This window comes from Bufo gargarizans, chromosome 1 (assembly GCF_014858855.1).
Source record: "Bufo gargarizans isolate SCDJY-AF-19 chromosome 1, ASM1485885v1, whole genome shotgun sequence".
In the NCBI taxonomy this organism is placed as follows: domain Eukaryota; kingdom Metazoa; phylum Chordata; class Amphibia; order Anura; family Bufonidae; genus Bufo; species Bufo gargarizans.
The window spans coordinates 251895899-251967987 of record NC_058080.1 but is presented as its reverse complement, the minus strand read 5'-3'; the positions used below and the strand labels follow the sequence as shown (position 1 = coordinate 251967987).

The following is a 72089-nucleotide window of genomic DNA, read 5'->3' as shown; positions in this document are numbered from 1 at the left end:
GGCGTTGCTAGGTGTGGATTCTTCCTCTCCACGTCTCATCATACCCGTGCAGTTAATCATCTCTTCCAAGTCCTCTTTCTCTGCAGCCGCCTTCTTGGATTCCGGTTCAGCCGGCAACTTCATTCACGCCTCCTTGGTTGACAAGTACCGTATTCCAGTAATCCGTCTACCCAAGCCGTTTTTCATCTCTACTGTTAACGGTGAGAGACTTTCTGCCACCGTGCAGTTCCGTACCCAGCCTCTGCAGATGGACATCGGAGTATTTCATACCGAGACTTTAGAGTTCTTTGTCCTTCCCTTTTGTTCCTCCGAACTCCTCCTGGGTCTGCCGTGGCTTCAACGTCATAGTCCTGTCCTGAATTGGTCCACCGGTGAGATCCTGCGTTGGGGTTCCTCCTGTTCGGACCGCTGTCTCAAGCCTGCTCTGGTCAAACAGAACCCGCAAGTTTCTCCGCCTTCTGGGCTGCCCAAGCCATACCATTCCTTCGCGGATGTCTTCTGCAAGAAACAAGCTGAGGTCCTTCCTCCTCACCGATCCTATGATTGCCCGATCGACCTGATACCCGGTTCTACTCCACCTCGGGGCAGAATTTATCCTCTCTCACCTCCTGAGAATCTTGCCACGTCCGACTATATACGTGAGAACCTACAGAGAGGATTCATAAGAAAATCTTCTTCTCCTGCTGGGGCCGGTTTTTTCTTCGTGACAAAAAAAAGACGGCTCCCTCCGCCCCTGCATTGACTACAGAGGTCTTAATAAAATTACCATCAAGAACCGTTACCCTCTGCCTCTAATCTCTGAGCTATTTGATCGTCTCCGAGGGGCTAAGATCTTCACTAAATTGGACCTTCGAGGGGCCTATAATCTGATCCGTATCCGTGAGGGAGACGAATGGAAGACCGCCTTTAACACAAGGGACGGCCATTTTGAGTATTTGGTGATGCCCTTCGGCCTCTGCAACGCACCTGCTGTCTTCCAGGAATTCGTCAATGATATTTTCAGGGACTTACTTTACACCTGCTTGGTCGTATACCTGGATGATATCCTCATCTTTTCCTCCAATTTGGATCAACACCGGGTCCATGTGCAACAAGTTCTTACTCGTCTTAGGAGAAATCGCCTGTACGCTAAACTTGAAAAATGTATTTTTGAACGGACCTCCCTGCCTTTCCTGGGATACATTATCTCAGCCCAAGGACTTCAAATGGACCCAGCCAAGCTCTCGGCGGTTCTGGATTGGCCACGCCCCTCTGGTCTCCGAGCCATACAAAGATTTCTGGGCTTTGCGAATTACTACAGGCAATTCATCCCTCACTATTCCACTCTGGTAGCTCCTATCGTGGCCCTCACAAGAAAAGGAGCTAACCCCAAATCCTGGCCTTCCCAAGCCGAGGAAGCCTTCCAGTCCCTGAAATTCGCCTTTGCCTCTGCACCCGTTCTCTCTAGACCTGATTCCACCAAGCCTTTCTCTCTTGAAGTGGATGCCTCCTCGGTGGGAGCCGGAGCTGTCCTCACCCAGAAGTCTTCCCGGGCAAGACTTGTGGCTTCTTTTCAAAAACATTCTCTTCCGCAGAGAGAAATTACTCCATTGGGGACAGGGAACTGCTGGCTATTAAATTGGCACTGGAGGAATGGAGACATTTACTCGAGGGCGCCACACATCCTGTGTACATCTTCACGGACCACAAGAACCTGGCTTATCTCCAGTCTGCTCAGAGATTAAATCCCCGTCAGGCTCGTTGGTCTCTGTTCTTCGCCCGCTTTAATTTTGAGATCCATTTCCATCCGGCTTGTAAGAACATTAGGGCAGATGTCTCGCTCCTCTGATGTGGTGGGCGACGAGTTAACACCTCGATATATTATCCCTCCAGAACGCCTTATTACAGTCGCTCCCGTGGACCTGCACCTTCTTCCTCCTGGCAAATCCTACGTACCTCCACGTCAGCGGCTGCGAATTCTCAAGTGGGGCCACGCCTCCCCTTTTGCCGGTCATCCAGGGGTGCTAAAGTCTCTCCAAATAATCTCCCAAAGGTACTGGTGGCCTTCTCTAGAGAAAGATGTCTCGGACTTCGTCCAGGCCTGTATGATTTGCGCCCGGGATAAATCGCCTCGCCAGAAACCAGCGGGTCTCCTCTTGCCTCTACCTTTTCCTGAAGTTCCCTGGTCTCACATCGCCATGGACTTTATTACTGATCTTCCCTCCTCCCATGGCAAGTCCGTTATTTGGGTCGTGGTGGATCGCTTCTCCAAGATGGCTCACTTTGTACCCCTGCCCGGGCTACCCTCTGCACCCATGTTGGCCAAACAATTTTTCCAACACATCTTCCGTCTCCATGGCCTTCCCAAACATATTGTCTCGGATCATGGGGTACAATTCGTCTCCAAATTCTGGAGGGCTCTATGTGCTCAGCTCGAGATCAAATTGGACTTTTGGTCTTCGTACCATCCTCAGTCTAACGGCCAAGTAGAACGGGTGAACCAAATTTTGGGTGACTATCTGCGTCACTTTGTATCCTCACGCCATGACGACTGGGCTGATCTACTTCCCTGGGCGGAGTTCTCCTACAACTACAAACAATCCTCTGCCTCTAACAAATCTCCTTTCTTTGTAGTTTTTGTCCGTCATCCTCTTCCACCTCTGCCGCAGTCTCCCACTCCCTCTTCTGTACCTGCCGTTGACAGTCTTGTACAGGATTTTTCCGCCATCTGGCGTGAAACCCACGCTGCTCTCCTCAAGGCTTCCGCCCGTATGAAGGTTCAAGCTGACAAGAGACGCAGATCTCCTCCGGAATTTCGCCCGGGTGACAAGGTGTGGCTCTCCTCTAGGTACATCCGATTTAGGGTCCCAAGTTACAAGTTGGGCCCTCGTTTTTTGGGACCCTATAAAATCAAGAGTCGTATCAATCAAGTTTCTTATCAGCTCCATCTTCCTCCCTCCCTCCCTCCGAATCCATAACTCCTTCCATGTCTCCCTTCTTAAACCTGCTGTCTTTAACCGTTTTTCTCCCAAGCTTGTTTCTCCCACCCCTGTCGCCGGTACCTCCGATATATTCTCTGTCAAGGAGATCTTGGTGACCAAGATCTCCCGGGGGGAAAAGATTTTTTTTGGTCGACTGGGAGGGCTGCGGTCCTGAGGAGAGGTCATGGGAGCCGGAGGAGAACATCCTGGACCGCAGTCTCATCCGCAAGTTCTTCGGTACCAAAAAGGGAGGGAGACCAAAGGGGGGGGTACTGTTACGCTGAGCGCTCCGGGTCCCCTGCTGGCCTCGGAGCGCTCACAGCGTATGCCCCCAGGCAGCACTCCAGCGACTCAGCGTGTGCGTCCTCGCTCTCTAGGGCGCGCGCACGCCGGGACTCTTAGATTCAAAGGGCCAATGCACCAGTGATTGGTGCCTGGTCCAAAGGGGTTATTAAGGGTTAAGGTTTGTGAGAGGCAGTGCTGACTTAATTAGGCTGCACCTGTGCACTGCCCATTTATACCTTCTCCTCCCACAGCTTTCTGCCGGATCTTTGTGCCTTGTGCCTCAGAGAAAGCGTTCCCTACTGTGTTAGTTTGCCTTGCATGTTGCCGAACCCGTTGCTACCGTCTACTCGCCTTTGAACCTTTGCCACCTGCCCTGACCTCTGCTACATCCGACTACGCTCTTGCCTTCTCCCTGTGTACCACGCCTTATCAGCTGCCAGAGAGGTCGAGTTGTTACTAGGGGACACGACCTGGTAGTTACCGCCGCAGCAAATCCATCCCGCTTTGCGGCGGGCTCTGGTGAAGACCAGTAACTGCTTAGAACCGGTCCTTTAGTACAACCCGCGCCATCGCCTCTCTGGTCCAGAGGATCCACTACCTGTCCTGCCGGTACGTGACAATGAGCTCCTGACTCTCCCCGCCCACCTGCTGCTGAATGACAGTTTGTTTCCATATGAATCAGCAGCAGGTGGGCAGGGGAGTGGCTATAGCTCTGACTTAAAAAAATGCTGGACTCACCGACATCACGCCGGACTCGAATCAGCTCATTAGCATGCAGCATCTTTGTGTGTATATTATGAGATAACCATCTGTCACACCAGTAAGTGAATACATCTAAGGTACTTTTTAGTAGTTAATGATTGTATATAATTAGTTAGATTATAATCAAATATCCACATGACAGGTTCCCTTTAAACGCGTTTCGGGAGTCTCTCCCTTCATCAGTAAGTCCCTGGCAACACGAGATACACCGCCGACTCCTGGATTCAAGACAGCCGCCCAGGGAGAACAGATCACCGCCAGAGGACCGAAGACAGCAGCGCCGGGTGAAGGGTAAGTGACCTCTGTAGCCAGAGACAGTGCGGGACGCCGCACTCAGGCACAGAGCACCCCTTCCTCCCACAGCACCCGCATGAGAAGCATAACATCATTTTATTGCTACAATATACTAATGTACATGCTTGCGGCTCTATGAAAATTAACTGACCCATAACAATAAGGCGCATCACGTACCCTCCATTTTATAGCGGGGATCATATAAAAGGAGTCACAAGGCGCAATATTCACCTATTTATGTATCTCCTATATAGAGGATATCACCATAAAAGAATAAGACTACCCTATATAAGGAGCAAAACATATTATTCTGAGGCTATTATTTCATGAAAAGATGATTCTATTTATAAGGACAACTATCTTACTTGTTATTACTTTTTTTACCTTCTTCGTTTTACTAGCGCATCATTTTTCTAGCGCACATTTTATTTATATATATATATATATATATATACATATATATTTTATTATCATAACATCCTCAATACCAGCTGGTGACCATTGAGTGACAACCCACTCATCTCTACATCCATTATTTCTGTCCATTAAAAAGGACAGTTAGCAGAACTCAATTCCCCAATACGATTCTTCATACTATATGCTACACCTTTGCCTCACTTTATTGAACATTATTTTAATACATCTTACATGCACTATATATACAAATAAATTAATATATTGACCCAAATCAGAGTGTGCCTGCTTACTTATTTTCTTTCAATTTTTTTGTTCCATGTTTATGTATTCCGTGGACTTGTCATACTCAGCCAAAGTTTCTTTACATTTTTATATTTCAGATTGTAGAGAAAGCAATTTATCATTTTCATGGTCAATAATTAACCCCATGAGTTCCAGAGAACGCTGCGTTAAAATATGGTTCCACTTCACCACAAAGGTGTCAGAAAAGATTGTTGTAGGGATTTTCTTTATCCTGAGCCCGCGTGGGATCATTGATTTCTCAGTGTATTTCACTAGTGTAGTATAGTCCCACCACAATCGAGTCTCTTGTGAAAGCTATTTTTCCAGGTTTGTCATTTTACTTTTTAAGTCCAGATCTCTTATAGCAGTATGGTCATCTGTAGAAAATACAGACTCCGCTTTGGACTTGCGGTCCGGTGTGGTTAAGAAAGCCATAATGTGGCAGGTGCACAAGCAACAAGTGGTGGTCTGCAATATTCAATTAAGCAACAAAGAGGTTTTATACATTTCAACAACGGGAACCAGGGGTAGAGCACGGAAAAGTCACTTGGAGAAAATGCATATATGGTAGTATTATCCAGCTCACCTCCTTGGCCTTTGTTCTCCAGTGTGTCCAGAAACCTTTGGGTGTGTCCCAGTATAGCAGAAATAAATGGAAAAAATGGTTTTGTCACTAAAGTTGTAGTCCAATAAAAACTTCTTCTTTATTGAAACTTATGTACATCAGCAGACACAACCACGAAGCATGCAGTAATCATCGACGTGTTTCGGACAATCTGTCCTTAGTCGTAATGATGTTACATGTTAGTTTGAGATATTTAAAGACCAAAATCCAATCCCCCACAAAATCGCAGGAGGAGGTATCTCACCGCCATTGGTCATTCTAACATGGAACGACCTTTAGCCCAATATATCATTATCAAATTTCACCTGTGCAACATTGTTCACTGATGCTTTAAATCAGGTTAACCCCATCCTCCCCACCCAATTTGAATAAATGAATCAAATTCTCTTGGGTATAGGGACCTTGGGAAAAAACTAATAAAAATCGCACAATGTGCACAGTGACAAATACAAAAATATGAACCTTCAAAACCAAAATATCACAGATGAACTGGTATATCACATTATTTCATATTATATTCTTATACTGCTATTGCTGATAAACATACAGTAATTCCTTTCTCTGGTTCAAACCTGTGGGAACCCTGGCATTTAATCTGAAAATTTAGAAGGCTTCTCTCAAAAGCAGTTTCTTTCTATGATCACCACCCCGTAGGGGCGCTGTGACTTTTTCAATTGCAAAAGCACGAAAGGTGTTCGTTCTCCGACTAGGGGTGTGAATAAAATGTTTGGCTGCATTTGAGATATTTAAAGCTGTTGGATTTGTTATATAGTTCAAATGTTCAAGAATCCTATTTTTAAACTTGTGTATTGTGCTGCCCACATATATAAGATCAAGAAAAGAAATGGAGGCAGCATAACCGGTAGAAAAGTCCCTTTAATGGGAACCGCCAAGTGAACAAACGTGCATTTTATTTATTTTTTTACCGGTAGAAAAGTCCCTTTAATGGGAACCGCCAAGTGAACAAACGTGCAGCAGTTGTGACGTTTCGGCTGCTTCACAGCCTTTATCAAACACAATGTGAAATCTAAAAGTACCTGTTTAAATACATTAAAACACACCCACTCACACTGGAGTGGCCAATAACACAGTGAAGGAGATGCTGATGTCATCAAGGATGCGCCCACAGGTGCTCCTACTAAGTGTCTCAATCCTAAATGTCAGATCCATTATCCCACATACCTTCAGGGCACACATATACCACGGCGTACCCAGGCTCTTGGTGCGCATGTCAGGAGAGAAGGAACAGCGTCACCAGCTGCTTCACCCAGAATCAGCTGATCGCAGGCGACTCCGCCCCACCTTCTCACGTCATCATAACACTCCCGCCATGCGCACCGTTGCCAAGGAAACGCCTAAGAGTCGATCCATTCCCGCCAATTACATGCGATCGCTCCACACCACCATGTCCACAGCGCCAGCGGTTAGAACCTGGATCGGGCCACACGGTCATAGAGACTCACCAGCTTATCCCTTACGTCCTCTTGCACAATCGGGGGACGTCCGTAAATGAGCAGGCAGCGGTACCACGCCTCCAGCCGAGACCCGGCCCTGGTGACGTCATAGCTCCGCCCCTCCAACGTCCGCCCCGCCCCGTGTTGCCAGAGACGCAACCAAGGTCTAGCCCCGCCCCCCGCTGTGACGTGCGGTGCGAGACAACCGCACTCATGTCTGGGGTAAAAGATAGGACCCAACCCTATATGTTATACCGTACCGTGATCCATGCGGGCCAGGAACAAGTGAAAATGTGCATAAAACAAATTACAATTAAAAAACCCTACACAGAGAACCAGTTCAAAGGTCACTCAAAATTATTACACATTTGTTACTGAGAAATCTACATTCATTCCAAAAGGTTGCAGGGCTCTCATCTCAAAGATCCACTTAAGTTCCTTCTTGCGCAGAATCCGATCCTTGTCCCCCCCACGTTTCAGAGGGCCGACAGAATCAATGATTCTAAAACGGAGTTGGTTGACCGAGTGCCCACGTTCCAGGAAGTGTTTCGCCACCGGCTTGTCAATCTGGGCCCTACGGATGTTGCTCTTATGCGAGTTGATGCGCTCCCTGGCTTCCATTGTGGTTTCCCCAATGTAGATGAGGCCACACGGGCACGTGATCATATATATCACGTCCCGTGACCTACATGTATAGAAGTTTTTTATCTTGTAGGGCTTGCCACTATAGGGATGGGCAAAGGTATCTCCCTTAAGCATATTGCCACAGTTGCAACAACCAAGGCAGGGAAAGCATCCCAACTTCCTTGGTGCCAGATACCTCTGCCCATCCCCATGTGGCTCACCAACCTCGGTCCTCACCAATTTGTCACGCAGGTTGGTCCCTCTCTTATATGCCATCATGGGGAAACCCACAAACTCCTCCACCATGGGTAACCCTTTTTGCAGGATGTGCCACTCTTTGCGTATAATCCGCGCTATGTCGCCACTCTTGGCTCCATACGTCGAGACAAACGGAATCCGTTTAGAGTCCCTCTCCTTCATCTTCCCCTGGAGCGTGGACTCCCGGTCAACCTCCCCCACTTTTTGCGAGATCTTCTCCACTAGTCGTCGTGGATACCCCCTCTCGAGGAATTTCCTCCCCATCTCCTCCACCCTCCACATATATAAGATCACATTCCTCACATCGGATCACATACACTACTCCCGTGCTATTGCAATTTATATAGCTTTAGGACAAAACACCGTTTTTTTCTCAGGACGGCTAAAATCTACTCCAGACGTTTGGGTGTTGTCCTGCATTTTCAAAAGTTATGCATCAGGATGTCTAGCTCCCACAACTAGGAGGTTCATTCAGGAAATGAAGCCCTTAATGGTTTGTCCAGCATTGGCACCTTTTTAACTGTTGGCAGCAGCATGTTGTACCTGTTGTAAAAATCATATGCACCTGCTCCGGTAAACTTCCAGACAGACAGTTTATGTGTACCACTGTAGCCAGTGACTGGCCTCAGCAGTGACGTATCGCCAAGCAGGTACATAGTGGGGGGGGGGGGAGGGCAACAGGGTTTGTGCCACAGGCGCAGAGGCTTAAGGGCATGCCAGTGCAGGCAGTTTATTTACATGGTGAAGCAGGGAGCCGTCCGCTCCCTACTTCACCGTTCAGCTGAGCTTCAACGCTCCCCAGCAGGCTGCACATCGCACTGCGGGGCTGTGCGGGAGGAGCTGTGAAAATCTGAGAATCATCCTCCTAAACAGCCGGCAGCGATGTGTGAGTGGGGCTGCATTATGCTGCTGCTGGGGAATGCCAGATGTGGCCGATCATCAGGGAAACAGGTATTTCAGTTGTTGTTTTTAACTTTATTAATAATGCTGAAGGGGGGTATTACCACAGTGAGGGGGGCACAAGGTGGACATTACTACAGCAGGGGCGGCACAAGGTGGGCCTTACTACAGTGAGTGGGGCACAATGTGGGCATTATTACTGCGAGGGGGGCACAATGTGAGCATAAATATTGTGAAGGATACATCATGTGAATACTATTGTGAGTGGCACAATGTGGGCATTACTACTGTGAGGGGCTACAATGTGAGTATTACTACTGTGAGGGGGCACAATGTGGGCATTGTTACTATGAGGGGCACAATTATTACTGTGAGGGCACAATGTGGATATTACTACTGTGAAAATGCCCTAGATTACCCTGTTATACAGACATCCTCCCCACACACACTTTCCGATCTTCGCAAGACCTCCTTCTCTCCTCTCCTCTTATCACCTCTTCCCACAACCGCATCCAAGATTTCTCCCGAGCATCCCCCATACTCTGGAACTCTTTACCCCAACATATCAGACTCTCACCTACAGTGGAATCCTTCAAAAGAAACCTAAAAACCCACCTCTTTAGATAAGCCTACAACCAGTGACCCTGCTGCCTCTATACCGCCATGACCAACTTCACCCGCACCTACTGTGTCCGTCTCCCATGCCATGTAGATTGTAAGCCCTCACGGGCAGGGCCCTCTCTCCTTCTGTACCAGTCTGTAACTTGTCTTGTTCATGCTTAGTGCAATTGTCTGTATTATGTATGTTTACCCCTTTTCATATGTACAGAGCTATGGAATAAATGGCGCTTTAATAATAAATAATAATAATCGTCCTAAACCAGCGGAAATCTAGGGGATGGACACTGAGATGGTCAACATCTGGGTGTACTTCTCAATAATAAGCTGGACTGGACGCACTATACAGAAAAGGGAACAGCAGGCTCTACCTTCTTAGGAGGCTGAGAACCTTTGGAGTGCAGAGGGAACTTCATAGGACCTTTTTCATCTCTGTAATGGCATCAGCCATCTTCTTTGGAGTGGCCTGCTGGGGTAGCAGCATCTCAACTACGGAGAGAAAGAAACTTGACAGACTGATTAGAAGGGATGCTCCACCCTAGGGACCCCCCCCAGATCCATTGCAGGTGGTAGGTGAAAGAAGGATACTATCCAAGTTGATCTGCACTATAAAGATGCTAATATATGGCAAATGAAGAGATCTCCTGCCTCCGGTAAAACAACTTTGGATCTTTATTGCAGTCAATCACTTAAAATCCACAAAACAGACACATAACACGGATGTACAGTATCATCTGATGTGTTTCAGATGTCTAAACATACTTAGTGGTAGCAATAACTAAGCATATGTAGACCTCCAAAACGTGTCAGATGATACTGTACATGCGTGTTATGTGTCTCTTCTTGTGGATTTTAAGTGATTGACTGCAATAAAGATCTGAAGTTGTTTTACCGGAGACAGGAGATCTCTTTGTTTGCTACATAGAGATCAGGCCTAATGGAAAGATCTGCTCCTGTTCTGTGTTTAGAAAAAAAACACCAGTTTTTTTCTCACAATCACGGATGGAAATCACTAACAGAACACTGACTGTGTAAATAAGGCCTTAAGGGTGTATTAGACTGGCAGATAGTCTGCCAGATCATTTCTAGAGAGCGTTCATAGTAATGCTCGTTGGCGATAATCTGGCAGTGTAATACTGCCGCTGATTACCCGATGAATGAGCAAATGCTTGTTCATCGGGCAATCCAAATCTTTTGACATGTTAAAAAATTAGGCGGCAGATCATGGTGTGTAATAACGATGTGCCACCGGCAAACTAGTATGCAACATGGGGATGAGTGAGCGATGGCAAAGCGATCACTCCTCCCCATACTGTGGAGGAGATTGCTGCATGCAATAGAAGCAGTCTCCTCCACTAATAAGCAGGAGATTCCCGGGAAGGAACGCTTTTTGCCTGCTTAATCTGCAGACGGTAGTGAGGGGCTTGCAGTACTCACACAAATGTCTTTGCATACATTCTTTATTGCAGTAGCCAAAGTTTAAGAATTCTCTACGGGGTTTAGGTCAGAACTGTTACCTGGCCAGTCAAGCACATTGATGTTGTTCCTCTGCAGTTAGTCCCCCAGGGCAAGAACCATAATGCAGGGGACTCCCCCCCCCCCCCCATATCATCTGACTTGGCGGATGTTTCTGTCACCACCAGACATCTGAGAAGCTCTGACAGACGTTCTTCAGAACCTCCTCCTTGAGGTTCCTTTTGTTTTGCTTTTGTTTTCTCATCTCGCTAGCCTCTCTCAGCTGTCATGTAGTTGCACTGATTGCATCCCTTTAAATCCCTTCCCATACTGTATCACTTTGCGGTTTATACAACTTCCTGGAGTGTGTGCATCCTGGATGCTACTACTGAGTCTTCTACAGATAAGTTTTGTTCATTCATTTGTGTTTTCCTGTTTGCTGGATCCCAGGTGACCCTGACTCCCTCCGTATCAAGTGTAGGGAGCCGGTGGTCGTGTCCCGTCACTATTATAGGGTGTTCAGGTGTTATACAGTCGAGGAACGAGGATATGCAATCATCTACCTTTGAGATTTTTGCATAGGCTGAGCAGTTAGGGAGAGAGCCAGGTCTGTTGCAGGGCTCTTCCTTTGGTTCCTTAGTTTTGGATCCAGTCAGTCGGATCTTCATTTTGTGTCTTCTAGTTTTCTGTACACCTTCCGTGACAGTTTCACTGTGCTCACAATGTATTTTTCATCATACTGTTTGCCTTTTAGTTGTTGAACATGTTGAAGTGATGCAAATTGACACAAAATGGCTTCATCAAAAAAGGGCACTCCAATCCAATCTTGAACACTTTATGATTGATGACATTTCACAAAACTTAGTGTCTTCTTTTTAATGCCTGGGTGTAGTCTTTGTTTATGTACAGGTTTACGTTAAAGGGATTCTGTCATCAGAATTTAGGCCTATAACCTAAACATATGGCGAGGTCCCTACTAATACACAGAATCCTAAAGTGACCTTATCAAATGCGCCTGTGGCTCTATAATCATATAAAACAGGTTTATATAACCTGTCACTCACTTCAGAAATGTGTCCAAGGGGACGTCTCATGATGCAGCGTGCCCGGCTGCAGCCATCTCCTTTCGGTGCCCAGCGCCGCCTTCTGAATTGAAATCGCCGCCCTCCCTTTCATTAAAGCCGCCTACCTCAGTTCATCGCCGCCTCTCTAACGTCCGCTCTCCTCAGCCAGATCCCGCGCGTGCGCACTAGGTATAACCTGAGGAGAGCGGACGTTAGAGAGGCGGAGATGAACTGAGGTAGGCGGCTCTAATGAAAGGGAGGGCGGCGATTTCAATTCAGAAGGCGGCGATGGGCACTGAAAGGAGATGGCTGCAGCCGGGCACCCTGCATCATGAGATGTCCCCTTGGACTCATTTCTGACGTGAGTGACAGGTGATATAAACCTGTTTTATATGATTATAGAGCCACAGGCGCATTTGATAAGGTCACTTTAGGCTTCTGTGTATTAGTAGGGACCTCGCCATATGTTTAGGTTATAGGCCTAAATTCTGATGACAGAATCCCTTTAAGGTAATCCAAAATTTGGTAAGCCATGGGCAAACAATGCTAATATACAACCCTACTGAACACAGAAGAGCCTTTAGTTTTGCAAATAACTCTTTGGAGACTGCATAACAATGCGCTTTCTAAAGCCATCATCATGTGCGCCGGTTTTCCTACTTCTCTTTCTGTTACTCAAATCATATGAATCTCAATATTTCATGATAGCGTTATGGATAGCAGTCTTGCTCTCGTCTTCCTGCTGATGTCACGTTCAGAGTATCCTTCACTGTGTATAGTCACTATTTGTGCCTTCACAATAACACTTTATGACTTTTTGTGCCCATTTCAACAGTGCATACACAACCTCTTAGCATGAACACTAGAAGCGAACTATACTAGAAAGCTCTACTTAGGCTGGCTTCAGATATGCGCTGTGTACTCCGACAGTCTGTTCCGGCGGATGACCAGACTGCTGGAGTTTACAGTAGTCGGCATAGCTGGATATCACTGTGCACCACTGGATCCCCACTCACTGTAATGGAATCCAGTTGCTTTCCAGAATATATCCAGTTGCTTTCAGACGGACAAAAAATGTTGTGTGTAGTACTTTTTGTCCTGCTGAAAGCCAGCATACACGCCGGTTAGAGTGAATTCCGGAACAGACTGCCGGAGTTCCCAGCACATATGTGAACACAGCCTATGATGCAATAATAACAACAAGTTGGCCAATATAGACACCTAATATGGACAGGTGGTCTTAAACTTTTGCAAAGTACTGTAAATGGAAGGCTTTTCAAATATATTATCTGCACTCCAAACTGTGTCCTATATACAGGCTGTCCTGTGGATCTGTCCAGATGGAACCCTTCTAAGAACTGTCACTATTTTCTTCTTAAAGTATGCATCAGATAGGACCAGCATTCATGACTACTTCCTAACCTTTTGGTACCCTCAGAACAAGGAAAAGAACATCTACAGGATGTCAAAAGAGTGGTGTTGATTTACCTGGAGGAAACTAGTTCTTCTAGGAGATTGGATTCCATTTCTGCAGAATATCAATGCCCCAGAAGAGGATAAAGCCATGTGTAGTAGAACGTCAGTGCTAAGTGTTTCCCCCTTTGCAGACCAGAGCACATTCCTCAAGATAAAAGCCTCTTTACGCTGGTAGATTTAGCATACATTTGTAGGGAAGGGAGAGTTCCTTCCAGACAATTGCCTGCTCGTCAGTGAAGGAGAACGCTGCATTTACATGCAGCGATCTTCTCCACAGTATGGGAATGAGTGATTGCTAATGCCATGGCTCGTCCCCATACAGAATCATTGTTTCCTGGCAGCAGAGGCTGTTTAGACGGCACTATCTGCTGCCGGCAAATGATAATTTAGGTGTCCGCAAGAACAACCCTATTACCCGATGAAGAAGCATTTTACTCGTTCATCGGGTAAACCTGTCATGTTGAATGTGGTGTCTGAGCTGCAGGAGAAGCTGAGCAGATTGATATATAGTTTCATGGGAAGAGATTTGGTAAAACTCAGAATTTATGCATTTATATTGGTACTCATTCTGGGTTGTGAAGGCAAGGAGAAGGTCCTATCAGTCATTGACAGGACGCCCTCTATGACTGTACATACACAGATAGCTGTCACTCACTTATAGGACCTCCTCCTTGACTTCAAAGTCCAGATTGAGCTGGAATTTCAATGACTGATATACGTGTTAAAGATGTGTGAATTTTATTCTATATTTTGTATCTCTAGGATTGTAATGAGTTAACTTTTTCTTGTTCAAGTGTCTCCCACCCCCCTCTTTGTTACAAGACTGGACAAGAGAGGGGGGGGGGGGGGCAAAGGGCTGTGCTGTGAGAAGTGTCTGTTTTCTCATCTTTGTACAGGTGTCCCAAGGGAGTCATATAGACTATGGAGGAACGCATAAGCCAATCATATGGGTTGATGATATATACCTATTATTCACTGCCTATAGAGAAGCACCTCCTTGAAGTGTCACACATGACGTATGCAGTATTCTTGTTATGATAAACTCCATTACAAAATGGCGATGATAACCAGATGTCTACATTAGTTCACATTCCAAAGTAGTGCCCAGTGCGCAGAAGCCAGGGTGCTATCTCCTCTCTCTTATCTCTTCTTCCTTTTGAGCCAACGAAATAATGCCTGGGCCTCAGAAAGTACTGCCCATTCTGAAGACACATATACCACTTACTCTGTGTAATAAAAGTTAGAGATTGCTTTGACCAACTTCTGTGTCAGTGTCTAGTCTCTCAACCATGCATGGATATTAACCCCTTGGGGGTACATTGATTTGGAGCACCAGAGTGCATCTCAAATGCTCTAATTTAGGGCTACTTTGACAAATGGCACCCCAGGTGGGACCCCAAGGCGAAGGGAGCATCAACAGCCGACACACAAGAGGCCCCAGGACTTGACGAACGGCAGAGAGGAGATGGCCGGCTTTAATAGAACGGTAAGAATACTCTTACCCGCCTTTCTGCCATTTAGTTCGTCACTTCATGTTGGCTTAGTCTGCTGTGAGGTGGTACCTATGTAAGTATAGTAGTCGGCTAATATGCTGAAAGCCTGGGGGCCATAAAACCATAATCTGAATTGATAGATCACTTTGGTGTGTATATGTGTGTCAGTATGGTCCGAGGAGTGAATTGAGCATGGACAGTAAGACCACAGACAAAGGGAGGGGACAGTAACCTCCTGGTTTGGAAGGGGGCGCTGTAGCGCCGAGGTGTGGGACAAAGTAAACTCCGGCTGACCTGGCCAGGAAGACGGTAGACCCGTATGACCCTTAGATAAGGGAAGACTGCGCAGATATTCTCCTCCTGACCTGACCCCCAGGAAGATGGTGGAAACTCATGACACTTAGAAGGGAAGACTGAGGAGATATTCTTCACCTGACCTGACCCCCAGGAAGATGCGTGCGGAGCCCGCCTGACCCCTGGAGCAGGGGAAGACGTGCGGGGAGTCAGACATGATAGTCAGATTTGAGCCAACCAGAGGGGAGGGTGAATCTTTTGTCTGTGGAGGAAAGGGTTAAAGGTGCCTCTTTACTCCTCTGTTTTGTGTGTGTCAGTCTGAAATACTGCTGTTTAAATGGATCATTCCCAGTATTATGAAGAAGGAGAAAATACAGCCCCTAGCTAGTAGCGAGGGAGATTATAGGATGTGATATTAATAGAGAATTGAAAGATAAAATGTGGAAAAGAATTATAGAGAAAGTGTGGCCCCGGACAGCAGGTTGCCCGACTGGCAACAGGGATGAAAATCTGTAAGAATCTGTGAAGTTAGAGCTTACAGACTGTGGGCATCAGAACTCCTGTGATGTTGAGGGGGGGGGGGGGGGGTTCTAATGAGTGAGAAAACAGAGCAGTGTCAGGATGTTAATTGAGGGCACTAGCAAGAAAGAAAGTGCCCCAGTGTCTGCAATCTGAAAGGCGCTTGTGTTAAATGTTCTGAAATGAACTGGTTAAGTTTTTTTACCCTAATAATATGTGTGTGTTTAAATAGGGAAGATCCTAGAACTAGCATTAGAGATTACAGCAGTAAAAGATGGTCAGTTAAGGGATAAGTGTTGTATCCAGTGTGAGCTACAGAGACTCACTTCCCCCACCTTAACAGAAACATTCCTGAGATAAGAGGAGCGGGCGAAGAAAAAAGGGGGGAGGGAATCATGCAGAGTAAGTGATGTGTAATATATTATACAAGACGAAGAATTGTTCAATAATTTACTTTCTTCTTTCCAAAGCAGTGTAATGTGGGAATCAAGCTTTTAACAAAATGACTGTATGATTATAACAGGTATATTGTCTTCTTATAAGAGTTGATTAATCACAGAGTGAAGACCAGAAGACATGGGGAAAAAAACAGCACAACAGAGAACATCAGCAATTCTGGGTGTGGTGTGGCTATCTGTTTTAAGATGTGTGCTGTGTTTGTCTGTGCTGCAAGTTTGGGATGAAACAATGTGGGTTGGAAGACATAAATGATTCAGTGAAATGTGAGTCGAAAATGTGTGAAGACTGATGGATGTTTTTAGCAGAGCTGTGAATGCAATTCATATTTTATGTATAAGGGCGTGGTTATGAGCCGTTTGTGAAAATGAGTACATGAAAATGTGAATGCGTATGGAGTACGAAATTTGTTTTTTAAATAATATGCGCATTGAGGATTTGATTTTATTTAGAAGATTTTTTAGTTTTTTTATTGGTGCCAACAGTGTTGATTGAGCTGTACATTTTTTTTTTATTGAAGTCAATGAAAAGTTTCTTATGGGCCCTTTGTGTGTTCACATCTGTATTGTCAGATCTGTTTGTTTCAATGTTTGGAGTTACGTGTTACATGTTAAGTGTTGTGCTTCACATCAGAGCTCTGTTCTTATGGACAGCTGGCACACTACTGACGGACAAAAGGAGGACTACAGCGTCCGACTGAAAGGGGTGGACTTAGATGACTCAGAGCGGAGGGAGGAGGATAGGGGTGGACGTTACAGACAACGACAGCCCTTGTGCCCATCCCCTAGTTATAAGACACTCCCATGGAAGATGAGAAGTCCTGTTTTCCAGTCTATTAATTCCACGATAGGAAAAGTTGGATACTTCTGTAAGCCAAAATGCAGAGTAACATCAAGCAGCATTGGATGGTTCAGTGGTGCCAACCATAGATAGTGTTCTTTGGCATTGCTTCAGCCCTGATGTCAAACGCCTCATTGAAATGAGGAAAAAGTAAGTCTGCCACCCTATAATGGTCCTGGGAGATGGGCCTGCAGAGTCTGTGGGACCCAGATCCCAGAAGAGAGTGTTGTGGTGTGTGTGGTACTCCTGGTCCACACCACACGGGAGGATTGTATTCTTTGTTGACCATGCCCGGATCACTGTCCGTCCCCACAGACACCCAATTTTTTTTGTCATAAGGAAAACACAAAGACAGGTGGGGGGGGTGGTTAGATCAAGATTAGTAAACAGGAAATCCAGTATCGGCTCTACTTTTAAAGGGAGTCTTTCACCTAATCTGAGCGTTTTAGACCGCTCAGATCAGGTTATAGACTCTTTAACCCTCATTACGATCATACCTGCGCACTGCTCTGCCCATTATGGGCAGATGAACAGCTTTTCCTATTGCGCATGCGCCGGCCGGCTGTCTTTAGTTGGCCGGCGCATGCGCAATATGAAAAGCTGTTCATCTGCCCATAATGGGCAGAGCAGTGCGCAGGTGCGGGCCAGTTCCCAGCCCGCTGTCCTCTGGTGCCGCTCGTGACGTCCGCCGGCTGGAGGTGTGTTTTTCTGGGAACATCGCCCAGTAACGCCGCCCCTGGGCACCTTCAGAAGGTAATTTGCATAAGTTTAAAAAGTATTATTTTCATTATCTGGGCGAGGGACACATAAGAGACGGGTATGATCGTAATGAGGGTTAAAGAGTCTATAACCTGATCTGAGCGGTCTAAAACGCTCAGATTAGGTGAAAGACTCCCTTTAAACATTTTTAGCAGATTCAGTCTGGCCCAATGATATCCCTCTTTCTGGGTGATAAAAGAAGTAGTCCCGTTTTTGATTGATATTGGAGCAGCCAAGACAGTTGTGCACAGCAAACATGGCCTCCCATGATTTACTCTTCAAGGACACCAGTCTTTGGGTAGAAGTGGATGGGAAAGTAGTACGCTCCCTTTTCAACAGAAACCATCCATATTAGATTTGTCCCTAACCAAGATGCGCTTGCCCGTTTGCTGGTCAGTGGTAACGCCCCTTGTTGCCTCCTGGGTGCAGATTTGCTTGCAAAAGTACATGCTAGTATCTCATATCAAGAGGACGGCACTGTGAAGCTTACAGGTGCCCTCAACGACCAGGAACTTTGTTTCTTGGCCATTAGTGATAAAATTCCCTCGTCCATGTTTGTATCAGTACTCGCAGAAGCTGAGAAAAGCAAACCACTCACCATTGGATGGTACATGACCTACATGCCGTTAATGAAGCCACAGTTTATAACACCCACATCGTGCCCAACACACACACACCTTGTCGGCTCAGGTTCCCATTACCCCTACTCACTCCACTGTGATTGATTTGTCTTTTAGTCCCTACCGCCTCACAGATGAGGTGGTAGATGCTTTTTATGCCTAGAACTTGTAATTTTGTGCTTCCCACACTGAGCCTATCAGATTATTACATTGAGATTGTATTGTTATGAAGTGAGTGGCCATGACTCAGCTGTCCTCACCCAACTGCATGGCCAGCAATAACGCCCCGTAGCATATTATTCAGTCAGACTTGATCCCGTGGCCAGAGGTGCCCCTTCCTGCATCAGAGCTGTAGTAGTTGTACTAGCTATGAGATAGTTCTGAACCACAAAGTGATGGTGATATTACATCTATCCTCATGAACGTACAATCCAAATAATTGTTTTGTTGCCTGTTATTTTAGAATGCAGTGTTCCATTTTGTTGCCTGACAATGTTGCTCTCCAAAGGTGTAATATTTTGGACCCAGCCACCCTGTTGCCTCTGGGCCAAGGGGGGAGGGAAGGGTTAGGGCACAGCACTTTACACTTTTCTTCCAGATTCTAAGGAAGAGGCTCCTGACTGTTTGCAGATGTCACAAGAGGTAGTGGGATTTGTTAAATCAGCCATTAGGTAATCTAGATCATATGCTCTTTGTGGATGGACCGAGGTATGGCCAGGATGGCAGGTACTACACAGGTTGGGCAGTGGTAATTAAACGTGAACTACCACACATGTCTGCTCAAGAAGTGGAGCTAAAAGACTGAAGATGGCTTGCAGATGGAAAAACAGCCAAAATGTACACTGATTCCAGGTGTGCATTTGGGATAGCCCATGACTGCCCATATGGAAAGCCAGAGACTCCTTGATCGCTTCAGGTAAACCCATCGAAAATGGGGAAGCAGTGAGGTTTCTGATGGAAGCCCTCTTGTCACTAACATGAGGGGTGATGATAGCAACGAAAGGCCACTGTAAAAGATGCAGAGGAGGCAAAGGGGAAAGCCACAGCAGATCAGGCGGCAAAACTGGCTGCCAAATTACCTAAGCAGACCCCTGTCTTAAGTGGCCACAGTTCAGGTCCCTGAAATAACTCCTCCTGTCTCCCGAAAGTTCTTAAGACCTTACAGAACCAGATGGGGAAGGAGGAAAGGGACTGGTGGATGGAAAAGAGGGGACTACAAATAAGAAGGGATACTTTGCCTTCCCAGGCCCCTCTACTCCACGATGGCACAGGCAACCCATGGAGTGATGCGCCAGACAAAAACTCCTATGTGTGATTTAGTACGTAGCATATGGTACGCCCCAGGGTTCAGCACTGTAACAGTCAGACATACTCAAGGATAAATGATTTGTGCCCAGAACAACGTGGGCAAGGTGGTTAAGGTACCCAAGAAACACGTCTTGCTTTTTGTATCTGTTTCAACGTTTGCAGACTACCTTCAAATACCCAAGGTGGGCATGTATGAGTATGTATTGATATGTGACTTGTTTTCAGGATGGGCAAAACCGTACCCAAAGAAGTAAAGGAGATTATGGCTGAAGTTGTGTGCAGGTATGGGGTACCCTAGATCATTGAAAGTGACACCAAGTGCAACTTTGAAAGTGTCCCCAAGTGCAGTCACAAAAACCATCAAGCGCTACAAAGAAACTGGCTCACATGCGGACCGCCCCAGGAAAGGAAGACCAAGAGTCACCTCTGCTGCGGAGGATAAGTTCATCCAAGTCACCAGCCTCAGAAATCGCAGGTTAACAGCAGCTCAGATTAGAGACCAGGTCAATGCCACACAGAGTTCTAGCAGCAGACACATCTCTAGAACAACTGTTAAGAGGAGACTGTGTGAATCAGGTCTTCATGGTAGAATATCTGCTAGGAAACCACTGCTAAGGACAGGCAACAAGCAGAAGAGACTTGTTTGGGCTAAAGAACACAAGGAATGGACATTAGACCAGTGGAAATCTGTGCTTTGGTCTCATGAGTCCAAATTTGAGATCTTTGGTTCCAACCACCGTGTCTTTGTGCGACGCAAAAAAGGTGAACGGATGGACTCTACATGCCTGGTTCCCACCGTGAAGGATGATGGAGGAGGTGTGATGGTGTGGGGGTGCTTTGCTGGTGACACTGTTGGGGATTTATTCAAAATTGAAGGCATACTGAACCAGCATGGCTACCACAGCATCTTGCAGCGGCATGCTATTCCATCCGGTTTGTGTTTAGTTGGACCATCATTTATTTTTCAACAGGACAATGACCCCAAACACACCTCCAGGCTGTGTAAGGGCTATTTGACCATGAAGGAGAGTGATGGGGTGCTGCGCCAGATGACCTGGCCTCCAGTCACCGGACCTGAACCCAATTGAGATGGTTTGGGGTGAGCTGGACCACAGAGTGAAGGCAAAAGGGCCAACAAGTGCAAAGCATCTCTGGGAACTCCTTCAAGACTGTTGGAAGACCATTTCAGGTGACAACCTCTTGAAGCTCATCAAGAGAATGCCAAGAGTGTGCAAAGCAGTAATCAAAGCAAAAGGTGGCTACTTTGAATAACCTAGAATATGACATATTTTCAGTTGTTTCACACTTTTTTATGTATATAATTCCACATGTGTTAATTCATAGTTTTGATGCCTTCAGTGTGAATCTACAATTTTCATAGTCATGAAAATAGAGAAAACTCTTTGAATGAGAAGGTGTGTCCAAACTTTTGGTCTGTACTGTATATTCTGCGTTTTTCACGTAACGCAGGCCCCATAGAAGTGAATAGGGTTGTGTGAAAATCGCAAGCATCCGCAAGCAAGTGTGGATGCGGTGCGATTTTCACGCACGGTTGCTAGGAGACGATCGGGATGGAGACCCGATCATTATTATTTTCCCTTATAACATGGTTATAAGGGAAAATAATAGCATTCTGAATACAGAATGCATAGTAAAATAGCGCTGGAGGGGTTAAAAATAAATAAAAAATAATTTAACTCACCTTAATCCACTTGCTCGCGAAGCCCGGCATATCCTTTTGTCTTGATCTTAGCTCTGTGTAGCAACAAAAACCTTTAGTGACGTCACAGTCATCACATGATCATGTGATGGATCATGTGATGACCGTAGTGACGTCACCACAGGTCCGGTTGCTACACAAAGCTAAGATGAAAACAGAAGGAGATGCCGGCTACGCGAGCAAGTGGACTAAGGTGAGTTAAATTCTTTTTTATTTATTTTTAACCCCTCCAGCGCTATTTTACTATGCATTCTGTATTCAAAATGCTATTATTTTCCCTTATAACAATGTTATAAGGGAAAATAATACAATCTACAGAACACCAATCCCAAGCCCGAACTTCTTTCTAAATTTTTGGTAAATTTGGGATTTTTTCATATATAAAGGTGAAATATTTTGACTCAAATTTATGACTATCATGAAGTACAATATGTCACAAGAAAACAATCTCAGAATGGCTTGGATAAATAAAAGTGTTCCAAAGCTATTACCACCTAAAGTGACACACGTCAGATTTGCAAAAAACTGGCCTGGGGTAGAAGGGGTTAAAAGATCGTTACTAAGTCTTGTCTGTCTCCCAACTTAATGTAAACAGAAGACAGAGGGGCGGTCCTCCACACTGCATGTATGCATTAGGCTTTAGAGTTAGGAGGCGTGTCTCTCAGTAATCCAATCTGATTGGCTGTCAAAGAGCTGCTGGCTACAGCAAGTGTGTATGGGAAGTGAGGGAAAGCTGTTTTGGCCTCAGAGAACTGTCAGAGGAGCCATCTTGAGAAGATCCTCATATTGTAAATGTTTAAACAGTCGTAACTAAGGGAAAACTCAAGAAAAACAGTTGTATGTGAGGAAACTAAAGATTGCTTTATGCATAATGCTGCTGCAGCAGTAACATGCTAAAATTGAGTTTTTTATGAAAACATGAGTTACCCCTTTAAGGATACTTTCACACTAGTATTTTTGCTGGATCCAGGGTTACTGATACTACAACCGTCTGCATCCGTTATGAATGGATCTGGTTGTATTATCTTTAACATAGCCAAGACGGATCAGTCATGAACTCCATTGAAAGTCAATAGGGAACGGATCAGTTTTCTATTGTGGCAGAGAAAACGGATCCGTCCCCATTGATTCGCAATGGAGGTCATGACCGGATCCGTCCTGATCAGTTTCCCAGGACAAAAAGAAAAATATATGTTAGAGTTTGCTCTCCGGTCTGGGAACGCAACTAAACGGAACGCATTTTGGAGCATTCCGTTCTGTTCAGTCCCCATTGACAATGAATGGGGACAAAACTGAAGCGTTTGTTTTTCCGGTATTGAGCCCTTATGACGGATCTTAATACCGGAAAACTAAAACGCTAGTGTGAAAGTAGCCTAAGGCTACTTTCACACTCGCGTTTTGGCTTTCCGTTTGTGTGATCCGTCATGGGCTCTCACAAGCGGTCCAAAACGGATCAGTTTTGCCCCAATGCATTCTGAATGGAAAAGGATCCGCTCAGAACTCATCAGTTCAGTTTTCATTACACTCTGGAGGCGAACACCAAAACGCTGTCCGCTTGACGAAACTGAGCCAAACGGATCCATCCTGGCACACAATGTAAGTCAATGGGGACAGATCCGTTGTCTCTCACACAATAGAAAGCGGATCCGGCTCCCATTGACTTTCAATGGTGTTCATGACGGATCCGTCTTGGCTATGTTACAGATAATACAAACTGATCCGTTCATGACAGAAGCATGCTGTTGTATTATTGTAACGGATCCGTTTTTGCAGCTCCACGACGGATCCGCCCAAAATGCGAATGTGAAAGTAGCCTAAGTCTTTTGCTTCCTCTATGAGAAATCGACTACTCTAGTACTGGAGATCTGTGAAGAATAAACTTGAACTCCCTTTTTGAACAAAATGAAGCACTGGATTGCTAAGTGAAAGATATCGTTACATTCAGCAGAGCTAGTCCTAGAAGGCATGTTGTCTGGTTTAAAGGGAACCTGTCATGTTGAACATGATGTTGGAGCTGCAGGCACATGTTATAGAGCAGGAGGAGCTGAGCAGACTGCTTTTACTTGTAATTTATTCATTTACATTCTCGCTCATTCTGGTTTTGAAGTCAAGAAGACGGTCCTACCAGTGATTGACAGCTATCTCTGTATGCAGTCATAATGGGAAGGCTATCCTCACTGATAGGACCGTCTCCTCGACTTCACAGAAGATTAGTAGTCCTAGAAGACTCATCTGTTTTGTATCCTTACAAGCGCAACGTTCTGTAAGACGAAAATAGTTTCAAAAGTCCTGACCAGCTCAGTGTCTGCAGGAGGGGTCTAGCTGGTAAGAGCTAACGCTTTTCTTTTTTTACTTAATGCCGCCTCCTAGAGCCAGTTGCTATATCCATGTTCTTCTGTGTCCCCCAATGACTGGAGGATGAAACAAGGGCTACTTACCTCACTATCCCCAATCCACTCCTGATGTTAAACAGGTCCCTACTTCCTGGTCCTTCCTGACACACAGGAAACGTCAGCTTAGCCATTCACAGGTCGAGGCCTGTAATCAGCTGAGTGGACATACCTGTGTGTCCAGAGGGACAACGAGAGGGTCCTGGAAATAAAGAATGTCGATATGAACATAGCCTAATGGGATTTTATGAAAATCCACTGCGGTTGTTTACATTGGATACCGCCTAGGCCTGTTTCATATTTGTGGTAAACAGATCAGTCAGGGAAAAGCCTAGCAGACCAGGGAATACCAGCCGTTGGAGTATCGGCTGCTAATCGGCGGTCGGATGAAAACTGCGGCGTAAAGCGTTATTTGTCAGGCCGCTCCTCGGCATATTTACTGGGTTGGCGCAGGCTCTCTGCTGGTCCTATTATAGTGAATGGGGGCCGGACAGTACCTCAGCAACGCCTGGTTTACCGTTTCTTACGGGTTAGTTCAACTGAATGGGGCTAAAGTGCAAGAGGACACCCACTATGGCTTTGTGTGGTTGCTGTCCGCACAGCATGACAAGAAGGCTTTAAACCAGGCATCCTCAAACTGTAGCCCTCCAGCTGTTGCAAAACTACAACTCCCAGCATGACCGAACAGCCTACAGGTATCAGCCTACAGCAGGGCATCGTGGGAGTTGTAGTTTTACGGCTGGAGGGCCGCAGTTTGAGGATGCCTTCTTTAAACAGTCAGCCCGTGTACTTCAGAGCTTCCTCCTGTTGAAAACAATTGGAGGCACACACCATGTGGCCTCCGCCAAAATGTCTATGGCAGATTGCGCTGTGTGAACGAGCCCTTACTGTACACATGGGTATTGTATTATCAGTTTTTACATTCACTAATCTGTAGTTTATTACAGTTCTGGACAGATTTTCATTTCCAAAACCGTATTACCACACGGTTTACGAGATGTGTTGCTCCCCGTCCCTTTCTTCCAGTGTCATTGTGTTTTCCCTCCACATAAAGGAGAGATATTGTCACCCTACCTCTCAGTATAATTCCTACTATTTCTGTTTTGCCCTTTAATTCGCGAAAAATGACTTTAGCCTCGAATTAAAACGCGTGCAGTGCGACTAAACCGTTCTGACCAGGCAGACAGGTGAGCGCGCTCATTGTCACACACCTCACAGAGATAAAAGTTGTGGAGGACTCCCGCCACTTCAACGCAAGGCGCCATGCCTTAGACGGCGGTTACAATGTGCCGCTCTGACGTCACAATCGTCGGACACGCCCACTCTGTGCCCGCGCCTAGCAACAAACTCGCGCTCTTCTGGACGTTTCTGTGACGCATCGGGCGCGCGCCTCATGTTCCACAAACGCCCCTCCTACCCTCAACCCGCGGTGGATAATGTGGTATAATGGCAGCCGTACATCAAGAGCCTAAGCCCTGCCAGCGGCTACGGTCACTCTGGTTTACTCAGAGACCACCCTTTTCCTCCCGCCACGTCATTCAGCCGGTGACGCACCGCCGCACCTCGTTGCATAACACTAGACTCCGCCATTAAAAGCAGAGTAGAAAAAAAAAGCAAGGGTGTGAGAAGCGCCGCTTCCGCTCGTCCACCGTCAGCGTGACATCACTCTTCACACATTGCCATGTTTTGTTCTTCCCACAGCTGTCAACCCCACTCGCAGCGGCCACCAGCACGTCTGCTGGACCCGCCCCCAAGCTGGCGCCTTGCGTTTCGCAACCACGTGACGCCACATGGGCGTGACTTGCGTGTAAAGGAAGAGAGCGCGCTACATAGCCGCAGCTCAGCCTGTGACGTAGAGGTGTGCGTGGCCGGGCCAGCCCGAAGGTGGTAGCGACTAGCTGAGGACAGAGCCCTATTGCGGGGGGAGGGGCGAATAGTAAAAAAACATAGACACCCGGTGGGTTAGATAATTGATATCAGACACCCGCCTTCATTCGCCCCCTTAGACGTGTGTGGGCGGCTCCGGGTTGTAGCGTGTCCCGGATATTGTAGGGGGGGCACCACCACCACCTCCTCTTTCTCCGCCTCTTCCTCGGCTCTCTCCTCCTCCGCCCAACTCGCCCGAATACCCGCCCGGCACCGGCAGCAGCGAGAGCATCATGGCGCTGAAGCGGATCCACAAGGTGAGGGGCTGGCGACTGTGTAGCTATCCCGTGTACGTACATATGTGCTGCTACTCAGGGAGGCGACGGCTCGGGCCTTCTGTGATGTCCGCCCTGCGCAACACCCGCCGGGTCACCCTGCTGTTCTCGTCACACTAGACGGCCGCAGGTGAGAGGGGGTGTCGTGGGGCGGCGCGGGGTCTGTGCGGTGCGTGCGCACAGTCCACTCCTGTGGACTCGGGGGGCCTCCCATCCCCCACGCCGTTACCCCGCGGTGGGTTGTGTGTGTAATACCGCTGTGTGTGAAGGAGTGCCCCTCGTGGAGCGGAGCCGCGTCCGTCCACAGCCCTGCTGCTCCCTCCCATGGCTCAGCCCGCAGTATAAGATGGCGGCGCTGCCTCTGTGTTGTTGCCGCACACAGCGCGCTGGGTAACACTGGCACTGCCCTCACACAGCCGCCATCCCCGGGTCTACACGGCCGTCACCCCGCCGCATAATGCCGGCCACACGTGCAGGCCGCAGAACCGCGTCATCCCCGCCAGGAGCAGGCCCGCGTTCACACCGATGACAGAGCTCACTTTGCTGAAGCCGCGTATACAAACGCCATACTTCCTCCTTTGTGTTCCGTGTGTACTTCAGAGTTCACTTCCTTATAGACCCACTGTTATGGAGGGATGCCTGCCTTATGGTAAAATGAAGGGTAGACAGGGAGCCTAGCCGGTCCTAGTGCCTGGCTTTCTGGCCAGTGTTCCGTAAAGATCAGATCGCTCCCTGACCTGGCCTCAGTCTATGGTAGGCTCCAGTAATTCCTCAATTACAGGTGAGCTGGCAATCATCAGGAGGGGAACAGGCCCTTCCCGATAATTGCCTGCGCCTCACAGGAGGACGTGCGATCACTGCCACAGATTTTGTTTCTGGGCGGCAGCTCCCTGTTCTATTGCCTAGAAACTATGATCTTGGTGTCCACATAAACAATACTCGTCCATCCGCCGATCGGCAGCGTCTTTACACAGGTCCGTTATAGGGAACGTGCGTTCACAACCGTGGATGTAGACCGTCACCATACAACAGGCAGAATCGGCGGTAATCTGGCATCTGCCGCTACGATCGAACGTGAAGGACACCCTTAGGCCTCGTTCACATTCCTGTGTTTCGCTGTCTGCGTTCTCTGCGCACACGCCCATTTAATAGAGATGTTCACGTCGGTATTTAATTTTGTTTCTGCTGTCCATGGGTCAGTGAGAGAAATCGGAGATGTGCACAAGTTTTTGTCTGTGATGTTGACCAAACGCGACCATTACAGTCTATGCATCCGTGAAGATCGGACACAACACGGGTGGCAGCTGTTTGGTCTGGTTTTCACTGACAGGAGGTTCTTTTGAAATGGACTTTCAGCTGAGTAGTGTCCGTGGAATATGGATGACATACTGAGGGCAAACACTGATCCTTCAAACATTTCCATGGACATCAACCGGACATAAAAAATGTGAACAAGGCCTCAAGTGCGGAGTGTGGCGCTCTTCTTTTGGTTGGACTTTGTTCACATTTTGTGGTGGCTTCCATTTTTAGAATGAAACTGATGCCTTGTGACAGATCCAAATGACTCGATTACCTCTCCCTGATGAGAGTAGTAGTGCAGGCTGTGCTGTTCCTATCACAGCGCTGGAATCCAGAACTTGGGCTCCTCTACAGGGGAGAGGGAACGAATGAGGATTAAGGGGGTCCTGTCACCCGCTTTTCCCAATTTATAGTACCAGCAGTGCCCATCAGTACATGTAACCATCACTGCCAACATGCTTCAGCGTATGTTGTGTGGTGTGCGAGATGGTGACATCAGAAATCATCTGGAAGCAGAGGGCTTGGGCACCTCAAAAAAGGAAAGCCCACCCAGCCGGGCACTTTGTGTTGGATTTCCATATCGATAAGTTCTTCTCTAGGCAGCGACTAGACTCACACCCTGGTGATGCACAGCTATGTTGGCAGTGGTGGATACACATTCTGCTGGGCATTACTGGTACTGGGAAAAGTGGGTGGCAGATTCCCTTTATTTTCTGGACAACTTTGGGCATCACGGCTTTTGGATTCACCCAAATTGTATGTTGCTGGCATCCATTAGTCTTTTTGGGAAATCGCCCAATTTTCTGTAGCTCTTTTATCTTTGTCTTATTTGCAGGCTGAAGGTGACCACCTTGGAAGATATGTTTGGGTGGTATCTCATTACACACAGCAGGCTTTTAGCCCAAAGCGGGAGTTGGATCCAGCAGAAAGGAGAAGATTGATCTGATATTCCCTCTGCTACCAGAAGAAATGCCTCATTTGTGACCAAGTGCACAAATTGGGTGCATCTTCCATCAGTCTGTGCACCTAAACAGAAATCTACGACCGCTCCGAGCCGCCCTAGGTTTCTGGCTTCATTTACACCAGGACACCTGTGTACATGAAGGTAACGGTACCTGACCTGCACACTCCTCCCCCTCCCATCTGGAAAGTGGCAAGGGCTTTGTAAGAACTTTAATTGTGACAAAATATTGTTGCCGTGGCATTCAAAAGTTTCCACGCCAGAAAAGTAGCATGGGGAAAAGATAAATTCACAAGACCGTGGGCAGCCGGGGAAACTCTGGCCATATGTCAGCAGCATCTCCCCTGACCCCAACTGACTGCATCAGTGTTTTCTGGCTGTTCCTATCTGATTGTGGGTCTATTGTACTGTACTCACGTGAGTACAGTAGATCAGCGATCATATCCTGCTATGATGCAGTCAGCTTGTGTCGGGATCCAAGGCCTTAAGTCCGTCCTTCTCATTCCAATCATCTTCTGGATCAAACAGACTGCATCACAAAGCTGTCTGACCAGCCTTGTAAGGGCATTTTGAGGTTACAGCAAGTGGGGGTCTCATCTATCTTTGTTAGAAATGAGTGCTTTGCCCTGCTGACATGTTACTAAATGGGTGGCCCAATGTTTCAGTGAACCAAGAGGAAATGGTCTGAGAGAAGCCTTTGCTCTTCTGCTGGCCATAACGGCTGGCAACAGCGGTCAGCTGTACTGTGAGGCCACACTTCGTAGCCAAGGCTCGGAAGATGGACTGACTGCAGACTGGCACGTATTGCAGCTGCGTTGTAGAACCACAGGCTTGTGCAGTTCAGTCACACATTGGCATTACGCTCGCCATATATTGGGGCAGTGATCAGGTAATTGCCCCATGTAAATGTGCAGTCACCTGATGGGTGAGAAAATGCTCATCTTTAAGGTGACTGTCATTTGCTTAGGGATCTGCTGCCAGCAAACAATGAATCTGTATAGGGATGATGTGACTGCAGATCTCCCCGCTCCACAGTCAGACAACCAGTTGTCAAGTCATTCGTCCAATTCGCCCATCAATATGCCAGACTAAACTGGGAAATAAGTGGCTTCATGCAAAGTGGTCAACGGATTGAATTCAGGCGACTGTAGATGGCAGTGATCTGTCAGCTGTCACGTGATGATGGCTGAAATGGTCCAAATTGTCCTTTTTGACCAGCTTATTTTTTCCTTGTGTTTGGGTAGCATTACTCCACGGGTATTTAGTCTGTCTGAACAGGGTACCACAGATGACTCCTAAGCATGGAAAGAGTCCAGCAAGATGTCCATATACCTGCTTGATGGTCCTCGTGGTCTAACCTTGGCTGTAAGGTTATTGTAGTATCTCACCGAGCGTGTACAACTATAGGTTCTGCAGTGTCTTGGAACATCTGAAACCTCAGGGTTCTCGCACACGATTGCGGGTACAAAACATAAATCCTACATGGATTTTCGTGCGGATTTCTGTGCGTTTGTGCATCCAAATCGGCATGTTTATTTTTTATTTTTTTTGGGATTTACCCCTGTCTCATCCATTGCGTTGTAAAATCGCACAAATAATTGACTTACGGCAGATTTCAAAATCCGCACGACGGGTCAACTTCTGCACAGAAAAAAAAAAGCAAAGTGCACCTGAGATTTGTCCTGCTGGTGCTGTGGCCTTATCCTGCCTGTGTGGTGGTATCTGTCCCTTTTTTTTTTTTTTTTTCACATCCATATTTGGTTTTTGATGTCAGGCTGGCTTTCATGGATAAATACACAGGACAGTCGGTGTGTAGTCTTGGGTGTAGATTTTAGAATCCTGAGTAGTCAGACTTTTCTCTTAAGATTATTTTTTTTAGTAGAGCGAACATACTGTATTTTAGTAATGGGCTTTATAAATATCCGTTCACATTAGGATTTTTAGAAATGTGTATCCTAAGTTCAGCACCTAAAGCAAACATAGCCCAACATGCAAGACTTGTCCCATCTGTCCCCTTATAGCCCCCTCCAAACAGTGTAAGTTCTCCTCACTTATGCTCTATGGCGTTTCTTTATGACATCATAAGACCTCCTGACTGACCCCCCCCCCCCCCCCCCCAATCAGACCTCAGATGAAACCACTATGCTTCATATCAGCCCCCAGCCATTATTCAGCAAACCCCCCATTGCCTCAGACAAAATAAAACACTTGCCTCTCCTGCTCCGGACGCCGCCGCTCCTCTCCTCCAGCGCAATCCTCTTGATCCTGCCATTGGTTGTGCTGTGAACTGGCGCACACAGCATGAGGTCACAGTACTCCCAGCCGAGGACCAGGAAGCGGTGAGTACAGAGCCTTCACCACTTCTCGGTCCTCCGGTACTAATGAGCATTCCATAATGGAAGTGCTCATTAGTATTATTCGCCCCATAAGACACATTTTTCTCCCCCCCCCCCCCCCCCCCTACTCTGGGGCGTCTGAGTTTTATATTTGTGGGGATGGACCATATTTTGCGGGATATGGACACATTGCTAGGGTGCCATACATTTATGTAACTTGCATCCATGTTAGTGGGAGGATGCTCTTGATACAGGCAGGTTGAGGGTATTTTTGCTGTAATACTTTTTGAAGGGTGGTTTATTCATTATTTTTTTTTTCCCACCTGGTTATTTTTTACAGATTTAATTTTTTCACACTTATTGCCGTGGTGCTTGGGAAAGCTGAGATGGCTTGATCTGTACCCTCCCAGCAATCCTTTTAAGCAGGGGATGCTGGAAGGGTACAGATCACAGCTGGAAGCCCCTACATCATTGTGACGAAGGGTTTCCATGGCAGTGGATTCTTTTCTAGTGCCACATTCAGTTCCCACTTTGAGCCCTGTGTTGGGCCTGTTTCAGACTTGCGTTGTTGTTTTCCGGTATTGATGTCCTGCAGAGAATCTCAAAACTGGAATAAAAAACTGTTCCCTTTAGTTTCTTTTAGTTCTAATGCATTCTGAATGGAAAGAGATCTGTTCCGGCAGCTTTCCGTTTTGTGACCGGACGCTGCAAGCTGTGGTTTTGTTTGGTGATAGAAGCTAAACAGACTGGATCTGTCACGAGAAACAATGTAAGTCAATAGTGACGGATTTTTTATTTTTTTTTGTATTTAGTGACTGATCCAGTTTGTTCTGTATTGATTTCCCACAACTGCGTACTATAATGGACGCATCCTGATGTGGAAATGAACATATCTGTTTAATTACGGTTTTCAGATCCCCTGCCGGATCTCAAAACCGGAATTAACGCAAGTGTGAAACAGCCCTTAGGCATTTTGGCTCCCTGACTCTCTGTCCAAGCTTTTAGTTTCCCTTTTAATATGCACCCTGGCTGCACATTGTTCAAACCGGCGTAAAGGAAGAATATCCAAATTGTGCCCACAACCATAACGGCAAGGAACTAAGAGGGTTATCCAGTCCTGATATAGTCTCCTGGTGCTCCAGTGTACAGTATCAGCCTGGTTGTCTTGTACATTGAACAAGCCCTTCTGGTGGTAAAGGTAAAATGTGGAGTCCTGTAATTGCTTTAACCCCTTCTACCCCGTGCCAGTTTTCACCTTAAAGAGGACCTTTCACCAGAATAAAACTTCTAAAGTAACTATACCGGCTTGTATTCAGAGCGGCGCTCAGGGACCCCCCTGCACTTACTGTTATACCTGGGCGCCGCTCCGTTCTACCGTTATTGCCTCCGGTATCTTCACAGTTAGGCTCCAACCAGGGGAACCTGCCGGCGACTCATTCTCCCATGCTGCATTGCTGGCCAATCACAGCGCTCATAGCCTGAGAGAGAAAAAAGCCTCTCGGGCTATGAGCTGAGCGCTGTGATTGGCCAGCGCTGCAGCATGGGAGAATGAGACGCCGGCAGGTTCCCTTGGTTGGAGCCTAACTGTGAAGATACCGGAGGCAATAACGGGAGAACGGAGCGGCGCCCAGGTGTAACAGTAAGTGCAGGGGGGTCCCTGAGCGCCGCTCTACATGCCTGTATAGTTACTTTAGAAGTTTTATTCTGGTGAAAGGTCCTCTTTAAGGGCCAGGCCATTTTTTGCAAATCTGACATGTCACTTTATGTGGTAATAACTTTAAAATTTATTTATCCAGGTCATTCTGAGATGGTTTTCTCGTCACAGATTGTACTTCGTGACAGTGGTAAAAATGAGTGAAAAAATTTCAATTTTTATTTATAAATATCAAATTTATAAATTCCCAAATTTAAATTTCTCTTTTATAATAGTAATACCTTCAAAAATAGTAATTACTTTACATTCCTCATATGTCTACTTCGTTTGGATCATTTTGAAAATGACATTTAATTTTGACATTTAATTTAATTAGTTGAATTGGCTGTGAAAATTACAAACTTTTTCCAGAAATATTCTTTAGGCCCAAATTTTTCACTTTCATAAGGGGGAACTGGAGAAAATGTACCCCCTAACTGCCTATTTTCTCCTGATTACAGCAATATCCCATATGTGCTTGTATACTGCTATATGGGCGTACCACAGGGGTTAGAAGGAAAGCAGCACCAAATGGCTTTTAGAAGGCAGATTTCACCGGAATAATTTACAGGTGCCATCTTGCAATTAAACACAACCTGAGGTACCCCTGGAGTGGAAACTCCAAAAAAGTGACCCTATTCTGGAAACTACACCCCTGAAGGAATATTTCAAGGTGTGTAGTGAGCACTTTGACCCATTGGGTGTTTCACCGAATTAGGAAACACAAATTTTTCACTTTCACAAGGGGTAACAGGACAAAATGCACCCCATATTTTGTTCCCCATTTTCCCCTGAATATGCCAACAACCCCATATGTACTTAAAAAATAATGTATGGGCGCATGGCAGCACTCTAGAGGATTTAGCTGACCTGAATTGACAGACATGGATTTTAGGTGCTATGTTGCATTAAATAAATTCCTGAGGTCCCCAGAAATGAAAACCCCCATGAAGTGACTGGAAGTGGTGAAAAGGGTACTTTTTTAGCAAACAGGTGTTTCACAGAAGGCAGAAATACTTGAGAAAGCACATATTTGTAAAACTAAAAAATTACAATCAGACCCCAATTGTTCAATTTCACAGGGGGTTAAAGGAGAAAATGCACCCCAGTATACAGGGCTCCAGACGAAAAAAATATCAGAGCCATTGGCTCCTAACCTGAAAAATTTAGTCGCCAAATTTAAAATGCATATAATTACGGTATAATTAAAGAACAAAAAAAACACACCTTGCCTAGGGTTGTCACGATACCAAAATTTCCCCTCTTCGCTGTTTGTCGGACCATGTTGTCCAGGTACTACACAGGAACCATGGCCTCCTGAAGTACTCGGGCCCTCCCCTTCCTGACTTTGGAAAGTTAGGGCCTTGATGACCACCTCCTGGAACTGAAGGAAAGTTCCTGTGGCCTGCAGCTCTATGTAAAATGTATGCATTGTACAGTGCCATCTGTACAATGTATGCAGCCAGCTTTTTGGAGGGACAGGGAATATGGGGGTCTGAAACTGCTGCAGATGAGCCAAAGATCACTACAGCTGTTCCAGATGTTCTTCTGAAAAGTGAAAAGCACTGATTTGTGGTGGTACCACAAGTCCCAGCCTACAACCAGCAGCACAGTGGGGAATAAGTCCTCTCTGCAAGCGGTCACCAAGCTAGAATGGCTGCCTGCAGAGGAACAAACTGTTCTTTCAGCTGCATAGCGCTGCCATTGGCTAGAGCGTTGTTCCAGCCAATCACGGTGCTAGGACAGGACATCAGTGTCTGATCTCCCCTCCCTGACCTCGGAGGTGACATGGGCTGATGTAATGAACCCCAATCACCTTCGTCCCAGCCACCAGCAGCACCACAGATTGCCTACGAGTTGTATAGCACTGCCATTCGCAGCGTTCGGAAAGGGACACGTGTCTGGTGTGTCCTCCCTGACCTAGGTGACATGGGAGGAGCCAAGCCCCCCCCAGCGGTCTTCACTAACTGGCCAATCGGGGCTGCAGGGGGGTGGAAAAACCTCCTTGTCGTCCTCAGCGAAGATGGCTGCCAGCTGATTAGTGCAGCCATCTTATGCGATGCAGCACGGTGACCGGAGTTAACATAACATTCTATTACGTCAAGATGCGAGAAGATGTCGTGAAGGGATTAAAAGCCAGCCATAGCTGTTGGCTGACCATTGCCTCCCCTGACTTAGCCAGACATAGCTTTTGTTTTAATAAAGTGGGGGGGGGGGGGGGAGAGAATCTCTCCCCAAGGAACAGACCTTCAGACAAACTGAAACCTACCATCTAGCCAACATATAGGTTCAATAACTTTATCCTTAATAATTACGACTGGTCCCTCAAATATTAATTTGGGCTTCATGCAGATTGTGGTGTCTGTATTTCAGTCCCCAAACAGATTAATAAAATGCACATTCCTTCCATACTTTCTCATCCTGCTAGAAAGGGCTATTCTCTGCTGTACAGACAAGAGTAGGACAAGTGAGCATGGCCTCATAGAAATTAATTGGTCAGTGTATCTGCAGCAAGTCCTGGAAGAGTGGCTCACAACTGCTCGTCATGTGCGACCACGTACTAGGTGGACATTTTGTGGGAATTGGAACACCAGAGGTGTAGAACAGTAATAACTAGGCACAGGGGCACTTTTTTTTTTTTTTTTTTTTTTTTTTTTTTTTTTTTTTTCTTTCCAATGATGGGTATGAAAAAGTTACTACACTGAGATCTAAGGCTAAATGCGCGCGATCAGGATCCATTCACCTAAATCCACACCAATTGATGCGGATTGACTGCACTGATTTACCTGCGGACTGTCCGCACATGAATCCTGAACGTGTGCATTTACCCTTAAACTGTCTGCTTAAGGCTACGTTCACACTCTCGTTTGGTGCGGATCCGTCATGGGTCTGCACAGACGGATCCGTTCAGATAAAACAACCGTCTGCATCCATTCAGAACGGATCAGTTTGTATTATCTTTAAATTGGCCAAGACGGATCCGTCTTGAGCTCCATTGAAAGTTAATGGAGGATGGATCAGTTTTCTAGTGTCATAAAAAACGGATCCGTCCCCATTGACTTACAATGTGTGTCAGAACGGATCCGTTTGGCTCAGTTTCGTCAGACGGACAAGCAGCGTTTTGGTGTCCACCTCCAAAGCGGAATGGAGACGGAACGGAGGCAACATGCATTCTGAGTGGTTTCTTTTCCATTCAGAATGAATTAGGGCAAAACTGATCCGTTTTGGACCGCTTGTGAGAGCCTATGACGGACCTCACAAACAGAAAGCTAAAACTCCAGTGTGAAAGTAGCCTTACATCTACTATAGGCCTAAATAGTGAATTGTTAAATGTGTAAAGCATTGATGGTGAAGGGATGGAATATCTTGTTAGCTCTCCAATAGCTTTTTCAATCTGAATGTCTATTTTGTAGCCTTAAACGCCAATATAAACATGAAGGTGCTGCTGGTGGAAGCCCATTGTGCAGTGACTGCTCTGAAAGCCCAACTACATGGCGGGAGGAGGCTGCACAAGGGCCTCATGCAGTAGCTCCTACATACACATTACATTTGTCATCCCTGGAAGTCTGAAGCCTGTGTAGTAATGTCTGTGGTATGTGAGGCTGGCTATGGTTGAGGCTAATGTGCGTTTCTAGAGTTTGCCAAAGATGTCAACATGTCCTCATGATACAAAGAGCATTCTGAAATGGAAATAAATCCATCCAAATAAAGCCAGGCCTCCTCTTGTGTTTAGATGGTGGCGTACCTGCACTTAGGGCTGTGTGCCTAGCTGTAGGCAAGGGCTGATAAATGTTTCTTCCAGATCAAAAATACACACAAACCATATCTCTAAACTCCTACAATACCAGATGTAGTACATTTAGGCCTCTTTCACACGGGCGTCAGTTTTTTTGCCTGGATAAGAGCCGGGTGCGTTGCGGGAAAATGCGTGATTTTTTTTTCTGCGCGAGTGCAAAACATTGTCATGCGTTGCACTCGCGTGAGAAAAATCGCGCATGTTTGGTACCCAAACTTCTTCATAGAAGTTCGGGCTTGGGATTGATGTTCTGAAGATTGTATTATTTTCCCTTATAACATGGTTATAAGGGGAAATAATAGCATTCTAAATACAGAATGCATAGTAAACCAGCGCTAGAGGGGTTAAAAAAATAAAAAATAATTTAACTCTCCTTAGTCCACTTGATCACGAAGGCCGGCATCTCCTTGTGTCTCCTCTGCGCTGAAGTTGAACAGGACCTGGGGTGAGCTTCTCCATTAAATATCGGTTAAGGACCTTCGATGAAGTCACTCCGGTCATCACATGGTCTTGAATCACCATGGTAAAAGATCATGTGACGTACCATGTGATGACCTGAGTCAGCGCAGAGGAGACACAAGGAGATGCCGGCCTTCGTGATCAAGTGGACTAAGGTGAGTTACATTTTTTATTTTATTTTTTTAACCCCTCTAGCGCTGGTTTACTATGCATTCTGTATTCAGAATGCTATTATTTTCCCTTTATAACCATGTTATAAGGGAAAATAATAATGATCGGGTCTCCATCCCGATCGTCTCCTAGCAACTGTGCATGCAAATCGCACGGCATCCGTACTTGCTTGCGGATGCCATCCGATTTTCACACACCCCATTCACTTCTATGGGGCCTGCGTCACGTCAAAATCGGACAATATAGAGCATGCTGCGATTTCAACTGAACCCACAAGTGATGCGTTAAAAACATCGCTCATGTGCACAGCCCCATAGAAATGAATGGGTCAGGATTTAGTGCGGGTGCCACGTTCGCCGCACGGATCGCACCCGCACGGAAAACTCGCCCGTGTGAAAGGGGCCTTACAGGAGTTGTGGCTTCAGGGTGCCAGTGTCTCTCGCCCAGTTGTAAAGTACTGTTTGCATGCAGTTTTTAATTTGTTCTTGTACAAGCATTTGGATAGATGTTTAACTTCCTATGGAGAAAAAAAATGCTATTCCTAGAGCATGCTGTTTTTTGTCCACTAAGACACAACAAAGAAATTGTGTGTAGATTGTTTTTTGTTTTAGGCTAGCTCTAGATGTTGTGGACTTACATTTCAGAACCAGCACCCCAAATCAGACACTTCCATATATTACGATAAATGTGGACGTGGTTTATAAAACCCTCAACCAAAATAAACACAAATTACAGCATGCTGTGGATTTTCAGATTAGCCCAAAATATCTGCGACACCTGGACATTGTTTTAGCAATGACTGCTTATCTCCAAATCGAGAATTTTTTTGAAAAGTTCAGAAAGTTAGAAGTGTTTAAACTTGGAAGAATGACTTAGTACATGGTTACTACTGATCCAGAAGTTCCACTACATCCCAAGAACTACAAGTTTCTAGGACAAGAACCTGAGATAGGGTTCTTTCTAGGGGCCCTTTTGCACAGGCAGATTGTGAAAACATTTGTGGGAAAGTTCGGTTGATCACCTCTACGTGTCTGCCGACAAAGCAGCAAAGGACTGATCAGGACACTGATATGGCCACAAAGTTTGACAGCACTTCTCCCTGTTAACCTAATCCTGACCGCCTTAAAGTATATACATCGGTGGTATGCTCGCAGACTTATACCTTTTAAAAATGCTGCAGTCAAATGTGACCCTGGCATCTGGAGGTGCAAAAACCCAAAGCATGCACTTCCGGGTGTGTTATGGCTCCCCCTGATGGGGGGGGGGGTAGTGAAATGTTTGTGTGTGGCAGCCCCAGGGCTTCATAGGAACATGTATAATGGCTCATGCACACAAATTTGCTGTACTTTGGGTGCTGCAAATTGCAGTCCCTAATGCACAGGCACCCTCCATGTGTGGCTTGTGCTGGAGGAGTTGTATAGCACTGCCATTTGCAGCGTTCGGAAAGGGACACGTGTCTGGTGTGTCCTCCCTGACCTAGGTGACATGGGAGGAGCCAAGCCCCCCCCCCCAAATGATCTGTCCGCAGTAAAAAGTTACTTTTTTTGATGTGCAGAGACATGGAATGAAATGCCACAGAGGTGCTCCATGTCTTTCTGCTCCATGTCTCCTGGATTGCACAATCGTTCAAGTAAATGGGTCTGCATCCGTGGCACTCATTTGTACGCATGAGCCCCAATTCTCATAAACTCCAATGCAAATTTAGTCTGAGAAAAGCAATCTGATTGCTTGTTATAGTTGTCTATGGTGTTTTATTTTTTATTTTAATATGAAAAATTACATTCAAATCGCCTCCCTTCCCACCAAAATTAAAATGATGAACAATAAAAAAAACCTCTTGGGTATCGCCACAAGCAAAAATGCCCAAACTAGTAACATCTCATATGGGAAACGTGAAAATGTCAAAAGGACCTATTCACCGTTTTTTTTTTTTTTGGGTTGCTTCAACTTGCACAAAATAGTACGGTAAATACTAAGTGATCAAAAAGTAATACACACCCTAAAATGGCATCGATGAAAAGTACAAATTGAAAATAAAAAAAAAAGCTCACAGCTCCGTGCACAAATAAGTGTAATGGTGGTAAAATTATGGCGATGCAAATTTATATATTTTTTTCCTACTTTTTTTTTTTTTTTCAGTATTAAGACCCCCCCAAAAAACTATACATGTGGGGTATTGTTGAAATTGTACTGAGAATGAAAGTAAAAGGTCATAAGCCGTGATGAGCTATGTGAATGGAAATAAGTTATGGCTTTGGAAAGGGTGGGAGTACTAAATGGAAAACTTCTTGGTCATAGTCTATGGGGTCCATAGTCTCCATTCGGCTCAGTTAAAGGGGTTATGCAGTTTTTTTAAACTGATCTATCCTCTGGATAGATCATCATAATCTAATCGGTGGGGGTCCAACACCCGGGACCCCTGCTGATCAGCTGTTTGAGAAGGCAGCTGTGCTGGCAGTAGTGCCACGGCCCTCACTGTTTTACCACAGGCTCCGACTAGTATCCAATGGCCTGGGCGGAGCTAAGATTCATTCAAGTGAACAGTATCAATACTAGTCATGATGTCACTGGGCCTGCGGTAAACTGCGAAGGCCTGTCAAGGAAGTCCAGAGAGGTGCTAGTAGCTCTTTGGGTTCCTAGCCTTTTCTTCATTACCTGGATCATCTTGCTCTGCAGACCAGAGGTCGGTTCTGGCGGTCCGGTTCTTCCCTCTTCCTGTATGGTCTGCGCCCAGACCCCCTCTTTTTTGTACGATGGCCCTGGCAAAGCTGCCTCCTGCGGCGGTCCATGGGGGCTTTATGTGGAGTTGAAAGGCGGCTGGAGCGATGCTAGGGCACGCTTCCCTCCAGCTGCCGGGTGGTGACGTCAGACGCTGAGGGACGTGGCTTGGCATCATGACGTTACGCGTCTGGCGCAAGCCTAACATTTAGAGGGCAATGCCGGTTGCAACATGGCACCCACCGTTTCTGCTTGCAGTCTGCCGTTTCCGTGGCCGGGAACTGGAAACATGAGTACCCCTACGTCAGGGGTGCACAACGTTTCCTGGTTGGGGGCCACATTGCCAGACTGAACCAATGATGAGGGCCGCAATTAAAATTTAAAGGTGTATTAACAACTGAAATATTGTACTTATGGCATATTGAACACACATTATATACCATTAATGTCTAGTTACACTTCTAGGACTCCCATCTAATGGGAGAAATACATGAAAACTACATGTGAGCAGCCACAAGACATAGGCATACATGTCTGTTACCAGATGGTTGGGGGCCGCACAGAATGGCATCAAGGGCCGCATGTGGCCCCCGGGCCGCAGGTTGTGCACCCCTGCCCTACGTCCTCTGGCTCTTGATCTGAGCCCCCCACTACCCTGGGTTCTGAGAGTAGCCTGTGTCAGGCTTGGGGGGGGGCGCACTGTGCCACCAATGTCTAATACTGGGGAGCTTGGGGGGGCGCACTGCGCCACCAATGAAGCTTAATCTCTTATTTATTCATATACAGGAGGCGGGAGCTGGCTGCAGGATCACATAGCCGGCTCCCGGCCTCTGAGCAGTAGCTGCGATCCTCGGCACCTGAGGAGTTAACTACCGCAGATCGCAGCTACAGCTCATAGAGGCTGGGAGCCGGCTATGTGATACTGCAGCTCCCGCCTCCTGTATATGAATAAATAAGAGATTAAGCTTCATTGGCGCAGTGGCCACAGCCCCTCCCCTCCTCCTGTCCCCTGTACTTTCATTGGCGGCAGCGGCAGCAGCACAGGGGGAGGAGACACTGCTCCTTCTCCCCTGTGCTGCTGCTGAGGGAACACAGAGAGCGCTGTCAGCAGCGCGATCTGTGTTCCCCATACGCTATCGCAGTGATGGTGAACCTTTTAGAGACCGAGTGCCGAAACGGCAACCAAATACCCACTTATTTATCGCAAAGTGCCAACACGGCAATTTAACCTGAATACCAATATAGTTTATCTTCCATGTACTTTATCATTTAGCTATAATAGCTTAATAGCCTACATTCAGTGCACTGCCTGTGATGTTCATAGTGCGTCCTGTGCTGATGAATGGCAGGAAAAGTCTAAAGCATATTGGTACGCCATAGACTTTTTCCAAGGCGTGGGTGCCCACAGAGAGGGCTCTGAGTGCCGCCTCTGGCACCCGTGCCATAGGTTCGCCATCACTGCGCTATCGGAATATCGGCAAAATAAATGCCGATACCGATAGCGTTCAAAATCCTGAATATCGGCCGATAATATCGGTAAATCCGATAATCGGTCGATCCCTAGTTCCTACATTCCACAGGTCAGGACATTCCCTCGTTTTGTGCCAACCCCAAAAAACTAGCAGGAAACAAAATTTCATAGTTTAGATGTTAGAAGTGCTTCTAGATGTCACCAGAGATTGGAGGATAGCTGATAACTTATTTATTCAGTTTTCCGGCCCAAATAAGGGTGAAGTGGCAAAAAGCTCTATCCTGTTGGATTAGGTGTGCCATTTCTGAGGCCTATAGAGCCTCCAGTAAAGAGACTCCTCCATCCCTCAGAGCCCATTCAGTAAGATCCGTGTCAATTTCCTGGGCCGAGAGAGCCTGTCTTTAGAACAAATTTGCAGAGTGGACACTTGGAAGAGGGCTTACACCTTCACCAAGCATTATAGGGTTGATGTATTTGCCAATGACGACATGGTCTTTGGACGCAAGGTCCCTAGGTGCTGTTGTTGGGGCCCCCCCACAGTTTACTTTGTTCGTTCTCAGTGTGTGCTGTCATGGAGACCCGGTTTCCTGGAAGTCTCCATGACAGCACATATATTCCCACATATATATATATATATATATATATATATATATATATATATATAATTTATTCTTAAAAATTTCATCCATGTGATGCAGAATCGGGATAAGACCACATTGACACGACCATGGTGCCACCATGCTTGTGTTGCAGACCACAAACCACAGGTTTGCAAAGCATGGGTACCAGCCGTGTGAACTCTGCATCATTGAGTGCGGCGGCACTGTGGTTGTGTGAATGTACCTTAGTTAATATTGGTTTGTTTTGCGGTTACAGGAAAAATGGAAGATCTACACAAAAAATGACACTTTTAAATTTCACCTCCACACCTAAAGTTTCTTAAATCTGTTTAGAATAATTTGAAGGCTGTAGTTTCTAAAATAGGGTCATTTATGGGTGACTTCTATTATGTAAGGCTACTTTCACACTAGCGTTCGGCTGTCCGCTTGTGAGCTCCGTTTGAAGGGGCTCACAAGCGGACCTGAACGCTTCCGTCCAGCCCTAATGCATTCTGAGTGGACGCGGAACCGCTCAGAATGCATCAGTCTGGCGGCGTTCAGCCTCCGCTCAGCAAGCGGACACCTGAACGCTGCTTGCAGCGTTCGGGTGTCCGCCTGGCCGTGCGGAGGCAAGCGGATCCGTCCAGACTTACAATGTAAGTCAATGGGGACGGATCCGTTTGAAGATGACACAATATGGCTCAATCTTCAAACGGATCTGTCCCCCATTGACTTTCAATGTAAAAGTCTGGACGGATCCGTTCAGGCTAATTTCACACTTAGACATTTTTTGACAATATAATGCCGACTGATCCGTTCTGAACGGAGCCACCGTGTGCATTATATGATCGGATCCGTTCAGAACGGATCCGCTCTGAACGCTAGTGTAAAAGTAGCCTAAGCCTTTCAAAACTGAATTGGTCCTTAAAGTTTGTTTTGGAAATTTATATTTTAAAATTACTAGGCGGGAGCTGGCTGCAGAATCATAGCCGGCTCCCGACCTCTGACAAGTGGCTGCGATCCGCGGCAGTTAACCCCTCAGGTGTAGCACCTAAGGGGTTAACTACCGCAGATCGCAGCTACTTGTCAGAGGTCGGGAGTCGGCTATGTGATTCTGCAGCCAGCTCCCACCTCCTGTTTATGAATTAATGAGTTATCTAAATTGGTGGCAGTGTGCCCCCCTCCATCCCCAGTATTAGACATTGGTGGTGTAGTGCGCCCCCCAACCCCCCCAGTATTATTCATTGGTGGCAGTGGCCACAGGGTCCCCCCCCCCCCCAACCCAAGTAATTTCATTGGTGGTGCAGTGGCAGTTCCGATTGGAGCCCCAGCAGTGTAATCCAGGACGCTACTGAAGCCCTGGCTGCTATAGTCGGCTCCCTGCTGCTGTGTGCACAAAGAACAGGGCAGCAGGGAGAGTGAGGTCCTATTCACCCTGATAGAGCTCTATCAGGGTGAATAGGACAAGGGTTCTAGTCCCTAAGGGGGCTAATAGTCAGAAAAACAAACAAATAATAAATGAAAGATTTACAAAAAAAACTACATGTTAACAATAAACATATTCATTTTCAGCAGATTTGTGTAGGAATTGTAATTTTTTTTCAAAAATGTAAATTCACAGAATATCGGTATAAATCGGCTATCGGCCTGAAAGTTCAGATTATCGGTATCTGCTCAAAAAAATAAATAAAAATGTATCGGTCGATCCCTAGTAAGTACGCTTTGCTGATCTAGCCGCGGGTGGGTGTTCTAAAGACCTCCAGAAGATGAATGACTGCTTTGAGATACCTTTTGTACCAAAATTGTTGGCGAGTAAACAAACGCATAGGCGGTATAAAGTTAGAAGTTGTAACCTTGTACCAGAGTTCTCATCCAGTATAAGCCACTGTGATGAATCCGGAAAGTTTTTAGACAGAGTTTAGGCTAATTGAGTTTAGAACATGAACAGAAGCATGTGTGGTCGGGATATTAGACATCAAAAATCTTCATCGTTTGGGAGTACAGCGTCTGCTATTTCAAGCTAGAAAACTCAGCTAGATTTTGGCTTAGACCTCAGTCTCCGACTAGGGGTGAATTCCTCAATAGAATGTCAGATATATTACGCTTAGAGAAAAGTGTGTATTGTTAAAAGAAACTGTGCTGGGAAGTATGACAAAATATGGGATAACTGGGAGAAATGCAGTGTACAGTGTCCGGTTTAGCTTCTCCTCGTAGTCGGACTACGGGGTAGGTAGAGGCGCAGTTCTTGTTTATGCGGACTCTCGATCTCCTCTATCCTATTTTTACTCTGGATGTATGAATGTGTGTAGTACTACGCAGGTCGGGTGTGAAGAGGTCTGATACACGGACAGGAGGAGTGCACCAATGGTTGTGCCTTTGACATGTTAAGATGTCCAATCTTGGAGTTCGGATCCACTCCATCGCTTGGGTAAGGGGGGGGGGGGGGGGGGGGGGGGGTACTGGGCTTTAGTTGGGTAGGGAGGGTTGGTTTCCTGTTTATAAATTATTGGATGGGAAATGTGGTTCTGTACCAGGTATACTTTGTAACTAGACTACATGATTTTATGTACTTCTTGTACCATGGTTGATGTTACTTGGGATACTCATGTAAGTAACTATTTGTCCGATCGTGTAATGCAATGGTATTTTTGTCATCAACTGTTGCATGTATGCTGTACAGACTATCTTCCTTTGCTTTTTTGTGATTTTTTTTCGGAAAACAAAAATTATCTGATTTAGAACATGAACAGAACTCTGGTTCATGGGGTGTATTTTATCGGACTGGTCGTCCTTGTGGAAAATCGCTCATGTTCTATTTGTTTCTTACAAGACTCATTTAGGCTAATGAATAGTTTTGTGGGGGAAACTGGCCACACAGGGCTCAGTCTGTGGTCCGTTTCAAAACTCATCTGTGTTCATTTTCTAGAACAGACGAGCTTGTTGGCAGTCTGAAAGACACCTTCCACTGTACATTTTGGACAGTATTAGTACATGTTCCCTAATTTGACGAACCATGGATTGAGGTACACCCAGGACTATAGCAGTGTTTTTGTACTTTTTTTTTTTTTTTTCCAGCTGCATGCTACTTGTAACACATGTACAACAACAACGTTCTTCTGAAAGTTGTTTGCATTGTTGCTTGCTTCACACAAAGGTTCTTTCTTGAGAAGGACATATCTATCAGTAACCAGGCTTTGTGTGCCTTCATTTAATGGTCAAAGTACCTTTCGAGTTTGAAACCAACACTTCTGCTCTAATCTTTGGAGCAGTCTTTTGTACATAATTGTGACTTTGTTATATCAGAAATCGTAATTACTAATCGGTGAACAAATTCAGGTAATTCCAAAAGGTTTTTGTTAGGAAATTCCCAGGTCATTACCTACCGGCTGTAACGCACACGGCCAACCCTGTGATAGAATTGCCTATTGTCTGCTATTGCAGATAGGAATAGGAACGGAACTACAGATGCGGACTGGACGGTGTGCTGTCCGCAACTTTTGCAACCCCCCCTCCATTGAAAAGAATGCATCTGCACCAGTTCCGCAAAATTACAGAATGGATGCGGACCCAGAAATGCAGTTGTGAATTTGTAACAGTCTTGCTAGAGAACTGTTTGTGTACCCTTTAGATTAGAGTGTAAAGGTGGGCATGTTTCTTCCCTCCCATAATGAAATATTCACACATGGCAATGGCATATTCTGTATACGGTGTTTCGGATGCAAAATCCAGTTTCATTACCAGGAAAGTGGATTGCCTAGTCATTTTTGTGTAATGTAGGGCACCGCTAACACCAGTTTCACTGTCGGTAGTAATCCCTGGTGTGACATTTGGTAAGTTTGGGGTAAATTGCACCATTTTTTTTTTTGCTGACTCATAAATGTGTCCATCCTGCGTCATTATTGCTTAACGTCTGCTCTGTTTTCTTTGCTATTCATGATGTTGGTCTGTAGTTAATAAATGTGCCCCATTGTTTGACTGGTGTTTTAGATGCCGGTCTTAATAAACTCCTGGACTGGCGGTGGTTCCACCAAAGTTATGTAGAGGCGCCGGCCTCTCCATACCTTACGCAGGTCCTCCACCACTTCTAAATGTAAGGCCTCTTTCACACTTGCGTTGTCCGGATCCGTTGTGTACTCCACTTGCCGGAATTACACGCCGGATCCGGAAAAACGCAAGTGAACTGAAAGCATTTGAAGACGGATCAGTCTTCAAAATGCGTTCAGTGTTACTATGGCAGCCAGGACGCTATTAAAGTCCTGGTTGCCATAGTAGTAGTGGGGAGCGGGGGAGCAGTATACTTAGTCCGTGCGGCTCCCAGGGCGCTCCAGAATGACGTCAGAGCACCCCATGCGCATGGATGACGTGCCATGTGATCACGTCATCCATGCGCGTGGGGCGCCCTGACGTCACTCTGGAGCGCCCGGGGAGCCGCACGGACGGTAAGTATGCTGCTCCCCCGCTCCCCGCTACACTTTACCATGGCTGCCAGGACTTTAGCGTCCCGGCAGCCATGGTAACCATTCAGAAAAAGCTAAACGTTGGATCCGGCAATGCGCCGAAATGACGTTTAGCTTAAGGCCGGATCAATGCCTTTCAATGGGCATTCATTCCGGATCCGGCCTTGCGGCAAGTGTTCAGGATTTTTGGCCGGAGCAAAAAGCGCAGCATGCTGCGGTATTTTCTCCGGCCAAAAGACGTTCCGGTTCGGAACTGAAGACATCCTGATGCATCCTGAACGGATTTCACTCCATTCAGAATGCATTAGGATAAAACTGATCAGGATTCTTCCGGCATAGAGCCCCGACGACGGAACTCTATGCCGGAAAAGAACAACGCAGGTGTGAAAGAGCCCTAAGACCGCTTTGCTGTCTTACATTTAAACTTTTTTTTTTTTTTTTTTTTTTCCTACGCCTGAAAGTCTTATAGAAAATGGTAACTGAGATGGGCCTGCTGACCTGTCCTCTTCCCCCGCCTTGCCCATGCCATGCCCACTTTCTTTTACCTAGCTGTTGCACAGCAATCTGCGCCTGAAATACAACTGATATAGGTGTATTTCAGCTTAAAGGGGTTATCCCATCTTAGACAATGGGGGCCTATCGCAAGGATATGCCCCCATTGTCTGATAGGTGCGGGTCCCACCGCTGGGACCCGCACCTACAAGGAGAACGGAGCAGAGAAAGTGGAGGAGGGTGCACTACGCATGCGCAGCCGCCCTCCGTTCATTTCTATGGAGCTGCCAAAAATAGCCGAGCGCTGGCTCGGCTATTTCTGTCGGCCCCATAGAAATGAATGGGAGCGTTGGCCGCGCATGTGCGGTGCGCTCCCATTCACTTCAATGGAAGAGGCGGGGAGCTGTGCCTGGTGGTGGTCGGACCCTGGGAAACCCGGGGTCCTCCAGCCACAACTCTCCCCGGCTCCGTTCTCGTTGGAGGTGGGACCCGCACCTATCAGACAATGGGGGCATATCCTTGCGATATGCCCCCATTGTCTAAGATGGGATAACCCCTTTAATAAATGACCCCCCCCCCCCCCCCCATGTCTTTGGGTTCAGCTAGTGCACTGGTTTTGCAACCTGTGGTTCTCCAGCTTTTGTGAAATGAAGCGAAGTGCCAATTTTGGGTGTTAATTGTAGTGGCAATTAAATTTAGCCAGGGCTTGCATCATACCTATTTGTTTTATCTTTACAGGAACTGAATGATTTGGCCCGTGATCCTCCAGCACAATGTTCTGCAGGCCCAGTTGGAGATGACAGTAAGGCTTATTTATTACAATTAATATTCTTGCTACGATGGTACTTTCCGGTTGCAAATATTGAAACCTGTCATACTAGTTTCATTATAGATGGATATGTGTGTGAATTGAGAATTCCATGTTCTATTAATTTGGGCTAACTTACAAAACAAAACTAAGATGAGGCATGCAAAATGAGACGTGTTTAAAGCCTACAGCGAAGCAAGAGGACAGTTGTAGTATCGCAATAACGTGATGGATATAACAGTGTATAGGTCTTCCTAGGACCATATGAATGATGCTGAAAGGAGACAAGAAAAAGAAAATCAAAGGAAGTAGAGGAAATGGGGCAAAAAAAGGAGCAGTGGGATCCCTTGGGCAAGTTTCCTAGCTTCGCAGTTTTGGCCAATGCCTCTTCTAAGCGCAACTAATCCAGAGAATGAGGAATGCTTATATGTAATCCAGGCAAACAGTTCTATCTGGTCTTCTGCCGTTAGACTCCATGTTATATGGCTTAGTTCAGTGAGCCGGTCTTTAAGGGGTTGTCCCACAAAACATTCTACAGATTTCAAACCAGCCCTTGGATCTGAATACTTCTGCAGTTGCATGTAATCAAATAGTTAGCCATTGAGCTACTCATTAAAATGCATCTGTATAGCGCCACCTGCTGCTTGTTTTTCCTTATTTCTTGTCCACCTCACTGAGGTGTTCGCACATGCTCAGTTTACATTACTCTACCACCAGCCGTGTCTTGGTAGAGACTGTCAGTTCCAGGGGAAAGAGCTAAAGCACAAAGGACACACCCACTGAGCTGTGATGGGGAGAGCTGGAGCAGAAAAAACACACCCACTGAGCTGTGATGGGGAAAGAGCTGGAGCAATAAGGACACGCCCACTGAGCTGTGGGAGAGAGCTGCAGCAGAAAGGACACACCCACTGAGCTGTGATGGGTAGAGAGCTTGAGCAGAAAGGACACACCCACTGAGCTGTGATGGGGAGAGAGCTGGAGCAGAAAGGACACACCCACTGAGCTGTGATGGGGAGAGAGCTGGAGCAGAAAGGACACGCCCACTGAGCTGTGATGGGGAGAGAGCTGGAGCAGAAAGGACACATCCACTGAGCTGTGATGGGGAGAGAGCTGGAGCAGAAAGGACACATCCACTGAGCTGTGATGGGGAGAGAGCTGGAGCAGAAAGGACACACCCACTGAGCTGTGATGGGGAGAGAGCTGGAGCAGAAAGGACACACCCACTGAGCTGTGATGGGGAGAGAGCTGGAGCAGAAAGGACACTCCCACTGAGCTGTGATGGGGAGAGAGCTGGAGCAGAAAGGACATGCCCACTGAGCTGTGATGGGGAGAGAGCTGGAGAAGAAAGGACACACCCACTGAGCTGACAGCCTGCAGAGAATCTAGGAGAACAATTGGACGATACAAGAATGCTGGGCATGTCCACCAGATATAGGCCATTGTCCCTAGCACAAATGGGAGACCTGGGATAAGTTATGGTAATTTACAGGTTTTATCTTGCTTTAGTCACACAGTGCGCCATTCCCTGTAAATACGCACGTGTGAATACGCCCTCTTGAATGCAGCTTAGTGGTCAGAGGTGACACATTTTCATCACTGACTATTAAATTAGCTGAAATGAGGTTTTGGAATGTCTCCTTGGTTCTGTCTTCACAATCTACTCTAATGTTTTTTTGGAGAGACCAAACCTCCAAGTCGTAGCATTGAAAGCTTTCTTCCAACCTCTGAACAGCATGATTTTGGATGGGAAAATGAAATCCATTACTTTGTCCCGAGAGTCTGTCAGCAGAATGTCCTATGGCAGTTGCGTCAAACCTATGGCTCAGGTGCCAGAGGCGGCACTCTGTGGGCACCTGTGCCCTGGAAAGTCTAAGGTGTACCAATATGCCTTAGACTTTTCCTGAGGCAGGGTGCACTATGAACGGCACAGGCAGTGCACTGAATGTAGACAGGATATTATGGCTAGGTGATAAAGTATGGAGACTATTTTAATTTTCAACTTGGTGATTCCCTGATATGTAATAAGTGCAGCATTGGGTATTGTGATGAAATCATTTTTTTTTTTTTTTTTTCTCTTCCAGTGTTTCATTGGCAAGCCACAATTATGGGCCCTGTAAGTAAAAAACCATTAGATGTTGCAGTATTTGTCCAATTGTTTGGATGTGAAACTGTCACTTGTGTATCTGTTCTTGCGCCAAAGAAATTAATATTTCCCAGTCATTAACGCATGTAAACTTGGGTAAATTGTCATGTTAACAGAACAGTACGTGACCCCTATGGGCCTCATTTATCAACACAGCAAAACTGGTCTTGTTGCCACAGTATCCTAAGTGCAGCTGAATGGTTTGTGAATGTTAAGCCATGAATGAAAAGCTGTGATTTGCTGAGCGCTTACACATATGCATTTGGTTCTGACGTATTAAGGGTACTTTCACACTAGCGTTTTTCTTTTCCAGCATAGAGTTCCGTCCTAGGGGCTCAATACTGATAAAGAGCTGATCAGTTTTATCCTAATGCATTCTGAATGGAGAGCATTCCGTTCAGGATGTTTTCAGTTAAGTATTTTTGACTTTTCGGGACAGAATACTGCAGCATGCTGTAGTTTTATCTCTATCCAAAATTCTGGACCACTTTTTTTTTTTTTTGCCTTTGACATGCATCAATGCTGGATCCGGCCCCGGCAAAATGGATCTGGAGCATGTGCAGACCGCAAAAAATGTGAGAAATAAATGCCGGATCTATTTTTCCGGATGACACCGGAAAGACTTGATCCGTCTGACAAATGCATTGAAATCGCGGATCAGATCATGATCCGTCTGACAAATGCCATTAGTTTGCGAACATTTTGACGGATAACTGCCTGCCGGAATCCTGGCTGCGAGTGTGAAAGTAGCCTAACCTGTGCGGAAAAAGAAATCTGGCAGTTTTTTTTTTTTTTTTTTGCACACAGTGGACCAGGTTTACTAATTGGGAAGATGGTGTAAACTTAGGCTATGTAGACCTGCACCAAATTTATTGCAGGGGCCCAGGATGGAGGATAATAGACACTGTTCGAGCTTAGACACCTTAGAGCTACCCCTTCCCATGAAGCCCTGCCCGCTTCCTGCTATGCTCTACCCATTTGAAAACTTGTTGCCAAAAAGTGTAGGAACTCCAGATGAGCCAAATTGCACCAATTTTTTTTAGACAGTTTTTTGGTGCACATATTAGTAAATCTGGGCCAGTGTGCCTTACCACTGGCATTCTCTTTATGGCATTTTTACCTGCAGCGAAGGTGTCCTAGAAACGCCTAAACAAAAAACCCAAAAGCACAGAAAGCTGCGTCTGTGAAAAGAAGCGAGAGGCAAAAGAAGCCAGCTAATGAGCAATGCACCTTATGTGCTGTATACTTCCCGTAGTGTGGTGCAGCCTTAAAGATGGGGTCAGGTAATTGGAACTTATCCCCAACTGTTAGATCAGAGGGGGTCCTACCAGTGGGACCTCCACTGGTCAGGGGAACGTGGCCCGCATACCCAGCAGCGCCCCCGTTATGAACAGAGTCGGGTCTAGCTCTGCTGAAGATAGTTGAGTACAGCACTAGGCCCTAAAGACCTGAATGGAGCAGGAGTGCACAGGATTCACATGCTGTTGCGTTCATTTCGGGGTTCCCAGTGGTAGGACACCCAAAAATCTAAGTTGATGTCAGATTACCGGATTACTCCTTAAAACGGTTTTGATAAACGATGTCCTAATTGTTCTGTTCTCAATATGGCAACTCCCGTGTAGGACTTTGAATATTGATTTTAGGGCTTGTTCACACTTCAGTGATTGTGACCCAAAACCAGGAGTGGAGCCTCCACAATGAGGTACAAGGGAAAACTGCCTGCCCCAGTTTTAGCCTACGATCACTGAAGTGTGAACTAGGCCTTATACATTTACATAACATTCATGGTGCTGCACCCTAAGCATCAAGTACAACTTAGGCTACTTTCACACTTGCGTTCAGAGCGGATCCGTCTGGGGTCTGCAGACGGATCTGCTCATATAATGCAGGCGATGGGATCCGTTCAGAACGGATCCGTCTGCATTATATTTAAAAAAATAATTCTAAGTGGGAAAGTAGCTTGGACGGATCCGTCCAGACTTTACATTGAAAGTCAATGGGGGACGGATCTGTTTGAAAATTGAGCCATATTTTGTCAACTTCAAACGGATCCATCCCCATTGACTTACATTGTAAGTCTGGACGGATCCGTTTGCCTCCGCATGGCCAGGCGGACACCCGAACGCTGCAAGCAGCGTTCAGGTGTCTGCCTGCGGAGCGGAGGCCAAATACTGCCAGACTGATGCATTCTGAGCGGATCCGCATCCTTTCAGAATGCATTAGGGCAGAACGGATCCGTTCGGGGCCGCTTGTGAGAGCCTTCAAACGGAACTCGCAAGCAGAGCCCCGAACGCTAATGTGAAAGTAGCCTCAGCTTGGAGGTTTTCTGTGATAAAAGAAATGATACAAGTGAACAGTGTGAAGGACCTGGAGCTCTTCATTCTGGGGTTTTAATGAAATCACTTTGAATTGTGAGAAACCATTTTCTTCTGGGTAGTTAAGTATGGCTGTAGCAGATCCCTTGCCGGTCCATCTGTCCCATGAAAGGTGGACTGAGGTACCCCTTCCTAGCAGTTTTTGAAAGAGTCAATTCCCCACCAATCTACCATATGTGCCGGGGGAGGGGTTGTTGGAATTTTATCAAGCCTTGCACTCCCAATTAATAAAAAATAAAAATTGGAAACCCGCTCCAGTAATGGGGTGGTGTGGAAAACCGGAGTCCAAGTTTAAAGATGCATCAGTTTCAGCAAACATACAATGTTTGGGAAAGTTGTGCACCAACAGACTCAAGCCAAACTAATATTGACTCATGATAAATCTCCCCCCAGGTATATAGACACTTGCAGTAACATATTCCTGCCCTGTGTTTGCCAAACTGTTCTATAGGTGCAGTACCATATACAGTATGTCGGGAGGTCCTCCCAGTGCGATGATCTCAAATAGTTTCTAAATCAAGCCTAAAACTTGTATTGCACCACATAAAGCTGAAGGGGCCCTGTCTGCCCTCTGGTTCCAGGCTGGTGACTGGCTGCAGCTGGATGTCACCACTGCAGCCACGTCAAGAAGTCACTGGCTGCTGAAGGTGTAAGGCAAGTAGTTTATCACAGCAGACTAGTATCATTTCTGTCATAAGAAAGTGGTGTGACTGATGCAGGGTTGGAGCAACACATTTCATGACAATAGTTGATATAATGAATTGCTGCATCTGGTCTGTAATACATAGGAGCATATTAAGTACCTGCAACTTTCTTGACACTATGCTGTTGGTTTGTTCTACAACTCTAAATTGAAATGACTTTTCACAGAATATTTCAAATATACATCCATTTATTTTTATTTTTTTAACTTTGCACTTATTACTTTTCTGACAGAATGACAGTCCATATCAAGGCGGTGTTTTTTTCTTGACGATCCATTTTCCAACAGACTACCCCTTCAAACCTCCCAAAGTAAGTGGTTGTGCTTGCCTTTTTTTTCCTCTTTATTTTACTTTTGTACCTGAAAAATTGGTGGTCCTACCTTTTTTAGTTTTTGGATCATGTTGTGGCTTTTACCCATTTCAGAATAATAGTTTTTTCCAGTGTTAGAGGTTCTCTGGGATTTGATGTTGATGAGCGATCAGTAGCGGATTCGAGGGTCTGACTCCTGGCACCCCACTGATCAGCTGCTCTGTCCACAGTGCAGTAGGTGGTGCTGGGTAAGGCTACTTTCTCACTTGCGGCAAAGGATTCAGGCAGAAGGTTCCGTCGCTGGAACGTATGCAAACTGGCATTTGTCAGACTGATCAGGATCCTGATCCATATGACAAATGCATTTAAATGCCGAATCTGACTCCAGTATCATCCGGAAAAATGGAACCAACAGTTGATTACTAATTTTTTTGCCACCTGAGCATGCGCAGACCGCAATACTAGATCCGTTTTGCCGAAACACTTGGGGCATTAATGCATTTCAATGTGGGGAAAAATGTCGGATCTGGGATATCTGCAAGTGTTCCGCAATTTTAGAATGAGCTAAAACAGCATGCTGCGCTATTATCTCCTTCATGAAAGGTCAAAAAGACTGAACGGATTGCTCTCCATTTAGAATGCATTAAGATAAATCTGATCAGTTCTCTTCCGGTATAGAGCCCCTAGGACGCAACTCAATGGCGGAAAAGAATAACGCTTGTGTGAAAGTACCCCTATGCAGCACTGCTTTTCATTTCTGGGATTTTAAGTGGGACAACCCCTTTAATTTTCATTTTTTCTTCTTCATGGTGTGACTAATAGGCAGCATGATCTAGTATATTCCACTTCAGTAATTCTTTATAACAGTGTTTTGTGCCTGTCATCATAACCTACTAGGTCTGACCAGTACATCTTCATTAGGCCTCTGGCTGCCAATGGAAGTAACCGCACCTCTCTAACCCTATAGACAGTATGGTCATGCCACATCTATGGGGTAATTTACTATCCTGCCTGTTTCCGCATGTTATAGCGCTGGGATAATTGGCTGGGCAGTTCTTACAGATGAAACACATTTACTGTAGTTTTTAAAAAGAAACCTGTAAAAAGCCCCCTCCGCACACAGGCAGATTTTCCTTCTGATGTAAGAAAATTCAGACGGCTCACTAATTGTAATCAGGGTCAGGTGCTCTGGTCTGATTTGAATCACCCTATTCAAAAACTGATAAATGGAAAGAGAAAACTACCGGCACTCTTACAATGGGAGTAATGAGGGGACTAGAATAAGGTGAACACTATTTAATAACATTTATAGCATACGATTCAATAAAATTGAATTGCATAGATGCATAAAATATCAAAATAAAATAAGGATGTACTGGATAGAATTATAAATCCAAGTAACTCTTAACTCTTGTCCTCCTGAGGTGGCTTTTGGTATGGTATGGCTCTTATTCAATCATACAAAGTTGAAAAAAAGCGCATGGGTAAAACCGCATTTTTTTGTTTGCCGTTTTCCCTTACTGCATAATGTCTTACTGATTATTTTGTATTAAGTTCGGAACATGAAATGTACCTAAACTCATAACATATAGAGTAAAATAGAGTTAAAATCGCTAAATGCAATCACAAAACATCACATTTTATGTGTATCTTGATATAGACCTCACATCTCTATCAAGATACACGTATACATATAAAGATATGTGATGTTTTGTGATTGTATTAGTGATTTTAACTATTTTACTGTTATGCGTTTTTAGGTACATTTCATGTTCTGAACTTATTAATACAAAATAATCAGTAAGACATACTATGCAGTTAGGGAAAACTGCAGACGAAAAAAAACGCATAAAAATCGCATTCATCCTTTTGAAGTGACATTTAAATGCATGAAAAATGCAATATGGAGACATAGGATTGAAAAATCCACTCCAGAGTTTCGATTTTACATTTTTACCTGAGGATATTGGGTATAAAAACAGGAGATTTACCATTGTGAGTGAACCCACTGAGGAAGTATTGATTACTTTGAAACTCGTCTGGAAAATCTGAGAAACATTCGCTCACAGAAGTCCTTGGAGCATGGCCATGCGATTTTTATATGAAAAATTAAATTATCAAAGTCAAGGACTTTCACATTTAAATGTCCTCTGTAAAGATCATGATATTTGGAGTATATAGCACAACAGCTGCGGACTGATACAACGTCCGGATTAACTCTATCGCAAAATTCAAACTTCCGAAAATTTGTAAAAAAAATAATAAAATCGTAACCGACAAACTACTTGGCGCACAGAGCACTTGCACGTGGCACGCCACAACAACAAGAGCAAGCTTGAAACTGAGTAACAATCTGATGCACTGCATCATATGTCGGAACACTACAGAGAGACTATACCTTAATACCACTCTATGCGCTATAATATAATCTCATGCGCTTTTACCATCATCCATGCGTTTTACCCATGCAGTTTTTCATCATTGTATGATTAAGAGCCATACCATACCGAAAGCCACCTCAGGAGGACAAGAGTTAAGAGTTACTTGGACTTATAATCCTATCCTGTACATCCTTATTTTGATTTATGTATCTATGCAATTTTATCGAATCGTATGCTAAAAATGTTGTTAAATAGTGTTGACCTTATTTTAGTTCCCTCATTACTCCCATTGTAAGTGTCGGTCGTTTTCTCTTTCCAGATTTTCCTTCAGTTTTTGTGATTCTACACCTAGCTTTAGCTTCAGTACTGCAACAGAAAACCTGAATGTGCACAAGCCAGGTAGGCGGCTTGTCATCTTGGCCCTGTACAGTCCTCATTATCTGTGTTTACAGGTTATTAAAATGATCCCAATCAAATGCTCTTGTGCAGGATTTCTACATACTATCACTGGGCCACAGAAGTGATAAGTGAGCCTAACACAGCTCCACCTTTTCCTGATGTAGGTTAATGCCATGACCGCGTGTTATTCAGTTGCATGTGTCATCCATTTACTATCTGAAGCTACCCAGTCTTTCTGGTTCTCCCCACACTGGTGCTTATGCTGCTGCCACACCCGAAACACCTGAAGCGGTTGTCTGATGAGGTATACTGTTTGGGCCGTACGGCATAGATGTGAGGTGACTAGTTACCGCTTATTTGGGTGATGGTTTTATAGCGCTGCAGTGAGAAGGATGCAAAGGTATTTGGGAACATGATAACCCATATGCCTAAATGCTCTTACTGCTAATCTAATGATGGAAGGCTCCGTCCACTGTGTAGTTTCTGGCACCAGTGTACTGCAACTCAGTGCCCATTGACTTGACTGGAAGCTGAACTACAGTACCCTGGTATACCCTGTGCAGTATTAATTCTCAGACAGCCATTTGATGACGAGCAGTGAATGCTACAGCTTTTCTGCATCTTTCTTTTATTTCCATTTAGACTTGCACTTGATTAGGCTACTTTCACACTCGCGTTTGGTGCGGCTCCGTCATGGATCTGCACAGACTGATCCGCAGAACGGATCAGTTTGTATTATCTTGAACAAAGCCATGGCGGATCAGTCTTGAACACCATTAAAAATCAATGGGGGAAGGATACGTTTTCGTGCCAGATTGTCATAGAAAACGTTTGGCTCAGTTTTGTCAAGCGGACACCGGAATGCTGCAAGCAGTGTTTTGGTGTCCACCTCCAGAGCGGAATAGAGACTGATCGGAGGTAAACTGATGCATTCTGAGCAGATCCTTTTCCATTCAGAATGCATTAGGGCAAAACTGATCCGTTTTTGGACAGTTTGTGAGAGCCCTGAACGGATCTAATAAACGGAAACCAAAACGCCAGTGTGAAAAGTGGCCTTACCAGAATTACCAGGACATAGAGCTTTTCAAACTTTTTTCTGAAATTCCTGGAAAAAAAAAGGGGTGTATAGCAGTGTTTTCCATTATTAAGCTATTTATTGTAATGTTCTACGCAGCCTGATTACTTGATTGTAAGAAAAAGCCCATCTACAGCAAATTTCTTATTACTAAATTATTGGCTATTTCTGATAGTCAGTGAAATAAAATGAAGTCCGAGTTAGAACTTAGAAACAAAAACCTTACCTAGAGCATACTGTGGAGTGGGACCCAGTCCTATCTAGAGAACAGGGTCCTGAAAGTGAAGGAGGGCACTGTGTTCTCCATTTCTCATCTCTCAGCTGTGTTCAGGACTCCCATAGGGGTGAATCGAGGGTGGCTGCTCCCTGTTCCTTCTCTCTGACATTGGCCTATCAATGTCCCTGATGGGAATACCCCTTTAAGGCTACTTTCACATTAGCGTTCGGGGCTCCGCTTGTGAGTTCAGTTTGAAGGCTCTCACAAGTGGCCCCGAACGGATCCGTCCAGCCCTAATGCATTCTGAGTGGATGCGGATCCGCTCAGAATGCATCAGTCTTGCACAGTCTGTCCTCCGCTCAGCAGGCAGACTCGGGTGTTCGTCTGGCCGTGCAGAGGCAAACGGATCCGTCGAGTTACAATGGAAGTCAATGGGGGCGGATCCGTTCGAAGGTGACACAATATGGTGCATTTTTCAAACTGATCCGCCCCCCATTGACTTTCAATGTAAAGTCTGGACGGATCCGTCTGAATACAAATTGTACTTAGACTTTTTTTTTTTGTAAAATATAATGCAAACGGTTCCGTCTGAACGGATACCATCGTTTGCATTATAGGAGCTGATCAGTCTGTACAAATACCAGACGGATCCGCTCCGAACGCAAGTGTGAAAGTAGCCTAACTTGTGGCAAAAATCTGGCCTGCACGTTTTTGAGGGTGAAAAAATGGGCCTCTAAAATTCAGTGGTTTCCTAAAAATTGTAAGTGAGACCACCCTAACAGTGCCTTTTGTATGCAGCATTTTAGTTTCTGTAGTTTTTAAGAATGTATTTATGAAAATGCAGCAATCTGAAGTTATACCAAACGCCTTCCCCAAGTGTGCAAAAACACTTGACACTAATGTATGTAGTGTTTGGGTGCTGGTTCCAACCATGTGACATACTTTCATCTTGGTGGTCCTGTGGGTGCAGTGAGTACCCCACTACCCTAAAATGAGTGTCAGGAGTGGGGCTGTAACACTCGGCTCTAAGGCCGTGTATTCTGTCCATCCATCTCCCGCTGACCGGCATACGCTGCTGTACAGAAGGGTTGTATTGTAGAAATGTGATCAGGTGTCTTGGCATTAATTCCCATAGTGTGACCTGAAAAAAAGCTGCCCCTGATGACAGGGTTACAGTGAAATGTGAGCTTTAGAGAAATGAGTGACAAGTGGAGACTGCAACTTGCTCTGTAGCTTTATAACCACTGAACCTAAAGTTGTCCACTAGGTGGCAGTATAATTACATACCGTATAATCCACTGTTAGTGTAACTGCCATTTCGCTACCAAAAATTAAATTCCTAACATGTTATGCTAAAGGGAAGATATTCATGAAGCTGCATTTTTCAGCTAATTTTACCTTTCCGATGTCTGTATTAAGCCCTTAGCAACCATATTACTGTGCCTGTATTTCAACTTCTTCCTAAAATGCCTTCTGCTGCACTTCCTGTGGTGATGTTTGCCCTTTCTTGAGGCCATCCTGTGTTTCCCTCACTTCCCATAAGCCCTTGCTCTACTCACATGCACTAGCACACATGCAGGGCCAATCAGAATGCAGACAACCTCCTCCACTACCTAAGTGTGTATCCTCACATACAGCTAATCAGAGACAAGCCCTGCATTACATTAAATCAGCATATTGTACCTGTGCTGCTTTCCCACTAATGCTTTTACTTTACTGACCCACCATCTACAGCATGATCCCTGTAATGTGAAGTAGGGCAATGGGAGGCAATGGACTCCAGTATATTTTTTTTTATTTTTTTTAAAAGATCCAGAGGGTCTGATCACTATACAGTGTATTGCAATAGTCATCTATTGCAATGCACTGCTACACTTACACTAAGGCTGATCAGACCCTCAGGGTCTTATCGGCCTTAGATACATGGCAGCTCGGACACCTTTTTAAATGCATGGCAGTCCGGGCACCTTTGTAAGGCATCAGGTTGCCATGACAACCACCGGACTGCTGCCATTGCACGATGCAAGAGGGAGCTCCCTCCCTCTCAACCCCATGGATGCCGCAGGCAGCTGCTGACAGTGGCATCTATGGGGTTAAACAGACGATCGGTGCCAGCACAGATTTTGCCTGTTGCTGCTGCAATCAATGCTAGCACAGGGGGAACTGGGGGCACTAAAAATCACTGGGGGCACAAATCATTAGGGGCACTGTGGCACACAGGGCGTCTTACCCGATTTCAGGCTGATGCACAAGTCATTGGCAATCACTGACTGCCTCAGGGTGTCTACTGCCACCAGGATATTTTAAGTGTTATTCACCTTAAAGTTGTTCCATTGAAAAAATACAACACATGAACAAGCCCTCAGTCAGCTACATTGACGGAAAAAAATTGTGATTTCTCTTTGAATGCCAGGATGAATAAATGCCTGATAATTAAACCCAAAATAGGCAGTGGTTAAAAACAAATCTGAACAGTTTGAAAAAAAAAATATATAGATGTATATCTCTATCATTATGTAGAAGGAAAATTATAAATGTATTTTTATTATGTTTTATATTGAAGACGCTTCCTTTCTATAAACTTGGTGTATTTGCTATACTGCAGTACAAGTGGATGCTATGTATTAGTTAATCGATAGGCTAATAGGGTCTATTCACACAGCAGCAACTTTTTCTGTGGTTTCATTTATCTGCTTGCCAAAATGTCCCTGTTCTGAGGAATGGAACTGACTTTTAGTGATAAACGTCTGCATATAAACGGTCAATGTGCTTATAAACTCCAAGGTTAATGCTACTGAAGCTGAGACATGAAAGTGCTTGAGATCATGTAGCTGGATTGACTACGCAGGAACAGATCTTAAATGGGTTGTGCAGCGGTTTATTTTGAGGACCTACTGGCTGTTTGAGGGGGTAGTGCTCTATGTGAACTCCGCTTCCTGGTGATTACACTACCCGTCGTCTCCTGCGGAGCAGTGGCGTAGTGTAATTACATGCACTCGCTCCATTCAAGTGCATGGAATGAGTACTTTTTCATTCTTAGAAAACGAGCAGTGTAATACAGAAAGCAGTCAGTGCTCCAGACTTAAAAAAAAAACAAAACAAAAAAAAAAAAACATCAAGGAGCCATTGGCTCATAACCTGACAAATTTTAAATACATATAATATAGCTGGGATGCTTAGGAGCATGGGGTTTTCTAAGCTACAGCCCACGCAGTTAAAGGGGTTGTACACCTTTCCATGACCTGTCAGACTAGCCAGATTCGGCTATGGCTGTGACCAGACTATCCGATACGGCAGAGGGTGGTTATGGCTGTGACCTGTAGGGATGGTCACCAGGTCCGTGAACACTCCTGGCGGAACGTCTCCTCCGCCCCACTGCCCGTATGGCACCCCATGGCAGTTATGATGCAGGCACCCAGGATTGTAAAGGGGTACTCCAACCTTGAACATAAAACTAGAAGATGCCATAAACATCCTACAGAGGCGGGTTCTGGAATCTCCAAAACAGGAGATGCCAAAGGAAAAGCAAATCCCCCGTCCCCCCTCCCCCTTCATTGACTGCTATGGGACCCCTGAAAATACAGTGCTGTCTATTCCCAGCGGTAACATAGCCCTGAGCGGAGACGCAGGACCCAGGAGCTCCCCATGTCAGCAGTGCACACCGGCACAGGCAGCTCTGCTGAATCAGTGGGAGGAGCTCTCCTCACCTACCAGACCGGCAAATTGTGATTTGCGCTTTAGACTCGGCAGCCAATGGCGACACGTGTAGGTGGGGCTGTCTCCCGATGCCGGAGTGTGCCAGTCTTTTTTTTTTTTTTTCTTTTTTTTTTCTTTTTTTTTTTTTTCCTTAGAGGCAGAGCAGAGGAGGGTCTAGGCGCTAATGGCGATAAGACTACAAAGTTGCCACCATTTCGCAATTCTACCATTTTGGTCGCCATCTGGAGCATTGGCAGTGCTCAATTGGAGCGCTGCTTCCTCTTCAAATAGCTGATTGGCGGAGCTACCAGGTGTAGGACCTTCGCTGATCAGATAATGACCTATCCTGACTATAGGTCATCAGTATAAAGCGCTGCACAATCCCTTTAACAGAATGCTTGTTAAAGTAAAATGAATTTAAGGCTTAAATGTTGTGCTGTATGTTATCCTTGCTTTTTTTTTTTTATAGGTTGCGTTTACAACGAGAATCTACCATCCAAATATTAACAGCAATGGCAGCATTTGTCTTGACATTCTCAGATCACAGTGGTCCCCAGCTTTAACTATTTCTAAGGGTGAGTCTATCCTTTAAGCTATAACCTTACAGGTATTAATGTTACATACAAGCTGGTAGCGCCAGAGCATTAAACATTACAGGCTGCAGTTAAAAATTCTCTCTAAATATTTAGAATAAATTTCATTTTTTTTCCCTAGAGGTTGAACCCCGCCATAATGATGTTTTGGCAGCATATAGCCTTCAATTGTATTCATAAGCTTTTTGATAACTTTTCACCACATTTCCCAAATAAAGACTATACTTTACATGTTGCTGATTCATACTGGTCGGCTTTAGTTGCTTTCACTAATTTATTGACTGTTTTTCACTTTTCAGTTCTTTTGTCAATTTGTTCACTGTTATGTGACCCCAACCCAGATGACCCTCTAGTGCCAGAGATTGCACGGATCTACAAAACAGATAGGGAAAAGTAAGTATGCTTTCCATGCTCAGTAGCTCCAGTAATGCTATCATTTCTGCCTTCAGCTATTTAAGCAAACCTGTCACTGTGCCAGCGAGGCAGAGCAGAATGATAGTTTCATGGGAAGGTTCTGTATAACTTTTCATTGGTACTACTGTGACTGCCATCATGGTGTGTACAGGAATACGAGGCTTGCAGTCACTGAACAGGGCCACCTCTATGAAATTTCCATAGTAGATTGGCATTTTCATGGTGACGGGTTCGCTGTTAAGTTTTATTTGGTAAGTCTTTCTTGAGCTCTTTGGTTCTAGGATGTATCCGTGCATTTGAAGCAGCTTGTTTCTTAAGGCTGTATTACATCAGCCAATAATCTCTAACAAGCGTTCGCATAAACGCTCGTTAGCGACTTCTTGTAGTGTAATACTGACTCCAATTGCCCAGTGAATGAGCAGTTCTGAGCATGCTTAAAAATCAGCCCTTGCCAGCTGTAGATCTTGCTGTCTAATAGCAATCCGCCACTAGACAGTGTGCGATGGCATATCTATCGCTCCTCGTGCTGCATGTAATAACGGCCTTCTCCGCTTGCAAGCGATTGCTGGTAGGGAACGCTGATCTGCCTGTCTAATACAGGCTTTAGCCTTATTTAACACGAGTGATATGGAATGAGTCTGGGTCTCTTCAGGGAAAAACTGATGGTTTAGTCTGTTTGGTGATTGGTCTGCGATTGCATTCAATGTTTTTAAAATGTTTTTTTTTGTGGATGCAATCAGATTTTGCTGCTTTTTTTTTCCCCACACGCGTGAAGCATAACACAACTTCTACCTAACCAGCAGTGGAAAATGCATTGCATTCAGACACCACCTGTTTTTCGCACAAGCTCCATTAGTTTTGTGGGGTTTTTCCTGAACGCAAACCTGATGCATGAAAAAACGATGCTCGTACGCATTGAAATGAATGGGTCAGGATTCAGTTCGCTTGTGTGAAAGGGGCCTTTAGTGGCTGCTTCCAAAAAGTTGTATCTTTAATTTATTAGGTACAATAGGCTAGCAAGAGAATGGACAGAGAAATACGCTATGTTGTAGGGTAAGAGTGCTTTACATATGGGTCTATGAAATGACTAGCTTTGGGTGCTGCATGGATTTCTGCTAAAGACTAATTTAGAGGTGATTGTGATGAATACCATTTTGTGCAAAAGTAATAGTAATAACACAAGTGCAAAAGTAATAACACAAAATTGCTATATAAATTTTGTATCTCCTTATTTTATCAACCTAATAAAACTGACAATTATGCCCCATAAAAGTTAAACACCATTGCAATTACTTTGCCATCTCGCCTCCAAATACCATACATACAGCATAAAACTTAACAGCTTATCCTCACGGCTATCTTGATGGAAAAGTGTATACATCCATGTCTTCTCAACCACCCCCCCACTGATGCCGGTGCACAGCCAGGAAGTTTTAGGGGTCTTGGTTTCATACTTTGTCTACAGTGATTGGGCCCATTTTGTTGCAAGGAATCTTGCCTAACAATAGTATGAAATACAATCCCAGAAGTAGTGCACACAGTGACACCAGGCATTTGACATTTTGTACCTCTGGTAGCCATGGCCATTTCCACACTGACTTGTTCAGATAAAACCTAAATTACAAAATAATAATAATAAAAAAAAACATAGTAACCTGCCATTCCTGTGTTTTCTGTACATGGACAATGTGGCAGGTGTCTAAGTGCTATTCAGCATTTTATACACACCACAACCTTCATGATATCGTTCGTCAGTGTAGTTTTATAAAAAATAAATACATTTTTAAATGCATTATTTTAATGGGTAAAAGTGTGGTCCCAGCTGAAAGGTATTTGGAAACACCTCCTAAAAATAAGTTCAATAGATATATGGTAGTTCATGCATATACTTGGTACTACATTTACATTGAAATTTTAAAGTAACCTATAAAATATAGTGGTTACACATCTTGCCAAGTGCACCCAGTAAATCTTTCATGATGCAGGCAGACTGATTGCAGTTGCCTTGTCGGGTCGTTTGTGGAAATGTCTGTATAATTTGTTTTAATTTTTATATATTTAAATTCCTGCTGGTACCACACTTCACTTAAAGGGGTTGTGCAGGCGATATGTGGAGGTGACCTATCCTCGGGATAGGTCATCAATATCTGATCTGTGGCAGTCCGATACTCCCACCAATCGGCTGTTTGAAGAGGAGGCAGCACTCCATTCAAGCGCTGCTTCCTCTTTATTACGCTGCACAAGTGAATGGAGCAAGAAAGTGAATGGAGCAAGTACATAGAGACGACTGGCAGTGTAATGAAGAGGAAGTAGCGTTCGCATGGCGTGCTGATTGGTGGTTGCCGGGTGTTGGATCCTCGCTGAGCAGAGTGATGACCTACGCTGCATGGCTCTTAAGCCCAAGTCCATGCCAAGCTTTAGCTGGTGTAGATTTGAGTTTCTGGCGCACACATTTTCTTTGTGTGGGCGTAAGATGCACCTAATTTATTAAGACTGGCATATGGGAACAACAGTCTTGACAAATCTCCCAGACTAAGGCCTCATGCACACGATCGTATTTTATCTTGCTGTCTGCAAAAAATACAGATGACTCTGGTGTGCACACGGAGTACCTTTTTTTTTTTTTTTTTTTTTTTTTCGGACCCATTGAAATGAATGTTTCTGTATGCATAACTAAACACTGAAAGAAAATACGTTCGTGTGCATGAGGCCTAACTATTCATATTTTGGTGCATAAAACTTCAGCTTTTCCCACAAAGAATGGAAATGTTAAAAAAAAAAAAAGTAACGCGCTTGGGGGAAAAAAAAATTGCTTGGTCATAAAGTTGAAAAACTGTCTGGTTGCAATATGTATATATTATACTGTGCAGTACAGACAGATGCTATGCTACAAAAACAAAACTTTTTCGGAACATACATCTTGCCATGTACAAAATACAACTTAGTACACAGGAGCACCTTCATTCAACTTTGTAGCAGTGATTATAAATTACAAAATTCAAATTTGAATCTAAAATATTTACTGTAGTATCAGCATTTTGAAGAGTTATTACAGAAGGTTTGAGGAGCTGATAAATGCCATGTTCACTGCTGTAAAAATCTTAGAACTGTGCCAACCAACTCTTACATGCAAATATTGGGCATTATGTAGGTAGATCTTTCACCCCCTATACAAACTGACTGCAAGATGGATGGTAAAAGTAGCTGGCATTAAAATCAGACGAGATAACCTCCTGTGAACTAAGAGGTTGTCCATAGTGGACTGTACGTGCTTTACCCACCTCCTAATTCTCGCTTGTATTTCTACACAGGCTTAGTGAGCAGAAGCCCTATGCATTTTATGCATGTCCGTTTATGGGCGTTGGGACACCCTAATATACTTTGTCAACATGTCTTGCGATGTACTGTATGCGTGTGCGCAGCGGTGCTAGTGTCGAGCATGATATAACTGGGGTTCTTTGGTGTTTTGAATATTCCATGGTTAAAATTATGTATTTTTGCATAATGAAACTACTTGCCCAGTTGGGTATAATTTACCAGCATGGATTTTAAGAATTCCCTTTAATAAATGTTTACTGCTCACCATCAAAATCAGAGCAGAACGTGATATATTTTACTGCATTTTATAACCCTTTTCTGTATCGTTTTAGGTACAACAGAATAGCCCGGGAATGGACTCAGAAGTATGCCATGTGATGCTACCTTCAAGTCTAAATACACCTGCATTATAGCTGGAATAAAATAAACTTTAAATTACTGTTTTCCCCTCCCTTTCAGACCTCATCTACTTACCCCCTCCTAATTTTTTTCTTTTATTTTGTGCTGCCTCCCTTCATGCACATGCTCATATGGGAAGACTTTAGCTCAGCATTGGACAGAAACTGCTCTAGACTGTCAAGTAGTTGCCAGAATTCAATTACCCAAGATCCTTAATCTTAACAAACTGAGCATGTGTTAAAACATGGCCGCCGTCTTCACTGTAACTTGGTTATGAGATAAACCCATCCCTCATTTCTTACTGAAGTGGTGAAGATTAGAGCCTTTTCTTTGGGGTAGGGAGGGGAAAGTGTCAGGCAAAATTAAATTTAAAAAAAAAAGTAAAATTTAAATCCTCTTGTCTTATTGTAGAGTTCAGCAATGTGGAGTTACTATGGATATTTTGGTCACAACCTCCAGACGTTAAAGACTTTTTTTTTTTTTTTTCCCTCCATTTACTTTATGCTCATAACTGATGTTTTGGGTGGAGAATTGGTGTTGAAATTTATATAGCCACAGAAGTTATGTATTTTATGCATGTCAATAAACATGACAGATTGAAATTGGAAGGTGAACCCCCCCCATTAAATAACAGATAGGATCAAAAGTTTTGTAATTTTTTTTTTTTCATTGATGTTTTTATTTTATTATTTTGTGGAGGCTGAGCTATTAGTTCATCTCTCTTCCAAAACACTGTTAATATAGCACTGAATAAAATGATTCAAGAGTCGATGGATGACTGATCAACTAATAGCTCCATTTTTTTTTTCTTCAATAAAGTTGCATAAACCAATGTGTTAGCTGCCTGAATTAATCATTGTGTTCAACCTTATTTTCTATGTAAATTCAAAAGATCTGTGTGTGTATATAAAGTTTGGATTTTGTTCTGTTTGACGTCAAATAGTGTAAAGAGCATAAACTTTTTTTTTTTTCTCTTCTCACTTATGTTCCTTTAAAGCTGTTTATGCACTTGTATCTCAAATGAGTCAATTATTGCCCATCCTTGGCACAAATTCCGGCGTTTTGTATCGGACTGGTCGTGGGGGGAGCGGGTGCCGGTTTAAAGTAACCTGGCTTAGCAGACTGAACTATATTATGGGCTAATAAAGTTTTCCCTAACTTGTGGAACACTGAGCTTCAGATAGCCATCGGTCCCCGTGTAGTGTGAGGTCCACGTGGGCGTATTCTACACGACCAAATCCTGCCTGTCTGTCTGTAGGCAATATGGGTCTCGTCGTGAAGCTTGTTTAAAAGTGATTTTTATTTTTTTCTCCTTTTATGTGAGATGTTAATTAGATTGAAAAGGTTTTTTTTTTTTTGCTCTGCTATTTACAAGATGCGTATTTTAGTGCAAACTTCAAGTTTAATCTCTAGGTGACTTATCATGAATGAATAAAAGCAGTACTGTAGTTTTTTCATTTCACAATAAAAAAAAAAAGCTGTCTGTGCCATTTAGTATTTCACTCTTTGTTACAAATGTCATCCATAGCTTTGTCTATGCTGCCAGGGCTTTCAGGCAATTTTGACAGGACAGAAAGCAGTCTGTTTGAGCAGTAAACTGGTACATTTTAGTGCCTGCACAATCGTTGGCCATCCCCTTTTCATTTTATATATATATATATATTTTTTTTTTGTGCCCTTAAGGTTTTCACAGAGAAAATCCTACCAGACAGTCTGTCTGTATTTGTTTAAATGGCTGCTACTGACTTGAGTGCATTCAGTGCTTTGTCACCTGTTTCCTCTCTTCCGTTTCAAATTAAGAATCCTTGATGGTTGTAAAAAAAAAAAAAAAAATTGCCCATTATGGCTGTTTCTTCTGTACTTCTGCTTACGTCATCTTTTTAGGCTACAATTATATTGCAACCTCCATCACTGGGTGTAAAAGGACAGTCTTCTGTGTCACAGCATTTAATTTAAATGGAGTCCTTCTGCTCCACATATAACACCGTGTAAGGTAGGTGCCTTGAATCAAAAACATACTTAAAAAATTTCTGGTTACAGTATAAGATTCTCACAATGGTTTTTAATTCAGGCACCTAACCCGTATGGCACTTTGATTATTTTCAGACTAACATTCACAGACTCCCTTTAAAGCAGGCATACTCAAAACTGCGGCCCTCCTGCTGATTCAAAACTACAACTCCCAGCATGCCTGAATAGCCTACAGCATGGCATTGAGAGTTGTAGTTTTACAACAGCTGGAAGGCCACAGGTTGAGGATACCTGCTTTAAAGAGGATCTGCCAGTGGTTGTTTTTTTTTTTTTTGCCTGTGTGAACAGTCTTGAATAGTGCGGTGTTTCGATACTGGTGACTAGTGTTGAGCGAAGCGAGCTTCGGATGCTATGTTCAAAACTTCGGAATAATACTGTATGGAGATTGGTCTCCGTACAGTATTAGAATGTATGGGCTTTGATAAACTGAAGTAATTGTGCTTTTTGCGGAAAACCACTTTAAAACTTGAAACTAAACCGAAGCAGAGTTTGGTTTAAAGTTTTTTTTAAAGTGGTTTTCCAATTTAAAAATCAACTAACAGTCACGCACAAGTTCTTGAAGAACCGGCTCATCGGAGCCCATACATTCTAATACTGTACAGAGACTAATCTCTGTACAGTATTCTGACGGTTTGAACAAAGCTTGCTTCGCTCAACACTACTGGTGATGTATCTCGTAGGCAGGGGTGCAACTCCTGATGCCCTGTCAGCCCTTTGAAGACGCAGCAGCACTTGTAAGCGTGGCTTCATTTTCAGAATTGCCTGTTTCTCGTCTTTTATGAGTGAAAGTAACAGGTCAGTTTTAATGTATAGGAAATTCTGTGAAAACCCCAATTTGATGTTAGTACCCCACTGTCAAAGCTTGAAGCTTTGCTGAAATTTGCAGTCCAAACTGCTGTGCACATACTAGGGGTGCACCGAAATTCCGGCAGCCGAAAATATCGGCCGAAAATGCACCTAATCCATTTCGGCCGATATTTGTACATATCGGCAGAAAATAGTGTGGATGGCACTGTTATGGGGTGGGTGGGGGTCTTTTAAAAGTATTTGGGCAAAAAGGCAGTTTCGGTTTCGGTCAAGGGGTATCCTGAATTTTCGGTTTCGGACCAGAATTTTCATTTCGGTTCACCCCTAGCACATACACTTCAGTACTGAGAATATATTTTAAGTGGAACTGTGGGTATTGACAGCGGGGAATCTGGAGACAGTCAAAAAATTAAAAAGTGATCTGGACTCCTTACCTGCAGTATTATCCATGCATTACTGCTCATGCACACGAATGTATTTTCTTTCAGGGTCACTTTTTTTTTTTGGGACCATACGCAGAACCATTCACTTTAATGGGTCTGCAAAAAAAAGAAGTTACTCTGTGCGTTCCTTTTTCCATATGTTTGTAATTTTGTTTCTATATGTCTTTCCTTTCTGCAAAAAAAAATAAAAAATGTCATTGTCTGCACTATGGACAAGGATAGTACTGATCTATTAGGTGCCAGCTGTTCCGTTCTGCAAAGTAAAGAATGCACACTGTCGGCCATATTTTTTGCGGACCACAAAATACATATGGTCGTCTGCATGAGCCCTAAGTCAAAGATCATGGTGACAGATTCCCCTTAAATATAAGTTGTAGCTGCAGTTCTGTCCTTAAAGGGAACCTGTCACCTCCAACAAACATCACAAGCCGGCAGCAGTACCTTACAGTAGCCAGCAGCGTGTTTGTAACTATCATTTTTCTTCCTGCAGGCAGATGAAGCAAAAGCTGCAAAAACGATCTGTAATCCCCTGCCGGCGCGCATCTCTAGTCAGGCTTGAAGTCATGGAGGTAATGGCCTCCTTGCTTCAAGTCACGGTAACAATGCCCCCTTCCCTCTTGCTGTGCCTGACAGCCGGTAGTTTGTCAGAGCCAGCTGATCTGTTGTGCATAAGTGCTGTCAATCACAGTGAAGGGGCAGGGAAGGGGGTGCGGTTACTGTGACTTGAAGCAAGGAGGCCGCTGCCTCCGTGGCTTCAAGCCTGACTAGAGAAGCGCATCGGGAAGGGGATTAAATGGTTTTTTACAGCTTTTGCTTCATCTGCCTGCAGGAAGAAAATGATGGTTACAAACAATGCTGATGGATGTTGGAGGTGACGGGTTGCCTTTAAAAGTCATGGAGATGTTTTTCTGCTGGTTAATACCAAATGGTGAAATTTAAAAATTATTTTTATTTACTGATTTTAGATTTTTGTTTCCTGAACAATACTGTATGTTGCCTGAGCATGTCTTAACAGTGTTCAGAGATGTGCTTTATATCAGCCCTATGGGCCATAGACACAATGGACAGGATCTCATAGACTTCTATGGGAGAGTTTTCTAGGCATGACCAGAACAGTGATGAGCTTTGGCCATCACATATGGCCGATGGTGGATCCATTGTTCTCTATCCAGAGGTGTTATCACTCTTTCTAACCCTGCCTACGATTAGCAGGTAACTGCGATGAAGTGATCTGTTCAGACCAGGAAGTTGAGCCTATTGGGCCTCATTCAGACGAGCATGTCTTGTGCTGGAATCGCGCTGTGTGAGAGCATGATTCCGTTATGGACACTGCATGTTTTTCAGGAGAGCACGGCATTATAATGTAAAATCCCTGCATGACCTTACTTCTACACAATCATTCTCATGCAGTAGACAGGTAACGCAGAGATGCACAGCATTATAAATCCGTATATGGCCATGCAGTGCCCATAACATGGAGTCGTTCACACTGATTTCTGCACAAGACACACTTGTTTGAACGAGCCCTAAGGCGTCATGACTAGTGAAAACTAGGTTTTTGTTTTTAAAGGGATTCTGTCACCAGGTTTCACCCCCTCCAGATAAAAATATGGTTATGTTCAGGGAGCTTTAACCATTCCTAATGTGGTCTTATAAATGTAATCTGTAGGCTCATTTTGCTAAAAATACGCTATTACTAACCTGTCAGTCATAAAAATAAGGTGCCCAAGGGGATGTAAATAGCTCCAAGCTGCCGCCCTCACCTGCTGCCGTTCGTGCCCTGCGCCACCTCATAATATTCTGTGACTCCTCCTGCTCTCTCTCTGTAACATGCTGTGAAAGCCGCCTGCTCGCTCTCTCTCCCTTCTCCCTCTAACATCGCAATGTTACAGCAGGAGGAGGAGGGAGGGAGAGCAGGAGGCTTTCACAGGATGTTAGAGGGAGAGCTGGAGGCGTCACAGAAGATTGAGGCGGCGCTGGGCACAAACGGCAGCAGGTGAGGGCGGCAGCTTGGAGCCATTTACATCCCCTTGGGCACCTTATTTTTATGACGGACAGGTTAGTAATAGCGTATTTTTAGCAAAATGAGCCTACAGATTACATTTATAAGACCACATTAGGAATGGTTAAAGCTCCCTGAACATAACCATATTTTTATCTGGAGGTGGTGAAACCTGGTGACAGAATACCTTTAAAGATATAGATGCAACATCACCAAATTCTCTTTAACCACCTCCGGACCGCCTAACGCAGATTCGCGTTCCGGAGGTGGCAGGCTGGTGCACAGTCACGCATATATGCGTCATCTCGCGAGACGTGAGATTTCCTGTGAACGCGCGCACACAGGCGCTCACAGGAACGGAAGGTAAGCGAGTGGATCTCCAGCATGCCAGCGGCGATCGTTCGCTGGCAGGCTGGAGAGCCGAATTTTTTAACCCCTAACAGGTATATTAGACGCTGTTTTCATAACAGCGTCTAATATACCTCCTACCTGGTCCTCTGGTGGTCCCTTTTGTTAGGATCGACCACCAGAGGACTCGGGTAGGTCAGTACAGTCGCACCAAACACCACACCACACTACACTACACCCCCCCCCCCCCGTCACTTATTAACCCCTTATAAACCCCCCGATCACCCATGATCACCTCCCTGTCATTGATCACCCCCCTGTAAGGCTCCATTCAGACGTCCGCATGATTTTTACGGATACATGGATCGGATCCGCAAAACACATGCGGACGTCTGAATGGAGCCTTACAGGGGGGTGATCACCCATATACACTCCCTGATCACCACCTGTCATTGATCACCCCCCCCCCGTAAGGCTCCATTCAGACGTCCGCATGATTTTTACGGATACATGGATCGGATCCGCAAAACAAATGCGGACGTCTGAATGGAGCCTTACAGGGGGTGATCAATGACAGGCGGGTGATCACCCATATACACTCCCTGATCACCCCGTCATTGATAACCCCCCCTGTAAGGCTCCATTCAGACGTCCGCATGTGTTTTGCGGATCCGATCCATGGATCCGTAAAAATTATACGGACGTCTGAATGGAGCCTTACCAGGGGGGTGATCAATGACACGGGGGTGATCCGGGAGTCTATATGGGTGATCACCCCCCCTGTCATTGATCACCCCCCCCCTGTAAGGCTCCATTCAGACATTTTTTTTTTGCGGAAATTTTTTTTTTGTTTTTTCTTACTAAGTCTCATATTCTACTAACTTGTGTCAAAAAATAAAATCTCCCATGAACTCACCATACCCCTCACGGAATCCAAATGCGTAAACATTTTTAGACATTTATATTCCAGACTTCTTCTCACGCTTTAGGGCCCCTAAAAAGCCAGGGCAGTATAAATACCCCACATGTGACCCCATTTTGGAAAGAAGACACCCCAAGGTATTCGCTGAGGGGCATATTGAGTCCATGAAAGATTGAAA

At 45.1% G+C, this 72089-nt stretch overlaps 1 protein-coding gene across 2 annotated transcripts; it reads left to right on the top strand.

The window, feature by feature from the left end:
• The first annotated feature begins 25690 nt into the window (after positions 1-25690).
• On the top strand, positions 25691-66372 carry LOC122944312 (ubiquitin-conjugating enzyme E2 D2). 2 transcript variants are annotated; one of them, XM_044302506.1, is made up of 8 exons: positions 25691-26056; positions 47265-47328; positions 49416-49447; positions 52789-52866; positions 61104-61209; positions 61527-61620; positions 62645-62694; positions 65292-66372. In XM_044302506.1, the coding sequence occupies exons 1-7, from the start codon at positions 26033-26035 to the stop codon at positions 62691-62693; spliced, it is 447 nt and encodes a 148-aa protein (XP_044158441.1). In that variant the 5' UTR covers positions 25691-26032; the 3' UTR covers position 62694; positions 65292-66372. The 2 variants fall into 2 exon arrangements, with proteins under 2 accessions (XP_044158441.1, XP_044158442.1); XM_044302507.1 differs by lacking the exon at positions 62645-62694 and having other exon boundaries at positions 25699-26056.
• Positions 66373-72089: the final 5717 nt, after the last annotated feature.

Excerpts from the sequence above, each read along its gene's own strand:
- LOC122944312 (XM_044302506.1), top strand. The coding sequence starts at position 26,033 with ATGGCGCTGAAGCGGATCCACAAG. Across the intron at positions 49,448-52,788 it reads AAGCCACAATTATGGGCCCT|AATGACAGTCCATATCAAGG; the intron begins GTAAGTAAAAAA and ends CTTTTCTGACAG. Across the intron at positions 61,621-62,644 it reads TACAAAACAGATAGGGAAAA|GTACAATAGGCTAGCAAGAG; the intron begins GTAAGTATGCTT and ends TTAATTTATTAG.